At 38.8% G+C, this 72,089-nt stretch overlaps 4 protein-coding genes and 1 long non-coding RNA gene across 5 annotated transcripts; 2 read left to right on the top strand and 3 right to left on the bottom strand.

Annotated features, from left to right (window-relative positions):
* Window positions 1–1,993: 1,993 nt before the first annotated feature.
* PSB29 (photosystem II reaction center PSB29 protein) lies at window positions 1,994–3,833 on the bottom strand. The gene is made up of 5 exons (XM_079030216.1): window positions 3,446–3,833; window positions 2,932–3,199; window positions 2,601–2,817; window positions 2,375–2,490; window positions 1,994–2,283 (listed from the first exon to the last, which is right to left on the bottom strand). Exons 1-5 carry the CDS (start codon window positions 3,654–3,656, stop codon window positions 2,190–2,192), a joined length of 906 nt encoding a protein of 301 aa, XP_078886342.1. The 5' UTR covers window positions 3,657–3,833; the 3' UTR covers window positions 1,994–2,189.
* Window positions 3,834–25,211: 21,378 nt separating this feature from the next.
* LOC145092290 (12-oxophytodienoate reductase 2-like) lies at window positions 25,212–26,868 on the top strand. The gene is made up of 5 exons (XM_079030218.1): window positions 25,212–25,340; window positions 25,437–25,577; window positions 25,681–25,811; window positions 25,892–26,071; window positions 26,155–26,868. Exons 1-5 carry the CDS (start codon window positions 25,279–25,281, stop codon window positions 26,745–26,747), a joined length of 1,107 nt encoding a protein of 368 aa, XP_078886344.1. The 5' UTR covers window positions 25,212–25,278; the 3' UTR covers window positions 26,748–26,868.
* Window positions 26,869–31,690: 4,822 nt separating this feature from the next.
* Window positions 31,691–33,261, bottom strand: LOC145092289 (putative 12-oxophytodienoate reductase 11). Its single transcript, XM_079030217.1, has 5 exons — window positions 33,188–33,261; window positions 32,893–33,033; window positions 32,679–32,809; window positions 32,399–32,578; window positions 31,691–32,325 (listed from the first exon to the last, which is right to left on the bottom strand). Exons 1-5 carry the CDS (start codon window positions 33,247–33,249, stop codon window positions 31,733–31,735), a joined length of 1,107 nt encoding a protein of 368 aa, XP_078886343.1. The 5' UTR covers window positions 33,250–33,261; the 3' UTR covers window positions 31,691–31,732.
* Window positions 32,671–33,321, top strand: LOC145092292 (uncharacterized). Its single transcript, XR_013702479.1, has 2 exons — window positions 32,671–32,795; window positions 32,903–33,321. It is a non-coding gene; the product is annotated as an uncharacterized LOC145092292 (long non-coding RNA).
* Window positions 33,322–36,110: 2,789 nt separating this feature from the next.
* Window positions 36,111–37,430, bottom strand: LOC145092293 (Ribosomal protein L12/ ATP-dependent Clp protease adaptor protein ClpS family protein). The gene is made up of 3 exons (XM_079030219.1): window positions 37,273–37,430; window positions 36,609–36,756; window positions 36,111–36,543 (listed from the first exon to the last, which is right to left on the bottom strand). The coding sequence occupies exons 1-3, from the start codon at window positions 37,337–37,339 to the stop codon at window positions 36,282–36,284; spliced, it is 477 nt and encodes a 158-aa protein (XP_078886345.1). The 5' UTR covers window positions 37,340–37,430; the 3' UTR covers window positions 36,111–36,281.
* Between the last annotated feature and the right edge of the window lie 34,659 nt (window positions 37,431–72,089).

A 72,089-nucleotide genomic window follows, 5' to 3' on the forward strand; every position in this document is an offset into this window, starting at 1 on the left:
ATTTATAAAGTTATCAACTTGGAGCCTTTACATGGCTCAAATGAACTCAAACCCTAGATTTAGCATTCTACTTCCCAATGGACATAAACACATGCATGGTTGATCCACAACCATCAAGATGCTAACTTTATGGGCTAGGGACCTCAAAAACATCAAGATAAGCAAGTCCTAACTTCTAGAGTGGAAGAATTCCCACTAGATCCCATTCATAGGACCAAAATGACCAAAACTCCATAAAGACTAGATCTAAGCATACAATGACCAAGTTTCAAGCTTTATTGTCAATGAAGCTGGAAATGATGAGTGAAATCTGGATCTACAAGCTCTCCCTTTGATTAAAGCTCCTTCTTCAAAGCTCTTCTTCCTCAAAGCTCACCAACACACACTAAAACACACACAAAGAGGGTTAAATATTCTCTACAGGGGCTAGGGTTTCGAAATGAGGCTCAAAGGGTAATGGAGGCTGAGAAATGAGGGGATCATGCATCATAATGTTGTTTAAATAGGGTCCAAACCCTAAAAACTAGGGTTTTTCCCTTGGGTGCGTACGCCAATGTACGAGGAGTATGTCCAGCGTACTTACATTTCCGAAAATGGCAACAATGCCCCCTAGTTACCAAATTTGCAAACTATTTACACACCAAGGGTCAAAAATGAAAAGTAGCTTAAATCGAGTGTTACAAATGCATATCTTTGGTATCTTCAATTTATCTAAGATAATTGAATCACCCATACCATTGGGGTTTATCATTAGCACCAAGGTCGTATCAATGGGTGGGTTAGCATGGGCGATGGTCCACGGCCTCCAATTTCTATGACCCATATTTTTATGTATCTACTTATATTATTATAAAAAAAAGTGTTTGGTATTAAGTCGGGCAACAACAAAAAAGGAAAAACGGGATTGGAGACAAGTTGTAGAAGACGAAGAATTCTAACCGATTCTTCAGGAATCTAAACAGTTAATCATTTTTTTTACTTTAAAAAGTTACTGTTAAGGATCTCATTTTTTTTATTTTTCCTAGGGCCTCAAATAAGCTTGCATCGGCATCAAGTAACACACAAACTTTGTTAGATTTTAGGAAGTCTTTTTAGAAATTTCCTATATATTCGGGCTGCTTATTCCGATATATCAATCAAATTTCATTGTTATTAGACCATTGCAATTGATTTAGAGTATTCTTAAATCTTAACAACTATCTTTTCGATTTGGGTATTGCAGGAAACAAAGTTGTAATAATCGTGTAGACTTTAATTAGGAGTTTGGTTTAGAGGATTATGAGGCGTTTTGGAGACCCACTAGGAGTGATTCATAATATTCTTTCACCTTAGCAATTTTATTCAGTTTGGGTGTTTCGGAAAGCAGGTTTAATAATTCGTTGTGTGTTCTTGTTAGGAATTAGTTTTAGGGGATTATGTGGAGTTTTTAAAAGCCATTAGGAGTAATTTGTTGATGATATTAAACCGTATAAATTGATGCTTTAGATTTAATGCTTGTAATTGCTCATTTCGGTTCTCATATGGAATGAAAAACTTCATCGTATCGACGGATCAAACGCCTTCTTCAAATATTGAATACAAATGGTTTGTTTTGATTTAATTTTATGTAAACCATGTATGAAAATGTGTTTTGTACCATAATACCATTTAACCGGACTTGCATACACAAATCATCTAACAAAACTAATTAATTTACATTCGGTTTGGCTTAATTTACATGATTTATAGAAAAAAAAAAAAGTTCTTTAACATAAAAGAGAATACACATTGTTTTTCACAATAAGACAAACTCGTTATAACCCCAACATCTCGCGATATAGAGTTAAGTGGTTGAGAAATGAAATTTCACAATGGTCGAGTTATTATATTCTATGTAACCTAAATAATATAAAAAGCTACATGAATATTGTTTGCTTTGATTGGATTCAATATTAGAACACCAAATTGAACCACATAATTTGGAATTTATAAAACTTAAATGTGAAGAAAGAGATTTGAATAAGAAGGTGAACAATCATTGCACGAATTCTCAAAAGTAGTTATACAAATCAACATACACATTGCATATTTTTTTGTTAGAATTTGTATAATGATTGCTTATATCATCTCTCACAATATAACAAGAAACATCAAATAACGGTATAACAAGGATCAAAAAGGGAAATATTATAGCTCGATTATTATATGCGCTACTTTCTGGTGTCATAATTTTCTGCTAAGAAACTTTTAACCGCTTCATTAGCCTTTTGAGGTTCCGCTCTTTCTGCTTGCTTCTTCTTCTCCCTAAAAAAAATACAATAAAATGTCACAACATACAAAAAATACACATGAAACGAACAATTAAATTGTTTCAAAAAGTAAATTAATTAATTACCTCGCAACATATTCTTTTAGAAGCTCTTTCGCTTGAACAAGCTTTGAGAGGAGATTACGGTATACATCAAGATCCCTATCAACACTTCTTTTGTTGATATTAAGTGCTGCACAAAGCTGGTACCCAAACAGACATAAAATTAGTTTTTAACAGAATGACTTAATGTATTAAGACACCAACCCTTTACCTATTACCTCGTTGTTTACTATCAAATTTTTATTATTACCTTTTCTAAAACAGTGGGGTCTGTTGCATTTGCTAATTCAAGAAGGCGAAATAAACCAACAGCAAAGAATCGACTGTAGCTGAAACTTCCATTACCCCCTGCTCTTTCTGCAATATCCTTCAACAAGTCCTCAATTTCTCCTGATTTTGATGAAAAATCAACCAATGAACTGGAGTTTTGGGCACGGGCCCACGTTTCCAATCTCTCTGCATCAGCCCTAATGGTAGAGAAAGAATTGTTCATATGAATGTTACGCTTTTATGTCAGATGAACATTGAATCAACACAAGAGAAAAAAGAAATAAAAGCTCGGTGGGAATTCAGTGACAAGCCTGTATTGTTGTGGGTCTTCGTTTAGGGCATTGATGTAGGATTGGAAGATGGCCTCCCGATCTTCGTCACTTGGGTATCCTTCCATGAGTTGATCGTAAACAGTAACAAAGCCTAAAGCGAATACTGGATCATATCTATAGGTCTTTTTGTATCGCATTAGATGTTGTTGTACAATTAGTTCTTGTAGCACACTGTTGTAGATGCTTGGAATTGGGCGTTTGTAAGCTTTGAGGAATTTTAATTTTGTCTCGGAAACTGGTGGTGCTTCTGAAGGGAAAACGAAAACCTATTGTCAGATTAATAGAGCTTATTTGTCAATCTTTTCTACAAATTGAAGGAAGTTTGTATCAATTTTCAGGTGAAATGTTACTCCATCATTAGAATATCAATGCATCAGTAACTCATCGACCAAACAACTAATTGCTAATATGTTAAATCAGATTATCTTCAATTTAAATATCCTACATTGCTAAGGCATAGAAAATTTGATAAATCATAAGCATTAGAACTTGCCTGATCCTGTAGACATGCAGTGAACTGCAAAGCGAGAACTCGATTTCGAAGGACGAACGCTTATGGAACGAAATGAGAAGGTTGTACGAACCCTAATCGAATCGAAATTTGAAAGAGAGGAGCGAGATGGAGATGGAGATGGGAGACAGATTTTTCTTTCGGATGATGATTGAGTGACTCCGTGGAAAGAAATTGAAGCAATAGCCGCCATTATTAAGAAAAATGCAGGATGGGATTACGAAATTTGAATGATGCCCAGATGAAATTAGGTCATAAATTGAAAAGGGAATCCATTCAAAACTAGAATTAGCAGAGAGAGAGTGGAGAGAAGTTGAAATTGGGGGAAATTGGAAAGGGCAAAGGGCTCAAGTGAGGTCGAAAATGTAAGGCTTATCTGTTATCTTCAGCAGGATGAGTTGTGAGTAATCTGACTTGTAGCCAGTAGCGATTAAACACGTTAGATTGGTTTGATGGTGACGTCACCTGTTTCTTGTTCTCACAAAAAGTCAAATTATTGACGAATCGACATACATTGGTACAATAGCGCCAATGACTCTCTTTTTACCGTGTACTCTATGCTTACTTCTTGGGTCAAGCAACACAACAAAATGCAAGTTTGTTTTCACTCCAAAGAATGCATAAACCAAACATCAAACTTAGATTTTATTTTTTTTCTTAAGAAAACACAAAAATAAATATATCGTCGTAATTCCAATATTATAAAGCTAGAGAGTGGTAGCATGTGCTAAAGTATTGTTATATTATATTTTTTATGGACACGTAAGTATAATTTGATGATATGGAATGCTGATGTGTTTAAAAGGTAAACATTTTTTTTAAATCAAATAAATGTTTATTTAAATATTTAATTAACATAAACTTTAACAAGATACAAGTTTTAAGTTGAAGTTACAGCTATTTAAAGCTGAAACAATGAAATAGTCAAGTGGGGACCACCTGTGTTCATTTTCAACTTCTTTTTCATCTTGTCAAGCACTTGGTAAGGCAATCTTGACGATAAGCTTAGCAATTCATGGGGGACGGTGTAGCAATTGCTTAGCGGGGGTGGTGGCAAGGTCTGATGCCTCCCACTCCTTCAAGCCTAAAAGACCTAAATAACAATTAATAAAATTAAATAATCATTATCTTCACAACAACCTCTGCAAAAATACAAAACAACATTGCTTTTGGCTATTTTTGTTATCCAGTGTTTTCTTGTGTCTTTTTGAGAAAACATCATCGTTTTCTATGAAAATATGGTGTTTTCTAAGCCTTTCTAAAAAACATCATATTTTCCTGCGAAAACATGATATTTTCTCTTTTCGTTTAACGACGGCTCTATCTATTTTTCTCATATCTTAAGTAATCTAGTAAAAATGTCTATTCTTATATAGCATGAGAGGCATATATAATTTGAGTCATATGTTATATATGTCATGACCGTGTTCAATGAGATTCCCTTTAATACCAATCTATAGTCATTAGTTAATACTTAAAAATCCATCCAAAAACCACCACAATATTCTAGTTATGTGATTACCCATTAACCTAATAGAACTCGATCTACAAGTTCATGTTGGGGTCATATTGGATGACTCACTTACTCCATTAGCTTATTTTCTCTTAACAATTGGATGATATCATTTTTGGAAAGAAAAAAAATGAAATTTGGTTGCACATGAGAGATGGTTCACTATATGACCAGTTGTTAAATAAACATGTTTGTATGATCATTTGTCATGTATCTAACTTCCTCAATAGAGGTTGTCGAGGGCAGCAAAAAATAACTCAAATAATCTAACACATAAACTGTGTAGTACTAATAACTCATCAAATCCAAAGTGACTGAATCAATTTTTATCTATGCAATCCATTCATAAAAATCGACTTTAAAATAAGAAAAGGGTTTATTTGGTTATGTTCTAAACTATTCATAAAAAGTAATTTGTAAAATAAGTAAAATTCAACATGAAATAAATCAATAATGGAGAGATAATCAATATTAGAATACTATCACCAAACCAACTAGTTAACTTATCATCATGGTTTATGGTTCAATATTTATAATTCATTCAACTTAGCTATAGTAATTGAATTCAAAATCTTAAATCGCGTAGATCCTCCATAAATAGAAGGAAAGTACGAGAAGTTATTAACAATCTTTAATCAAATTCATAAATCAAATAAGTACTTTTTTTTTTCATGTAAATTGACTATAATTATGGTTTGAGAATCACCAAATAAAAAATGCACTTATACTTTGGAGAATACAATCCTTTGATTTAAAATGAGATTATAAGCATCTACCTAAATCATTTGTTACTAGTTTGTTTTGAAAATCCAGTATGTTATTTAGAAAACAAATAACCATAAACATTCAAGTATTTAAACTCATTATTAAAAACACAAAGAACAATTAAGAAATTTAAAGAAAGATTTCATTCATAGATGTGAAATAAAAACTCAGAATCCATTCAAAATATAGCTTGTTATGCATGGACATTTTACCTGGTGTTTGTAACGTCCCAAAATTCAAGACTAAAAATTTCTTTTAATTAAAACATTACGTTAAGCAAATTTATCATTTCAAAACATAGACAAAGTATTAGTTTCCAAAATACATATTCGTTATCAGAGTAAACATTCCCAGGCTGTCTAAACTATGGTGTGTGTCATGCGATCACCCCGAGCTCTTCCCTCCGCTACCGGAAGTACCTGAAAACAAAACTGAAAACCATAAGCACGAAGCTTAGTGAGTTCCCCACCCTACCACATACCATGCGTAACCACATACTGCACATACCGGGCCACGCCCGCTATCCTGGGCCTCGCCCGCTACGACGGCCCCGCCGCCCCAGGCCCCGCCTGGCTTCGAGCCCCGCTCGGATACAGATCTGTTTTACTTAGGCCTCACCTGTCACAGGGCCCCGCCCACTAACATATAATAGCACATACACATATCACATAACATCACATAAGCTAAACATATACTAACGGCTCTTGTTCTAAGGCCTCGCCTATCTCTAGGCCCCGCCCTTGTCCTGCTACTGATGAGTCATGGAACCCCGTCCATACTCCTGATGATAGTGAGGTACGGGACCAGCCCACCCTCACTCCTTCCCTAACTTGGGCCTCGCCCCTGCTCTGCTGCTACTGAGATGTGGAACACCATCCACACTTTGCTATTGGTGAGATACGGGACCTCGCCCACACTCACCTCCCTACCAGGCACATACAAGTATCACACAGACAACAAGTATAAACTACCACATAAAACATTCCTTGGGCACCCGCCCTTTATCATTGGACCTCGTCCCGAATATCATACTAGCATATTGGGCCTAGGGCTAACCCCTGGTCTTCTACTCATAACTACATGGGCCGGCATTGTGGCCGTAGACCCATTCATACACAAGGAAACTCACCTGATACTGCTGAACTGTTGCTGCTAATTCCTTTGACCGCTACCTGACCACTAACTCCGGATTGCTGCTCCTCTAGCTCCCCGAGCTACCAATATCAACATAACACTTAGTCTAACTGACCTTCAAAGGTCAACTAAGTCAACTCTTGTCAAAGTCAAAGTCAACCTTCCAGGTCAACCCTACTCGCCGAGTCCACTTACTGACTCGCCGATTTCATATGCTCAAAGTCCTTCCAATCGCGACTTGACTCGCCGAGTCAGCCCCTGACTCGCCGAGTCTACAGATTCCCGAATCCTATCCTGACCAACTCACTGAGTCCTTGCTCGACTCGCTGACTCGAGTCTTAACTCGAAGGGTTTGGGACTACGCGACCTGACTCGCCGAGTCTAAGAACAGACTCGCCGAGCACACGACAATCTTCATCCAACTCGCCGAGTTGTTCATCCAACTCGCCGAGTTCATGCCCATCTTCATCCGACTCGACGAGCTGTTCATCCCACTCGTCGAGTTCCTCCTCATCTTCAAGCTACTCGCCGAGTCCACTCGAAGGACTCGCTGAGTCCATTCAGATCTACATACATGCAGAGGACTTTTGAGTCATGCATGGACTCCAAACTGTAGATCTACCCTTCCCAAGCCTATCCCCCACGTAAAGTTGCAAACTTTACGTGTAGATAGGGAGATCTAGGCAAAAAGCACCATAAACTAGGGTTTAAGGCCAAGGGGCTTCAAAATCGACTCAAGGGCTGATACTTTATGCTTCTCCAGTCCATAACACACTTGGATCTGAAGTAGCAACTACAGATCCGGCTCCTAACTCAAAATAATATCATTATGGCTAAAGAGCCCCAACAACCACACATAAATCTAGATGCAAAAAGGGTCCAGGAACTAGTTTATACCTCCAAAAGCTCAGAAATGACTTCCAAATCCCAGATCTACAGCCCCCTTCTTGCACTCTCAAGATTCTTCTTCTTTCTCCAAGCTTAATGCACTCTTGAAGACAATAAATGGCTCAAATAGAGGATATGGCGGCTAGGGCTTGATATCCAGGGCTTAAGAGGCAGTAAGGAACCCTAGGAAGGAGATTAAGACGTTTATATAGGCTCCAAGTCCCGAATTTAGGGTTTTCCACGCACAGACCAGACTCGCCGAGTCCACTTGGCCGACTCGCCGAGTTGGTCACTTACTCCTCGACCCGGATCCCGCTTCGACTCGCCAAGTCCCTCCTTGGACTCGCCGAGTCGACCCCTAAACTTAGGGTTTTTTTCCCTTTCTTGTTCTTCAAAACTTTGGGTGTTACAGTGTTGATAAAGGAGAAGTTAGTCACATATGATCATAAAAAGAAATAAAATTTACCAAGCATTAAATCCACACGTTCACAAGTTTTCAATCCTTTAATAGTTCTTCAAAAACCCTTCAAAACTCTAAAGAATATGCTCCAAAACCCTATTCTACGATTTGGGAAAAGCCTACCTACCATACAACAAAAAACAGCCAAAACTTGAAATGATAAAATCACCCCTAAAGTCCGACTTGGACAGAGTAGTCTTGACACATTTTTCTACTCAGACAGTATGGCAACCGTCAAAATTCAAGATATTTCTAGACTTGAATATATTAAAGTTGCACGTGTAGACACGACACATTCTATACTTAGGAGTCAGAAGCTAAGTCATGATCTTAGAAGAACCTGGAAACGTTTATAAACAAGGTCAAATGTAATTAGTATTCACATCGACATGTGAATTATCCAACTATTTTATAAAATGCCAAAATTATAATCATACAACTCGTTACAAATTTCTTACATTCAGTACCTAAAATTTATGAGAAACTATAACATTTTCAACGTTTAACTAAATTAACTAGGAAACCTAACAATTTTATTAAGTTACACAATTCAATATAACTTAAATCCAACATAATTAAATTATAAGTTAAGAGTTATAAAAATATAATTAATAGAATCCCCTTTTTATTTTTATTAAGTACTCCAATTTTAATAAAATTTCCCCCTACCAAGGGAATCTCTCTTAAATATGCAGTCAATCACCTTCAATTACCTATCGTCCTTCGCTAACTTAAAGTCAACAACAACAACCTCATCTTTTTCTCCCTTGTGAATTCCTCATAATAGTTTTTGCATGCCAAAAAGAGGGAGTCAAAGTGAACTTAGAGCCACGATATTCGGGAGAGATTTATCCATTTCATTTTCATAAGTATACCTACATTTTAGAGTTTTGTGGCTCATTTTGGTGAGGTAAAACCCCATATAAACAATGAGAGAGATAAGATATCTAAAGAGAGAAAATTTCACTTTCTCGCTTCCTTTTCTCTAGAAACAACACTTCTTCTCTCTACAAATCCTTTCAAACTCTAGCCAATAATATTCCATAAACCATGAAATTTATAAAGTTATTGGGTGTTTTTGAAGCATCATAACAAAACCAAGGTAAAAAAACATACACCTCTTGATGATCCTTAGTAATCTTTGTAAGTTTTAGTCACTTTCTTCTTCTATTTTCGGGTTCAAGAGTTTGTTCTTGTTAGAAAGACTATTTGATCTTAATGTGATAGAAGTCTGTTTGAGAGGGCTAGTCTCCCAAGAATCAGAGAAGAACACAGAAGACTTGAAGCAATTTTCTCGATATATTCCTCTAATGACATTACAATGCATATTAAATAAGAACTGATGCTAACAAAAAGGGAAACATGCCTTAAGACTAGGAAAACAGAAAGTGGTCTAACTACGTGTAAATGCATAAAGAATCAGTCAAGCACTAGGGTTAGCTGATCTTTTTATTAACGAAAACGAGCTTGAAGGACTTCACTTGGGCCTTGTGTTGGACTCTTTAGGTGGAGGTTTGACCTTGTTCAATCCTGAACTCCACCTGTCGCTCCGGAGGTATCCCAGGAAGCTCCTCCGGGAAAACATCTGCAAAGTCTCGGACCAGCGGAACCTCGCTCACTGTTACCTTACCCGCCTCCCGGGTATCCATCACATACGCGACATATCATGCGCATCCCTGCTGAAGGTAGCGCCTAGCCCTCGCTGCTGAACATACAGTGGGTCCACACTGAGGCCTCTCACCATGAATCACTAACTCTCCCCCGTTTGGGGTCCTGACCCGCACTAGCTGCTGCACGCAATCTATCACCGCCCCATTAGGGCTCAGCCAATCCATGCCTATAATCACCTTGTTCCCACACAACGGAATGGGAACCAAATCTACCAAGTAGCGCTCCTCAAACAAACGCAACACGCAATCTCGAAATACCATCGATGCTCGCACCGATCGATCATCAGCAATCTCCACCTCCAAAGGGCAATCTAACTCGCCCGATGACTCATGAAACTTCTTGCTAAGCGTAAGGGAAACAAATGATCGGGACGTACCAGAGTCGAACAACACCTGAACTGTAAGGCCGTTCACATGGAACGATCCCGTCACCACATCGGGTGCGGCGCGTGCCTCCTCGGTAGTCAGCTGAAATGCTCGGCTCCTCACCACTGGAGCCTCTGCCTTGCCCTGCCGGCCATCCGTGATCCGCAGGGTCGCTGGAGCTGGCGCCTTCACCGGCGCTGAAACTGTCAACTGGGGGCAATTGGCCTTCTTATGGCCCCTCTAGTTGCAGTGGAAACATAGCAACTCTGATGTCTGAATAGCCGAAACTGGAGTAGTACAATCCCTGCTAAAGTGTCCTGCCTTGCCGCACTTGTAGCAGCCTGCTGATCCCATCCTACATGCTCCCTCATGCGTCCTGCCGCATTTCCCGCAGCGGTCGGGTCCTCCTTGGCCTTTCGGCCTCCCATCTGATCCTCTGGGCTTCTTTCCTGAAGCCCCAGTCGCCTGCCCCGCCTCTGCTTTCCTCTTCCGAATGTGCTCTAAGTCAATCTCCCTTTCCCTCGCCCTGGCGATCGCGGACTCCAGGATAGGGCAAGCTGAAAAGCTAACATGCTCCCGGATGTCAGCCCGAAGCATATCATGATAACGGGTCCTCCTCATATCCTCATCGCCTGCATTCTGGGGCACCAACAAAGCCCTCTCCCGGAACTTGGCGGTGATCTCCGCCACAGTCTCCGTCGTCTGTCTCATGTCCAAAAACTCTCTGGCCAACTGCTGAAGCTCGACAGCCGGCGCAAACTCTGCCCTGAACCTGGTCACAAAGTCCGACCAGGTCATAGCCTCGATAGCTGAGGCTCCCAACGAGTCACCCACTGACTCCCACCAATCCCGGGCTCGGTCCCGTAGACACCCTGTTGCATACCTCACCTTCGACCCCTCGGGGCAGAAGCTAGTCAACTGGGCAGACTCGATGTCTGCAATCCATCGCCTGGAAGCAATGGGGTCTTTCACCCCATGGAAATTCGGCGCACCACTGCCCCTGAAGTCCTTAAAGGACAGTGTGCGAGATCCCGACTGGCCAGATGCCATGTCGCTCCTGAACGCCCTAAGGCGATCCTCCGTCAACTCGATGATCCCTTCCTTGATCGACCCGAAGATAATGGGAGTCGACTCAAGGATACCCCTGGTGATCTCTGACGCGATGAACTCGCGTAGTCCCTCATCTACCGGCTCGGAACCTGATCCCGAACCTGACCCCTCTCCTGAACCGCCATCTATCGGCCTCGATCGTAGTACCACCATTCTGCAATACATAAATGACAATCATTAGTGATACTGATACTCCTTGAGAAATCATATCTACCACAAGTTCCCTGGTCTCATCTTGGCCTCCCTTGGTTCGGGTACGGATCCTCTGCTTTCAGTAGTATGGGCCTATACTACCTTCCACATCTATCCGTACCTTCTTCAAGGTATGCCTTGACTCCACCAGATCCCTTTCACTATCGCTGATCACTGCTATACTCATCCTAGGCTTGCCCTAGGGAAATCTCCGACTCTATTCTATCCAGTCCTCAGCTGCTGCAGGCCTCCTTGTAATGCCAATTAGCCATTACCTGAATACCATCACATGTGGTGAGGCTTGGATAATCCTTCGAGTAACAGGCTCATCCCTACAACGGTTAGACTCAAACGAGAGCTGCGCAATAGGGCCAAATCTAGCACTCTAAGATTATTCAACCCTGATCACATGTGACGTGACGTATTCACCTAATGGCTAACTCCCACCACTCAGAGTCCCACAAAGCACAAAGCAAGCAACCTTCGAACTAAGGGAACAATCTCAAGCAAATCCGCTCTCATAGGGAAAAACTGATCTAGCATACAGAGCTAAACTCATACTATCAGGCATAACCTAACAGGTTATCCTACTGCTGTCTACTCGATTCTAGCATGCAATTCTCATACAACTGAAACACATAAAGTAGGCACATAAGGCATCACTCCTAAATCCTTAGTCCTATTCTAGCATGCTGTTCTACAAAAGCTGATAAACATAACATAAACTTGTATGGGTACTTTGGGGAATACTTACTTGAGCTCGGCCGGTCGCACACATCACACACTTCATTCTTTCTCAAAACTCTTTTCTTAGTTTTTAGAAAACATTTTCTTTTAGAAAATCTTTTAATCCCTCGATTTGAGTTCAGACATCCCCGAAGGTATGTCCGAATCCCTCAAACCAGGGCTCTGATACCAACTTGTAACGACCCAATTTTCACGTCCAAAAAATTTCATTTTAAAACATTACTTTAGAAGACATTAATAATTAAAAACATTGTTTGATCAAACCATGACACAACGTGATCCATGTCTAAGAGCCAAGTCATACAACCAATCAAAATATCAGAGTATAAATCCCAGAGAATCTCGTAATTGCGGAAATCAGAGAGTGTGTGTGTGTGTGACATGCTGCTACCGCGCCGGCTCCTTTCCCCTAGCTGAGGAGGTACCTAAAATCAAAACTGAAAACCGTAAGCACAAAGCTTAGTGAGTTCCCCCATAATACCCCATACCATGCAAGCATATAACAAACAACGTTCAGCTAAGAGTTACGGGCCTCGCCCACACTCGGGAAGATACGGGCCCTGCCCACACTTGGCTAGCCGGGAGATACGGGCCTCGCCCACACTTGTGAAGTTACGGGCCCTGCCCACACTTCGCTATCTGGGAGATACGGGCCTAGCCCACACTCCAACCTCGGAGAGATACGGGCCCTGCCCACACTCAACCGCTAACCCATAACATACAAGTATCACGCAGACAACAAGTATAAGCAACCCATATATCATACTTGACTAAACCCATAGATACGGGCTCGGCCCACACTCTAGAACTAACATCTCGTACACACGGGTCGGCCTTGGCGCCTTTGACCCGTTCCTAGTGGAAAGGAAACTCACCTCGAAATAGCTGCTAATCTGGTCGAGAACTGACTGCCTACTGCTGCTCCGGAAATCCTCCGGCTGCAAATCCCACCACACACTCAGTCAATCACTGCTAACTGTCCTTTGGGTAAAATGACCATTTTACCCCTGATCATGCCCTAAGTCAAAGTCAACTTTCAGTTGACCCGACTCGCCGAGTTGGCTTTCCAACTCGCCGAGTCCCTACCCAAACGATTGTCCTGAATCCCGTTCCTACTCGTCGAGTTATGCGACGACTCGACGAGTTCACCTTCTAAACTGATATTCAAGTCCTTCATCCTACTCGCCGAGTTGTATGAACAACTCGTCGAATTCGCCTTCATCCGAAGAACACTTGCTGCTTCGACTCGCCGATTTGTATGAACAACTCGCCGAGTCTGTTCTTGATCTAAGGAGATTGCCTTAAACTCGCCGAGCCAGGGCATTGACTCGCCGAGTTTCTCCATAGATGAGTTCAGCTTCCGACTCACTGAGTCACACCCCGTGACTCACTGCTCACTCGACACTACGAAAAGGGGACAAACTCGGAGACTTGCAAGCAGACTCGCCGAGTCAGATGAACGACTCACCGAGTCGTCTCCATGCAATCACTACATACGCGATTTTGCTCGATTCCAGACTATGCCATTCACAGATCTGGGCTTCTAGGACACGAATCACACGTAAAGTTTCCAACTTTACGTGTAGATATTCACCAATATGGATTTTAGGGTTCAAAATGCTTCAAAAGGGTAGATCTAGGGTGAACAAGCAACATGGGTCCATAAAGCTAACAGATCTGAGCTCCTGGAGCTCAATCTTGCCTAGATCTAGAGGCCAATCAACTTATTACGAAATATTATGCTCATACAAGCTTGGGGAAAGGCTCAAGAATGTCTTAAATAAAGCCTTAAGCATAGAAACAGGGGAAATGGGATATACCTCAATGGAACTGCTGAAAGAACACAATGATGCTTGCTTCCCCTTCTTCTGGATCTACTTCCCTTCTTCTTCAAAACCTTCAAGAGCACACAACAAATGCTTCAAATCTTCAAAGAACAAGCTTAAACGAGGGTTGGGAGCTCTGGGGGGTGAATGGGGGCTGGCCTGGGGCGGATGTGCTGTTTAAATAGGGTGCAAACCCCTGAAACTTAGGGTTTCATCCAACAGTGGTGACTCGCCAAGTCGCCAACTTAAACGTGTCCCGGGTCCCGTATCTACTAGGCGAGTCGGACTTGTGACTCGCCGAGTCCAAGGCTAAAAGAAGAGAAATACTCAAATAAGATTTACGTACCAGGAACCAGGTGCTACATCCCGTGAGACGCAAGGTTGTAGTAGGTGCAATTCCATAGAATGTTGCTGGGGAGAGAGCTAGAAAGTGTGGAGTGTTAGGTGCCTCTTCCAGAACAGGGACGTGCGGTTGTGTAGTAAGTTGAGGGGCTTCGAAGTCATTGTCAGCTATGAGCAAGAACTGTGGTGGGTCACATTTGTGGCCGAGGTGGTACTTGGCGGGGCAGCGAAAGCAAAGACCAGAGGCACGACGTTGTTGGAGTTGTTCGGGTGACAGGCGGGCAGTCGGTAGGGTAGTGTTGGGGGTTACCGGAGCTGGCAGCAGAGGGGTAGTAAGTGGGTTTTTTGGTGAAGAGGCGACTGATTGTATGTGACATCCCCAATTTCACGGCCAGAAAAGACCGGTTTAATTTATGCTTTTTAAAATGATTTCAGAGTAATCCTTTGATTTAAAGAGTTGCGGAATTTGTTCCTAAACAAAATATGATAAAATTTATCAAAACGTTTCTCAAAATGAACGTATTTTCATTAAATAATAAAACCCCGGGATGTCATGTTCCGATACAGACCAAAAGCATAAACAATATAAAATAGACCTTTCAACAGTTATTTATAACTACTGATCTATATTCCAAAATCTCTCGTCAAGTCCACCAACTTGTAATTTTGTGTCATTACCTGTAATGCAAAGAAAACTGAGTGGGTCAGGCTTGAGAGCCTGGTGAGCATATAGGGTTTTCAACCCACAATAATTAATTAATTTAATTTCATCAACCAATAATAACCCAATTACTCATTCCCGTTATTCTCACTTTACGTCCCTAAGACAACTAACACAAGGGACCTAGTCTAAGAATATTTCATCGGGGCGACAACACATGCTTCAGGGGTTCCTCAGCAATATAAGTCAAATAAGGCAACCATGAGGGGGATGGAATACAGCGAATGAACACCCAAGTTCATTAACACCTACAGGTTATGAGCCTGCTAGCGTTCCACTGGACTGTCTAGAAAAGTCTGTGGTCGTCATCTAAATTCCGCTAGATGACTGGATTACAATGACATCGATGCCTCTCGTCCTTTTATCACAAGACAACTATCTACCCATGTTCTACCCAACATTTTATTAGATAAAATATACATTTTTAGACATAGTTTAAAACCTGTATAGTATGTTCATTCAAAACACATTCCAGATAAAAGATGAGGCACATAAACATAACACATATTTCATAGGGAATAAATCATATCTATGAGATTAGAAGATAACTGTAACGACCCAAAAATCACGACTAAAAATTTCTTTTAGAACATTACTAAAACTAGATTTATAAAAACGTATTATAAGTTAAACATAACTTTCGAGTATTAAATTCAAAACATAATATCATTATCAGAGTCAAACATTCCCAGGCTCACTGACTATGGTGTGTGCTCTGCAATCTTCCCGAGCTCCTCTTTTGAAAACCGAGTACCTGAAACCAAAACTGAAAACCGTAAGCACGAAGCTTAGTGAGCTCCCCCAATCTACCACATACCACACAACAACATATAAAGCACATATTGGGCCTTGCCCACTGCATCGGACCGAAGTCCGGACTAACTGGGGCCTTGCCCCCTCCATCGGACCGAAGTCCGAAGCTGACTGGGACCTTGTCCCCTACATCGAACCGAAGTCCGAAGCTGACATCGGACCGAAGTCCGAAGCTGACTGGGACCTTGTCCCCTACATCCATCGGACCGAAGTCCGAAGCTGACTGGGACTTTGTTCCCTACATCGAACCGTAGTCCGAAGCTGACTAGGACCTTGTCCCCTACATCGGACCGAAGTCCGAAGCTGACTGAACATAGCATAACATATCAACTAGCATATACACATAAATCCTGTCTGAGCCACGAAGGCAATAAACATACTGACTACTACGTCGGACCGAAGTCCAAAGCTGACTGGGACCTCTGTCCCCTACATCGGGCCGAAGTCCGAAGCTGACTGAACATATCATAAACATATCTACTAGCATAAACACATAAATCCTGTCTGAACCACGAAGGCATCAAACATACTAACTACTACATCAGATCGAGGTCCGAAGCTGACTGTTAGCTAAACGGGTCGGCATTGTGGCCTTAGACCCGTTCCTACTGAAGGGAAACTCACCTGAACTGCCGAGCTCTGCTGATAAACCTCTGGCTGCTACTCAACAATCCCCTGAACCGCTACTCCTCTAGCTCTCCGAGCTATCAATATACATATAACACTTAGTCTGACAGTCAACTAAGTCAACTCTGGTCAAAGTCAACCTTCCAGGTCAACCCTACTCGCCGAGTTCATAAGCTCAGGGTCTTTCTATTCGCGACTCGACTCGCCGAGTCATGCTATGACTCGCCGAGTCCAACTAGTTCCAAGTCCTGCCTGCCCAACTCGCTGAGTCACCGCCCGACTCACTGATTCGAGTCTCAACTCGAAGGGTTTGAGGTTTCGCGACCTGACTCGCCGAGTCCACTAATAGACTCGCCTAGTCCAAGGCAATCTTCAACCAACTCGTCGAGTTGTTCTTCCAACTCGCCGAGTTGATGCCTAACTTCATCCGACTCGACGAGCTGTTCATCCCACTCGTCGAGTTCCTCCTCATCTTCAAGATACTCGTCGATTCCACTCGAAGGACTCGCCGAGTCTATTCAGTCCTTAATCCATGCAGTGGCTTTTCGAGCCAAGCATGGCTTCCAACTCATAGATCCATACTTCTAAGGCCTATCCCCCACGTAAAGTGGCAAACTTTACGTGTAGATCAAGAGATCTAGGCTTAAAACAATCCAAACTAGGGTTTAAGACAAAGAGGCTTCACTATCAACCCAAGAACAGATGCTATATGACTTTCCAGGCCAAGATACACTCAGATCTGAAGTAGCAACTTCAGATCTAGGCTTATAACTCGAAATAGCTCTTACGCATGGCATAAAACCCCCAAATCACATAGCTAAGGTTGATCTATTAAACAAAAGAGGGAAGGTGACGATTTATTACCTTTGAATGCTCAGCAATGATCCACCAACTCTGGATCCAAGGCCCCCTTCTTGCTTCACCAAGACTAACTTCTCTCTCAAGCTCCAAAAGCCTCACCAAGGGTAGATCTTGCTCCAAAACACCTATGGCGGCTAGGGTTTAGTGTTCTGGGGTAGAGAGGCAGTAAAGGAACCCTAGGAAGGAGAATGAGACGCTTAAATAGGCTCCAAGTCCCGGATTTAGGGTTTTCCTCGTTCAGACCCAACTCGTCGAGTCTCCTTGGCCGACTCGCCGAGTCGGTCGCTTACACCTCGACCCGGATCCCGCTCGGACTCGCCAAGTCCCTCCTAGGACTCGCCGAGTCTCCCCTTAAAATTTAGGTCTTCTTTCTTTTCTTAACTTTCCAAACTTTGGGGTGTTACAATAACATTGATACACTCACATAACACATATACTTAGTACGTTAAATCGATACTTGTATAAAATCGTGCATTTGAAAGAGATTAGGTACCCCCTTCAAATCAAGACCAATATATAAACACATAACACGTATTTCATAGTAAATACTTAATATTTATGCGTTAGAAGAAAGTAACTACACACTCACTTGATCAGAAGATGATCGGACAACACTACGGCTTGTAAAAGTAGTATTCTTCGGTAGATCTGGAAGATCTTCACAAAAATCGGCTTCTCGCGGGCAGAGCTTCGGCTCGGGAATCGCACTTCTCGGGATCTTCGGGGCCTCGGGACTTGCTTCAGGGCTCGGGAATGATACCGGGGCTTCGGGATAATTCTTGCACGAAAAACGATGCAAAAACGCGAGAGAAAGAAGAGAAATGAGCAAATTAATCGGATGCACTCGACTCCCTTTTATAGGGTCTGGAACTTCGAATTACGCCGGGCGTAATCTGGATAAGCCCGGTGACTCCCCCCCCCCCCCTCCCTGGATAATATCGAAAATTTATAATTAAATTTAATATCAAAAATATTTAATAAACTTCAAAAATTCATATCTTCCTCATACGAACTCCGTTTTTGACGTTCTTTATATCCACGCGTAGGTGAGACTACGCTCTACAACTTTCGTTTAGACTCCGTCGACTAGTTTTGATTTTATTTTTATTATATTATTTTAGTAGGCCGGGACAACAAAACTCCGTTATAAATTCATAACTTCTTCATCCGACGTCCGTTTTCGCCTATCTTTTTATCGTTTCACTACAATTAAAGAGATCTTCGATTCTCGTTTAGATTGTTTTGGCTAAAAACCGCTCGATCTCAAATCGAGTATTCGGGCTGCATACCGCTAAGTCGAAACTTAGAAAAATCATAACTTCCTCATATGAAGTCAGATTTGGACGTTCTTTTTATGCACGCTCATGGTTTAACATTTTCTACGACTTTCATTTAGATTGCTAAGGCTAAATATCGCTCTAACATAAATTCACTTTTTACGTCGCGTTGTGTCGTGTCGGTTCTGTCGCGAAACTTCGACAGGTCATAACTTCTTCGTTATAACTCGGATTTTGGCGTTCTTTATATGTACGGAATCCTTGTAACATATACTACAACTTAGTTAAGATTATTCATTCTAAATAATCTTATATCAAAAATTCATTTTTGATGCTTATCGTCTCTAAATTGACTAGCCCTGATCTATGGGCGTTACATTGTACTACAGAGGGCAATAATTGTGTGGAACCTGATTGAGAAGCTGGTGAAGAAGCAAGTTTGTCTTCAATTAGTTTAGACAACCCATAAGCCTGATGTAGGGTAGTGGGGCGAAGCACGACTAACTCAGTTTGGATTTCCTGTGTAAGGCCCAAGATATAGCAATTAAGAAGAGCCTCATTGGAGAGTCCGATCACCCGGTTACACAATTTCTCAAATGCAACTTGGTAGGCGGTGATGGTGGTTAGTTGTATGAGTTTAAAGAGGGAGGCTTGGTGTTTTCATAGTTTGAAGGACCGAACCGGAGTTCGAGAGCCCGGGAAAATTCTTGCCACGTACCCAGAAGTTGGTTGTTGGAAAGGTACTTATACCAACTCAAGGCATCGCCAGTGAAGTAAAATTGGGCCAAGGAGAGGCGTTGTGGTGGTGGAACGGAGTAATAGGTGAAGTAGTTTTCAGCTTGAATAAGCCAATCGAGGGGATTGGAGCCGTCACATGTTGGAAGGTGAATTTGGTGTGCGGTGGCGGCGGCGGTGGTTGTGGCCCGTTGATGTTGTTGGCTGGAAGGAGTTGAGCAAGGTTGATCAGGGCCTCGGTTTGTTTAGCGATATTCGTGGCTTGAGTAGCGAGATGAGTGGTGATGGTGTCGAGGCGGTGGTTGGTAGCGGTGGAAAGATGGATTAAAACCTGCAGTTGATCCGGGTGGGCGACATTGGGGTTGTCCGGGGTGGCCTTGGGGTTGTCGGAGGTGGAGTCGGGTTCGGTTTTGGGAGGCATGAGGACGAAGATGAAAGCACCAAATTGATAGAAGCCTGTTTGAGAGGGCTAGTCTCCCAAGAATCAGAGAAGAACCCAGAAGACTTGAAGCAATTTTCTCGATATATTCCTCTAATGACATTACAATGCATATTAAATAAGAACTGATGCTAACAAAAAGGGAAACATGCCTTAAGACTAGGAAAACAGAAAGTGGTCTAACTACGTGCAAATGCATAAAGAATCAGTCAAGCACTAGGGTTAGCTGATCTTTTTATTAACGAAAACGAGCTGGAAGGACTTCACTTGGGCCTTGTGTTGGACTCTTCAGGTGGAGGTGGGTTTGCTGTAGTTGGGCTCGTATCATAATGTTTGTAGAACACCACCAAAAACATGTTGCATGTTTTGGAAATGTTGGTGATCCATGATCAAACCAAAGCCAAGAACAAATGTGAGCACATGCGATCCTTATTAAGCACCAAAATCGATTTTTCAAAAGATTGAATAACTTTAACTTTGTTTCATGCAAGTTCTAGGTTAGAAACAAGTTTTTCAATAGATTATATCTAGTATAAGGTTGTTTTATCTCAACTTAAGCAAAAGAAAATGAAGTCATTGGATAAAATGGGAGTTTGAATCATATTTCCATGATTTCTATTTTTCAGTTAATTGTCAACCAAATTTTTTATCTTTCTTTATCGAGTTAACTTTCAAACCCAAGTGGCTTCAAAAAGTGCTCAAAAAATTGTTGCGTCAACAACTTTATTTTCTACAGTGAATGTTTTTTGGTGCATGTTTAAAAGAATTTCTCCACTTTAGAAATATGGGGAAATTATTACCACTTCCTAATATGACAAACTCAATGGAGTAAGAATATTGTTATTTAAAGGTCTATGGAAGTATTTATAAAAATTGCCAAATTATCAACCACATTTTTCCAAGAAGAAACAAATAAGCAAGGTTTTGCCATAACCTATGTAGCTTAAATTCTTCCGTCAAACACCAAAAAAATGGAATCTGGTTTTTTTCAGTGAATATATGGTATGAAGAAATAATCTTGAAAATTTCAGCTACAAATGCATTTTCTTTATATTTGTATAAAATAGTTAGAAATAGAGTTATATTTTCCAGACAAATACTTCCAAAAGGAAATAAATTCTGAAAATTTATAGGAATTTTGTATATTATAAATAAGGCCCCAATTAATTTTTCATCTAATTTGGACAATTTTTATATATATTTTGATTTTTGCCTTATATATAATGAGGAATTTAGAAAATAAAGTTCTATTGTTCCAAATAATGTACAAATTTTAATCTGACCTTCAATATAATATACATAACAGTGGTAAAAGTTCCATAGTTTTTTCATGACTGTTTCCTATTTATTTTTAATTTCTTGATTCTTTCAAGCATAAAATTGAAATAAATAATATACAAACCTATAAATTCCCAAAAATTCACAAAAGCCTTACATCACCTGTTAAGTGATGCAAATATGGTTTGGTGATTTTTGGAATTGATCTTCATGTGATTTTGGAATTATGTTTATAAAGCTTTCCATAATTCCATCTAAAAGTAAAAATCAAACAATCTAAAGACACTTTATACATCAAGTAGTCGACTAAGCATTACTAGACCATTGAAAGCTAGACAAAATCTCATTAGAACCTTTATGTTTCATAGGACGTGAGTAGGAGTCATTATTTCTAACCATAGATGACCGACACATTAGGAATCACTCAATTTCCTCGCTATTATTCATAAACCTTTTTACTGTTCTAATATTTTGGATGAAAAGCATGACTGCCATATTACAAATTATTTATACTTTTGTATGAATTCTTGGAAAATTTGTTGATGTACATGTATGTATTCGCCTATTTGTAATTGTTGTATGATTGAGATATTATTGTATGCTTAGTCCCCGAGAACACTATACAACCTATAAACTCACTTTTAAGCTGATGTTTTTTTTATGGATATCCCTATTTGGGATTGACATTCCTCACTCACTTATTACGAATATGTAAACATATTAACAATAAAACATGACACATTAGGGGAATTCAGGTCAATAGGTTTGGTTGTAAACTCAAGGCATAAACAATTAGGCATATATCTAAATCATATGTTTGAAAACAACTATTTATTTACACCACTTATTATCGAATTGACTTCTTTCAATTCTATAATAATGTATACTTGAATACTTATGAACTCGCCAACTATTTACATAGTTGACACTCTCCTTTCGTCTTGGTTTGTAGGTTCTAGTTAGTAGTTGGCACATAGGATCACACTCTTGGGGGAGAGTTCGGTTTATCTTTTTGAAAGACAAAATTTTTTTTTGGAAAAGTTACAAAAAGTCAGGTTTTCCTAACTTTTCCAAAAATTCAGTTTTCCTTCTATCTAAAATCCAAAGTAGCTTTTAAAATGTTTCTACCAAACATCTTTTACCTTTTATCTTTTCCAAAAAGGACTTTTGCCTCTAAAAAAGACAAACCAAACACCCCCTTGTTAGTTTCTACATGAGTGTTTGTTTCAGATAATTTATGTAGCTTTTGAACAATGTTTTTGGGAACGATGTAATTGACAATAATGTAATTTTTTATGATAATAACTATGGTTATTGTTTTTATACCTTGTGTTATGAAACCGTGGGATGTCATATATTGTGTTTCTGCTTTAGCAGGGTGTAACAGACAGAGTTACCATGTTAAGATTGAATTTTGCATTTTCTTGTCATTTTCAATAATTGTATGCCCGATTTCTTGTTCTCTCTTCTTAACTCCTTACACGAACCATTGGATCATATTTTGACTAACTTTAGCCCAATATTACATTCTCCTTAGCCTAAGTGACAGTAGCCCATTTGCAAGCCCAAGTTTCTTCTCTTCCAATTCCTCCTATTAGCCCAACTACCACAAGCTCACCCTCATTCTAAAAATCTAAAATTAAACACAGAAACTATAAACCATCTGAAATAGTAGTAAAATAACTAAAATGAAAATACTCATTGATTATTTAAGAACAACTAAAAAAATATGCAAAAATAAAGTATAAAATTGAATGAAAGTATCACTCAAATATAACAAGAAATCAATCAATATTATAAGATGTTATTGATTAAGAAAAAATAATGTTAATATTAATTTACTTAATTTGTTAAGTAAAAAACAAAACTAGTTTCAAGACTTGCCATGTTATCCAACCAGGCAGATGAGGTCTATAAGAGGATCCACTGTGTCATAGATAAAACCATCAACATCATCCGTAAACACATTTGGACTAATTATGTTAGCTATAACTTATAGGTTTTGGGAGTGTAGAAGCTAGGAATGTAGGTTTCAGGAGTGTCGGTGCTAGGTCTTGTACTTTATGATTTATCAACCTATAGTGTGTATATAGAATGGGGGCAGGTTGAACATTTCACTAATGGGGCAAGTGTTATGTCACGTAGGAAAGTCACGTGTGGGTATAGCCTAATCTTCTTCACCTACATGTGTAATTAGTCAATAAATTAGTATCTATTTAAGTAAATGAGTCATGTAAAAGTCCAAGAACATTTACTCAAACACCCCGTATGGGTTTGTTTGAAATAGTGATTTTAAATAATATTTCTAAAGGTTATAAAACCATTTTCAATATATGATTAAGTCCTAAGACATCAAAAACTTTTAACATGGAAAAATATATTTTTTTAAAATGAACCTTCAACCTTCAATATGAATAAAAATAAGTAGTTCCAAAAGTCCCTAAGGACTTGAACTTAAACATCAACCAAACTTAGTTATGGCTCATATTTGGTCGTTGGAACCAACTTTGTCATCATGTCGACCATGGGGCATTGAGAGGGGCAAAGTGGACAACTGTATATGGCCTAATTTTCTTTTATTACATGTTATTATTTAAAAATAACAACTTATAATAACGACAATGACCCTTTTTTTGTTCGTCCTAGGCCTTTGAGGATATTTAATTTTTCAGGACCGGCCGTGATATCAACGAGGTTTTCATTGGTGTCGACCTTACTCACTTTGTTATTTCCTTGCGCATTGACAACTCTGATACAATATTGCCGAATGTCAATATGCTTTACTCCTTCATGAAACATTTAAAAAAAATTCGAGGTATATATCAGTTTGACTATCACAATAAATTATAAGTGCAAGATAAATCACCACACCCTTCGTTGTACAACCCTTAAAGCCAAGTATCATCTTTACAAGTAATAGAATAGCCATGTTTTCAGCTTCCATGGTAGACAAAAGCAAAAGTAGAAGTATTGTAGCCTTCCAACTCACAACAATCAAAAATATACATAACCCATGAGTGATCATCTTCTTTTGCCAAGATTGCCTACATAATCAAAATGAACATATGTAAATAACTCATATGTTGATTTTGCAAACTCGAAACAGGCCTTAAAAGTATATTTAAAGCATTAGAATATAATATCCATTATGCCAATTTTTAATGTTTATTTCCAAGGTTATCCTTACAACACTCAATGCATGTGATAAGTTGGGTCATGAACTAATGGTTGTATACCTTAATGATCTAAATGCATTTGAATAAGAAACTTTAGAGGGCAGATCAATTTCGTCATTTGATTGACGATAAAGTTGGGAAGATAGCAAAAAATGACGAACATGTGTTGTACTTGTTGGTTTTACACTTTGCATCTTAAAGTCGTGTATGACTTGTAGATGCTTTTACTTAAATATAACATGCATATGTATTGATTTCTTGTAATATCCATACCAAAATTAAATATCTTTGCATCACCAAATCTTTCGTCTCGAACTCCTGGTTTAGTTAACCTTTTGGTGTAGTAATGAGTCTTGTATCCTGCAGCATCGAGCATGTCATCAATATACACACAATCATAAGTAATTAAGACAAAAACAATGGTTTTTTTTAAATAGACAAATATTCAATATACTTTAAAAAAAATAATTAAATTTTGTGTGAAGGCAAATTTAAAAAATAAAAATTATATAAAGATGAAACACTTATAAAAGTGAAGTGTTGCTCCCTTGTGTATGATATGCAATACTTTAAAATAAATCTAGATCTTATGCTAAAAACTAAATAATATGTCAAGTTAACATTAGAGTTTTAAATAATAAATACTTATTTTCGAAAGGAGAAAGACTAAAATATCGTTGAGCATGGCCACTTTCCAACCTTGACTTGTGGCTGCTGGATAGAGTCAACATTCTTATAGGTATATTATGCTTTAAAACTCGTATATTGTTTTTGATTGAACCATTATCCCATTTTTTTTTCTTATAATTAGACTCTATTATATATACCAGAGACAACATTTTATTTTGAGAATCATTAGGAGGGTGAGATTAGAGATGAAAGACCAAATCCCACTTCTAACCCCTTACAAAATGGGTAATTTCCAACTTGCGCACAGGTATATATGATATATTGATATATATACATATATGAAGTTCCGTGATAAGGATTTAAACTATTACAAGTTGACTTCAAGTGGTTTGATGTTTTGCAGGATTGTGTTAGCTCCACTGACAAGGTTTAGATCTTACAACAGCATTCCTCAATCACATGCTATCTTATATTACTCTCAAAGAACAACCGAAGGAGGATTTTTGATCACTGAAGGCACTCTCATATCACTCGCAGCCCAAGGGTCATTTTCATAATTAAAACATATATATTTCTTTTAGTTTATACATCTCATTTAAAGTAGTAAAAATACTACCGAATATATGTTTGTTTTGTTTGGTTTTAAGGTATAAGAATGCACCTGGAATATGGTCGAAGGAACACATCGATGCATGGAAACCCATTGTGGATGCTGTTCATGCAAAAGGCGGCGTCTTCTTTTGTCAACTCTGGCACCTTGGGAGAGTTTCCGATCAAAGTATGCTTCATTTTTTTATCATCTTTTATTACGAATAAATTACAAAATTAAATCTAGAAAATCATCTTAATTAAGTGTAGGTTATGAGCCAAATGCTGGAGTACCACCGGTTTCTTCCACAGACAAACAATGTAATCGTGTAGTTGACAGCAACGGCCAAGTTTTGTTTGAATTTCCACCTCCTCGAAGACTAAAAACCAAGGAAATTAGTGGAATTGTTAATGATTACAGAGTTGCAGCAAGAAATGTTATGGAAGCTGGTAAGTGTTCATGGAGTTGGACCAGTTTTCTGATGTTTAATTCCTTTTATATAATGAATTGAAGTCCAATACATGTTATATAGGATTTGATGGCGTTGAGATTCATGGGGCTCATGGGTATCTAATCGACCAGTTCTTGAAAGATGAAATCAATGATCGGACTGACGCATATGGAGGTTCAATAGAGAATCGATGTAGATTTGCCATGGAAGTAGTAGAAGCTGTGATAAATGAGATCGGAGCCAATAGAGTTGGCATCAGGCTTTCACCATTTGCAGATTACATGGGTTCGGGAGATTCAAACCCAGAAGCTTTAGGTCTTTACATGGTGAAATCACTAAACAAATACGGGATTCTCTATTGCCACATGGTGGAACCAAGGATGAAACTTCTGGAAGAACGAAGGGAATGCACAGTCAGTTTGGGAGCAATGAGAGAGGCGTTTAATGCTACTTTCATTGTTGCTGGTGGATACGAGAGAGAAGATGGTGATGATGCTATAACTCAGAAGCATGCAGATCTTGTAGGATATGGTCGATTGTTCTTGGCTAACCCTGATTTACCCAAAAGATTTGAGCTTGATGCTCCACTTAACAAACATAATAGAGAGACATTTTACACAGAAGATCCGGTTGTTGGCTACACCGATTATCCATTTCTTAAAACCACAGTTTGAGTTTGGAGATGATAAATAATTACGAAAGCATTGTTGTAAACTGATAATCTGTATTTCATACATTGTATCCAAATTTAGTCCATGGTTTTTATAATATTTGTTGTCTATGGATGTTTTTTTAGTTGTGATATGGACTTTTACTATACTATTTTAATATATGAGTTATTAGTTATATAAACTCTTTTAATATATGATATACAAATTATAATGTAGATAACAAATATAAATAAAAAATGCAAATATGATATATTCATTACTAAAATTTTGAAACAATGGATATGGTTGATGGATCATAATTGTAGCGAATATATTGATAATTTTTAAATTTACCGATATGCTGGTAATTATATGCTAGAGAGTAGCTACACGCCTACACCATTGCTAAGTATAATTTCATCGATCTTTTTAGTTACCAACACTACCCTCGATTCCTCAAAATAAATATTGCTAATTATCAGAGCCGGTCCTGAAAAATGACATATTTTTAAAGGCCTAGGATGAACAAAAAAAAAAGTCCTTATCTTTATTATAATTTTGTATTTTTTAAACAAAAATATGAAATGAAAAAAATTGAAGCATGTGCAGCTACCCACTTTACCCCCTCTAAGCCCCCATGCTAATTATGTGACTAAAATCAGCCACGGGGTTGTCTCCAAAGTTCCATTGTTAAGGTTGGCTAATAGTGATCTTAAACTAAAACATACAACGTTATTGAGTTTCATTTACCCTAATCTTAAAATTGTTACAATTTTAGCACTTCAACAAAGGATACGATTTCACACATAAAGAGTAATAAGGCAAACGAAATCAAATAACACAATATTCAAAATGTCATAATAAACCCTACAAATAACAGATGTTGTAAATGCTCACTTGTACTGTTGTACAAAAATAGGTTCACCCCTAGTCACAACTTGGTTAAGCACATGGTGACATTTCCAATACATAATAATGGTTGTCTTCTAACCCTAAAAAAGATAGTGGCGTGGCTCGGTGCACATATATAGGTCGTGTTCAGCACGCAGCTTTTAAGAGTTTGTACCGTTTAATTTTTAGAAAAACACTAAAAATAAAAAAATAAATAAAAAAAAAACTTGGTTTGGCAACATTGGGCAATACGAGCGGATAGCTTTTACTCAAAATCAAACGCTCCAAAAACAAAACGTTACTTCGAGAAGGGTTCATCTAAAAGCTCCAACCTAATATCAAAAAATTACTAAATTGCCCATAAGAATCACGTATCTGTCGTGATAGTAAAAAAAAATGGGGGATAATTTCAAAATACCGGTAATAGTAAAAAAAAAATGGGAGAAAATTTCAAAATTTAGACATAAAAATGGATATTTCCGGGTATAGACATACATTCCGCGGAGGTACCTCTGTGGAATCTACTGTAGCTCCGCGGAATGACAAAATCGTAAATAAATTAGTGTATTTAAAAAATAAAAAAATAAAAAAAAACACTCAATATTCATTCCGTGAAGCTACAGTGGATCCTGCGGAGGTAGCTCCGAATAATGGATCTTCAGTTTTAGTTTTTTTTTTTTTTTTCAAATCAATTAAAAAAATTACCCCCAATGATTCTTTTATGTAATGATCTCTAATTATAAGACAAAATTTTTTCCATCTCATATTTTACGAAACATTGTCAAAAAAATTCATACTATCATAATCTTTTCTTGAAAATAATTAGTTGGGAATTGAATATAAACCCCGAAAAATCGATTTGAAAAAAAAAAAAAAAAAAAACTGAAAATCCATTCCTTGGAGCTACCTCCGCGGAATGGATCTTGAGTTTTTTTTAATACACTAATTTATTTACGATTTTGTCATTCCGCGAAGCTACCTCTGCGGAATGCATGTCTATACCCAGAAATGTTCATTTTCATGTCTAAATTTTAAAATTATCACCCATTTTTTATTATTACTAGTATTTTCGCTTTTATTTCACCCTAAACCCTTAATACAATTGCATCTCCATCGCCTCTCTCAAGAAGAACGTCACAACTGATGTACCTGTCCACGCAATCAAGAATCTTAATCCAACAGGTAAATTTTCAATCCATGTGAATGTTTTGTCACAGAATTCAGAATTTTTCTTGTATGAATACATGCATACGATCATAAGGCTTTAATAAAAATAGTTAAATTCTTCTGTTTGTAACCAGCTTTCTTTGTTTGCTTTTGAATATGATACACGAAATAAGGAAAAAAGCCTGTCATGCTTGTTCTTTTTTGTTTGACTTGATTTATGATTTAATATTTTATTAAGAACAAATGAAAGAACTTACCCACGTGAACTTGTTTTCAAAAGATGCATGATGTGTCCTTTTCATTCCAATAAACATGTACCTTATATCCTTTAAATAATCTTTATGTTGTCTTCTTGCTATAATATTAAATGGTGGATTGTGGTTTGGAAAATACTTGCAGCAAACAGAGAAATTAAAAATTTTAAATATACTAATATGACTTCATGATAAAGCATGATGTAACTCTTAATTACTTTCATTGCATGTTCCACTTTATCCCTGTAAGATCATCAGTTTTTGCTCCTGCATCTTGTGCATGCTTCCCACTAGATGCGTTTCTAAGTTCAATCTCAAAATGACTTCCAACTAACACACTAGTCTTACGGTTTACATCTTAACTCTATTTTGTTAATATCTTAACAAATTTATGGTTAAAGAAGTTAAGTCTAAATCATGCCTAAATTCCCATAATTAGCTAACATTCTAATTTTGACTTAATTCCAAGATTGAAATCTAGTTAACATTCCTAGTATCATATATTTTAATTCAATCCTACATATTAATGTTTTTTTTTTTTTTTTTTTTTTTTTTTTTTTTTTTTTTTTTTTTTTTAAATTAAGTCCATATTCTAGTTAAATGAAATCAATCAAGTGTCATTCTTTAACTCTAAATTAATCTGAAAGCATTTTACTTCAAATATCATCTAATAATAGTCAAAGTTTTACTTTAATTAATTTAAATCAATTAAAATTAAAATCTTAAATGTATAGGTTTATTCTATATTTCTATATATACCCTTAATTGTTTGGTGTATCCTCCTTTTGTGAGTGGGTTGAGTGTGTGTATTTGATTTTTTATGTGAACAAGGGATACATATAATAATAATACCCAATATATATTTCTAATGTACCTATACGTGTTATGTTCAGATTTCGTGTGTATATATATATATATATATATATATATATATATATATATATATATATATATATATATATATATATATATATATATAATTTTATTTTCTAAATAATTTTAGTAAGGTGTTAAAACTTCTAGCTTCAGATTGCAGATGACATGTATGGTTGGTGTCGCTCATAAACTTATGTATATCACTGAGGATATATTGTAATACTGCAACATGTATTTTGAAAATGCTTTTCTGAAGTTGTATTGGATTGTGTGTGAATTGATTTATCATTATTAATCTATGTATACCGTTTGATCACAAACTTCTCCTAGTCAACTTGTGAGAGTTTTTCACTTTTTTATGGAGCATACACTATATGGTACTCAAGGTTGCAAGTTTGTTTTCATAGAAGAAGTTCTTTATATTTATTGTTTGATGTACTCTACTTAGTGATGTTCGGTCGGGTTTTTGCTTCGAATGGGTTGTGGATTTCACTTGAGAGGTGAAATTCATCTGTTTCGTGTTTGTAAATTAGCTTGAGAATGATAATATGTCTACATCTTGTAAATCTCTTTTGGTTTCTATGTAGTTGAAACTTTTCCTTATCACTGGATGTTTCTATATAGTACTTAAAGATTTTCTAGTTTTGTTTAAGCATTTGGTCCCAAAAAGTATTGAGGTCAAATGTTTTTAGACCAGAAGGCATTCAATGAAGAGATGCTCACTATGCATTTTTGGCTTGGTTCGGTATTGATTAATAAGTTATTTCATTTATTTGGCTTTGACCATTTTGTGACATAGTGAAAGCGTTATCTAACTTATGGCCATGTCAAAACTTGGGGTCACATTGTGTTATTTGAGTTTGGACATCGGCTTCTTCCACTTGGGAATCACTTTTGCTACATTTTAGGTTGTAGGTATGTTGATACCAAGGTGGGTGTTGTAATTGATGATATTTAGTATAGTTACAATGAAATGAACATCGTTGGAAGAAAGATGACCATTAGATGATCTCATCTCAAGGTAGCGGTGACTGTAGCGTTTGTTTTTCATCCCATCAGTGCAACATGGTTGCACGACTTTATATCACAACCATTTTTTTGGCCATTTTATGGGATTTTAGGTCACTTATGACTTAGTTCTTTCCCATTTTCTCTATAGTGATTGTTGATGATCCAAGTTGTCTTTTTTTCAATTGTTTACTTGTAAGTCATTTTGTTATGTCATTTGCTTTGATTTGTTGCTCATTTAAATATGTGGTGTCTTAGTACGTTTCTTTTTCGTTGTTAGACATGATATCATGTTTTTGTTTCTTAGTTTGTTATTTGCTTTTGGGAACGGCCTATATTACACTTTTTCTTACTATCCATCTTCATATTAATATAAAATAATGACCTGTGAAATCTATTAATTTTTTTTAATCTCAATTCATATTTTAATATTTGTCTTATCTAATAATTAGAAAATTTTATAGAAACAAAAGATATGTTAGTACTTTTTTTTTAATCTCGATGGTTTATATTTTATTGTTAAAATTATGTATTTGTCGTTATCAATACCATCATATACTAAGCTTATTGTCGTTAACTCAAGAGGTGCTCTCATTTCTCTTTTATCAATTGAAGACATTAACATAAATATTCATCACCTACACCTTGATGTCATCCCTAACGTTTTGCTAGACAAATTTATGTTTATTTTAAATTTTATCGAAAAAGGACATCCCCATATAATCAAACCATTGACTAGTAGATCAAATACAAGTAAATCCAGATGATCAATTTAGAACAAAGCTTTTGTAATTTCTTTTCACACCTCCAAACTCAAACAATCGTTTCAAGAAACGGATAATCCGTATACCCAAGGATCGGATCCTCTGTGTAAAATGTATCTCTATTATGCTTGTTAAGTGGAGCATCAAGCTCAAATCTTTTAGGTAAATCAGGGTTTGCCAAGAACAATCGACCATAAGCAACAAGATCTGCACGATTCTGAGCTATAGCATCATTACCATCTTCCTTCTCGTATCCACCAGCAGCAATGAAAACACCATTAAATGCATCTCTCATGGGTTCCAAACTTACTGTGCTTTCGCTTCGTTCTTCCATAGCTTCCATTCTTGGTTCCACCATGTGGCAATAGAGAATCCCGTATTTGTTTAGCGATTTAGCCATGTAAAGACCTAGACCTTCTGGGTTTGAATCTCCTGAGTCCATGTAATTCGAGAATGGTGAAAGCCTGATTCCGACTCTATTTGCCCCAATTTCGTTTACGATGTTTTCCACTACTTCTAACGCAAATCTGCAACGATTCTCTATTGAACCACCATACTCGTCACTCCGATCATTGATTTCATCTTTCAAGAACTGATCGATTAGATAACCATGAGCTCCATGGATTTCAACACCATCAAATCCTGCAAATCATTTTTCGAACTTCATTTACAAAAACAAAACAAAGAAAACCGGTCAAAATCCTTGAAGACTTACCCGCTTCCATAGCATTTCTTGCTGCAATTCTGAAATCATTAGCAATTATACTAATTTCGCTGGTGTTTAATCTTCGAGGAGGTAGAAATTCAGCCAAAACTTGGCCATTGCTTTCGATTAAAGGACTACATTTTTTGTCTGTAGAAGAAACGGGTGATAATCCAGCATTTGGCTCAAAACCTGCATTCAGAATCAAGAAGTTAGCTTTTTAGATTGTGTTGAATAATCCATAATCAAAGACGATAAAGAAAAGAATCATCAATCATATGTATATATATACTTTGATCGGAAACCCTTCCAGGGTGCCAAAGTTGACAAAAGAAGATGCCGCCTTTAGCATGAACAGCATCTACGATGGGTTTCCAGGCATCGATGTGTTCTTTTGACCATATACCAGGTACATTCTTGAACCTTAAACAAAACAAAACATCTTTTAATCCTTCAAATGATGTGTTAATGAAACTAATATTATGTAATATAACAATTTTAATCACCCTTGAGCAGCAGATGAAATAATGGTGGCTTCTGCAATCAGAAACCCCCCTTTCGTGGTTCTTTGGGAGTAATATAAGATAGCATGCGATTGAGGAATGCTATTGTAAGATCTAAACCTTGTTAATGGTGCTAATACGATCCTGCAAATTAATCATCAAATTAGTGAATTACCACTGGAAGTCAACTTGTAAATCAATCATGCATATTGTGTAAAGTTTGAATCTTTATGAGTATGAATTAGACGAAAGATGTATGAACAAATATGGATTAGTAAACAAAAGAGAATCAATTTACCTGTGAGCAAGTTGGAAATTGGCCATTTTGTATGGGGTTAGAAGTGGGATTTGGCCTTCCATCTTTTCCTTCAGATGATACTAGGTCTATGGTTTATAATATGCGAAATTAGATATCCTCTTACAATTTTTTAATTTTTTTTTTTATTATTATTTTTTTTTTGCCTTGTGATCATATTTTGATAAGATTAATTATATTTTAGTATATTTGTCATCATTATTTTAAATTGGTAGGAAGATATATAGAAACAAAAGTAGAATGATATTTAATCTCTCGTATCTTATAGTAATAGGTGTGTGACCCGTGTAATACACGGATTGATTTAAAAAAAAAAATTAAACATTAAATTAAAATTATAAAATGTAAACAGAAAATATTTTTTAATGTACAACATTGAAATAAGAAATACTTTAAAATAAGAAAGAAAGAAACGTATTTATTGCAATTTAATATCATATATATGATATTTAATATTTTACATATATAAGTATATGATTTTAATTTTAAAAATTGAAACAAATCAAAAATTGACAAGTGGATAATATTTATTTCGAAAATACCATAAAATAACAAGTGTCAAAATTCATGAGTGATTGACATGACAAAAAAAACAACTTTCATTTAGTAAGAAGGATTAGTGACACGACAAAGTCTCTAATCCAAATCAATTTACGACTTTTAATGCATAAGATACGACTAATATAGCACCACTTTTAATACATAAATAATCATTCTAATTTGGCAAAATTATTCGTACTGATTATGAGATACAATTGTAAATATTTATTTGCTAAATTAGTGTATTTTCTAGATGAAACTATAACATCTTATTTGGCGTATGTTCTAATAAAAACTTTAAGTAATTTTATAATCTGGTTTTGTTGTTCATAAAGAAAAACACTTGTAAATTGTTCAATGTTTTAAAATCGTTGACGATTGATTGTTGATTAAGTTGCCTGATTTTTTACCAACAAAAAACTTGTGGTTGAAAACAAAAATGAAAAGCATGCTAGCATTCTTTAGTGGTTAATTCTTTTTATTTGTTAACAATATATGTTGACTTTTATAACTTTTCTATGATCCATATGTAGTTTATTATTAAAATACATCTTAGAAATTTAATCCAAAAAATTAACAAAAAAAAAAAATTAAATGCAAACAAAAATGTGTGTTTTATACGTTTGTTGGTTACAATGTTAAGATATAACACCAACTACAACGATATTACACATATGAATTATAAAATCGTTGGGGTTGAATACGATTTAATAACTAGATTTATTTATTAAATCTTATATAGTTAAAAATGACAAATGAATATATTAAGACATTTAAGTTATAGGTTATTTCATTCTTATAATTTCAAAAGTTCGGGCTTCATACGAAACATTTATAAGTGGTTTTCAAAATTCTGCCTTCAACAATAAATGTGCTCCCTTGATGACGAGACACAAAAAAATAAATTAGGGAAACTGTATACAAATATTGGGACTCCGGACTCGTCATGTTGCGATTAGGTGAGAGCAATTCTGGAGTGATCAAGTGGTAACCACTTCTGATAGCCCAATATGATTAAGCATCTAAGAGTAGCTAGAAACTATAAACGGGAAAAACAAAACCCTACTGTCCTAGGGATCTTTAGTGTACAATATCAATAGTGTAAGGGTAAAGAAGTATAGAGTTTAATTAAAAATTAATAGACTAAATTACATATATATTCATATGGTTAGTAAAAATTTGGTCTCTAATATTGCATTTTGTTTTTGATGACATAAATATTCACCGTGATTTTCAACCATCTAAAACCATTACAAATATTAATCACCGTTACCATCATCCACCACTTAATGAAATTCCTAACAATGATTCATTCCCCTTGAGTAACCTTTGCTATTGAATAAACCAATCCCCAACAATTGGTTCACTTATGTATGTCATGGTTGTTAGAAAATTCAGGTATTAGAATGCTTTGATCAATGAGAGTTGTAAAAAACACTTTTAGATTAAAGCATTTTAAGGGTATTCTCGAAAATCTTTAATTAGATAAAACTCAAAGTTCAAGAACAAAGAATGAAGAAGATGATATGATCTCGTGTGTACCAGAAATTGATAAAAAAACGAGAATATAATCCTTGTCTGAAAACTGACAAGAAAAACTATCATAAAATAGTTTCACAACCATCATAACCTGTCATAAAATTGTCACTAAAAACGGGTTCAAATATAGGATCACTAAATTGAGTTTAAAACAAAAATTCAGATTTCAAATACAACCCGACTCTAGCCAGGCGATTTGCCCCTTGGACCCCGCCAAGGGTTGCCACCGCTTGGACCCCGCTCCTAGGGCCGCTGCCCCGGACCCCTATTGGTTGGTTCAGGGCTTCACCCCTAAATAACAGTGTACTTTCAACCATGATAAACTTGAACAAATATGCATCCCGCACCATCCTAACTTATTCAATATTTATCAAGGCAACACCGATCAACAAATTAATTTCATTACACTAAATAATATCAGTTATACAAATCACCAACAATCATTTACTCTCAACATGACTTATACTAGGCTTTAGGCTTTAAGTGTCATTAGTCAATATATGTCGAGCACAAGTAAAGATTGTTGAAGCAATTTAATGGATTTTTATATCTTCGTGGTACATTTCATGCTTGTTTGGAATTTCGAAAATTTGGAGAATGGCTATCTAGTATTGTCGATTCAAACTACATAGTGTATTTGTCTATGGTCTCTCACTAATTATGTATTCACCATTAGTGTTTGTTCCTGCAATCTAATGTAGCTTTGTCAACTACTAAAGCACAATATATGGCGAATTTGGAAGCATGTACAAAATATTTGGTTAAAAAAGGTTTATATGAGGTTGTATAACTAAGTTTACATGTGGAACCATCAAAACGACACTAGTTGTGCTTAAATATTATAAAAGTCTTATCATATTCAATATATTATATATATAATATCATTCTTTTTCATTATTGACATTGATATAGCCATAATCCTAGTACTTACAAATCACAGATGACTGACTATAGTGTCACTAGACCCATCATGTACTTAACTTACTAACTCACCTTTCTAACACCCTCCACTATCCGGTTCAATTGAACTCAAAAGCCCATTCCCTCTGAGCTGTGTGCAATGCTCTTCTGCATCTGGCTGCCCACACACAATCACCACAGACAACCCATTGATGTGTGCCTCTTGCATGATATTAACTGCATTGTCAACTGTCATTCCAGGTATAACCTTCATCAACACTTGCACAACATATTCCCTCTTGTTGTAGTTGTCATTGTGTAGCATCACTCGATATGGTGGTGCCATTTTCCTTGATTTCCTACAAATTAAAATAAAAAGGTAAATCCCCCTAATATATGAATATATATGAAAGTGATACAGTACCTCAAGTCAAACTCAGACTCTCTTCCAGGAGTTGTTTTCTCTATTACTGGCTTATCTAACACCCCAGCACCCTTTTCCAGCCTTGGAGGCGCCATTGTCATAACTGTGATCCATTTTGTGCTTTGTTTATGAAGCAGGTATTTGTCACCTGTATGTGGTAGAGTAAAGAATGATTCTTGGTTAAGATTCAGCATGTGTTTAAGCGATACAGACAGACCCACGAGATACTGTCGTATTTCTTTCAAAATGCATGCAACTTCAACCAAATACATTGTAAATCATGTAGCAATCACACGATTTTGTTAGGTGTTTGTTCTGATCTGGATTGGTGCATCATATGTAATTAAATCGATAGCTTCGTATGGTTATTTTTGACTAATTAGGATCGTTTAAAAGCCAAAGGAAGTGCGCTGAAAACCCTAGGAAGTCGATTATGTCGAAGATTAATATCATCAACGATAGAAATAGAATCATGTTGACTCCGTTTACCTAAATCATAACCGAAAACCTAAAAGACATCATCATTGGTAAACGAAACAGCTAGTTCCAGCCACTTCGTGGATCAATTAAGCGTTAATATGCATCAATTGAAAACACAAACAAACCTATCTCAGTAATCGACGAATCAACTTACAGATACGCACAGAGAGATATATGTTCGTACCTGGTTTGGATTGAAGAAGGCCATGGTTAGGGGAAGGAGCGAGTCGACGGCTAATGGCAGTCTCCATTGCCAAATCCCTCAATCTCTGTGTCTTCTCACCACACACACACACACTGTTTTCCCAAAAACCAAATCCTTTTTAATGACATATAAACTTTGCCTGTCTGTGGCCTTTAACTCTTTGATTTTTTTTCTTTTCCGATTTTTTTAATATTAAATATTTCAATAAAAATATTTTTATGGTTCAGTAATGAAATTGGAAAATGAAGGGAGAAAAACTAGTGGTTGGTGAGTGGTTGTTTGAGAATGTTGTGGTGTTACCAAGTACACTTGATTAGGGTGAGGTTCAAAATGGTTGATGAATTTGAGCCCTTGATTATAATAATAAGCTTTGCCCAAACAACAATCCACGGTTACGATTGGTGAAAAATTATATTATTCAACTCGGTGTAAATTACAGTTATGGTCCATTATTGTTGGTCTTTATTTTAAAATTTTAACAACATTGATCCTTATTGTAGGTAATATTAGTTTTGGTCTATACCTCAGTTATCATCAATGTCTTTTCCGTTAAATAGACCAATGATAAAATGCCCCTTTGGTCATTTTCTAATTTTATGTTATCTTGTTTTTTTGTCCCATTCTCATTTGTAATAATGGGTAAATTACAGTGTTGGGCAGAGTTGCACGGCCGATTTGATACGAACAGCTCGAATGTTATCTTTTGGAGATGGAGGTAATGAAGAAAGATATTTGCATCCGGGTGTAGTCGAACATTGGGGATGGAGGCCAAGGGGGTCAGAGGGTTGAAGTTACCAGAGAGTCGGTGAGGGGATGGGAAAGAGGGTGGTGGAGGGTAGAACGGTGGTAGATGTGACATCCCAAAATTTAGGTCTAAAACTGTAAATAATCAATTCATCATGAGTTTCTTTGTAACTTGACCTAGTGAGATTTAATGTACATATTGGAAAATAAATAATGTCATAACAATTAAAATAAGATATGAGATAATATCTTACTTTCAGTTGTGGAAAATTTCAAATGAATCACAAAACACAAACTATAACCCTAGTTAATACGTCTGAAAAACTGAAATTGTGTATTAAGCGTTTGTGAGTGAATCAAACACTCCAGTCTTGTAGTACATGTTCACCTATTTCCGAAGATATAACGAACGTCTAAAACGGAGTCTGGACTCGGCTTATGGTCTATTATTTAATTTCGTACTTGAAATATTTTTAGCAAAAATGTTTGCAAAAGTTGAAAAATCATACATTTCGGGTCAATTAAACGTGATCTTTGAACGTGATTTCCCGGAGTTCTACAACTCGAAAAATTAATTCGTTTGGTTTTTAAAATCCTTGAACTCGGATCTATCATTCACCACTTTATTAGGTGTTTGGATTTTCTTACGCAAATCTAGAAGCATTTTAAAGACTTTTTGAGGATAGTGACATCACCATGGCCCACCATCCTTGCATTTCAATATCAAAATCGGCCAAATTTGGCCTCTTTTCCTTCCTCCACACGTCCAAACATCTTCCCCCTTACTTAGATTGAGTGTACACAAGATCAAAGAGTACAAGGCATGGGTGTGTTGGATATTTGACTTTCTAAGAGGGTATGGATATTTTGGAAAATAAATAGTGTCATTAAAATTAAAATAGAATATCAGATGGTACTTACTTTCAGTTGTGGAAAATGAAACACCCCAAAAATATAGTCCAAAAATTTTGTTTTAAATCATTATAAAATCATAGTAATACAATCATCACATAAAAACATAAGTGGTAATATCTCAACACATCATGTCAAAACACTGTATCCAATTCATATATCAAAATATTAGAGTAAATCCTCCCAAGCTAAAACGATGTGGTGTGTGCCATGCAGTCATCCCGAGCTCTTCCCATTACTAGCAGAAGTACCTGAAACCAAAACTGAAAACTGCAAGAACGAAGCTTAGCAAGTCTCCCTAAACTACCACATACCATACACATATCATATAACATACAACTAGGAGATACAGGCATCACCCACACTCAAGGAGATACGGGCCCCCGCCCACACTCGGCTAACTATGAGATACGGGTCTTGCTCACACTCAGTTATCTCAGAGATATGGGTCTCGCCCACACTCTTCTAACTAGGAGATACGGGCCTCGCCCACACTCTGCTATCCGGAGGATACGAGCCCCCGCCCACACCTCGTTACCTAAGCATACATACAAGTATCACTCATACAACATGTATACCATAATCAACCAATTCATAAACATACTCCGATAATACTAAGATACGGCCCTGCCCACACTTAGCTACTAATCATAAACAATTCTAAGATATGGGCCCTGACCACACTTAGCTACTAATCATAAACAATTCTAAGATACAGGCCTAGCCCACACTTAGCTACTCTTCACGGGCCTGTTGGGTTTTGTGTACTACAACATCCTATGGTGCACATACAACCCTAAATGCTTTGGATCTAAGTTTTCTCTAGTTATACATGCAATAAAATTTCCAAAGCATGAAGCCTACAACTAGCATACAATTTGGCATATGAATCATAAAAGTAAGTTAGAAGATTACCTCTTGTTGTAGCTTGTTGAATTTTGGCCTTTAAGAACTTAGCACCCCATGTGTGATGCCTCAAACGGTTCACAGCACACCATGAACAAATGGAGGACTTGAGAGAGAGGTTATGAGGCACTCAAAATCGGTTATAGTATCTCTAAGATCATTAGTGTCACCAATTTTAGGCTAAGGGGTGACATATATATGTATGTATATATATATATATATATATATATATATATATATATAAGTAAGTTCAAATAAAAACAGTAAATAGTGTGAGAACATAAAAACACTATGTTTATGTTATTATTCTATAATGAATGTTGTATATTTCCATTGTTGAAGTAATTCTAATATGAATATTAATGTTTGATTATTCATATATTCATTAGAATGTTATTGTTCTATTATAAATTTATGGATGTGCATTTTTGTAGTAAATTCTAATTTTAGTTTTAACATGTGACTATTCATTTATTCATTGCTGAATAATGGCATAAAACTATGGATACAAAATTCATTGCAAAATAATAACATAAAACAGTGTTTTTACGTTCTCACACTATTTTTTTTTTTTATTTTAACTATATATATATATATATATATATATATATATATATATATATATATATATATATATATAGTGTAGGAATCCAAGAGTCATGGGTAAACCCTAATCCATACACTTAGGTTATGATCCATATCTCATGTGGGCTAACTCTTCATGGATACTTACATAAACTTAGTCCATCATGGATCAATAGCCCAAACAATATATGTATCACTAATTTGCATAATCAGTCCCCACTAATTTAATTAGTCTCTTTTGATCACAAAATTAATTCCAAATTAATTCTTGATCAAAAGTAATTAAATAATATGATTTCTCCATTAATATATTATACTTATAATATATTAGTAAATCATAAATAACCTCTTACTCAAATACCGATCCTATCAAATTATCCTGGTGATATGCAACCCAAAATGGACCATGTTACTCTCGGGTCAAGTACATACCAATTATAGTTATGGGCTTAAACACCTAATATAACAAGTCCATCATTGGTGCCTTTGACCCGTTCCTACTAAAGGAAACTCACCTCGTAAAGCAAACTGTGAAATCTCGTGGTGAGGAATCTCTGACGGCTGCTCCAACGACTCCCCGACTATCATTATCACAATAACCCTTAGTCAAACTCTGATAATCCTGCTTAGGGTAAAATGACCATTTTACCCCTAGTCAAAGTCAACATTCTGGTCAAAGTCAACGTCCTGGGTTGAATTAACTCGCCGAGTTCTATAACTCGAAAACCCTGAAATCACGATCCAACTTGTCGAGTCATCCCCCTGACTCGCCGAGCTCCCTAGCTGCTCATAGTCGCGATTTGGCGAATCAACTCGTTGAGTCCTTTCACCAACTCGTCGAGTTCTACCTAAAACTAAATCGGTACAAAATGAATCAACTCGTCGAGTCCCTCTCTGAACTCACCGAGTTCCCTAGCCTGATTGAGCCATCTTAACAGATTAAGCTCTTATCCTTCAGATCCAAACTCCCTACTTCATCTACATATTGGAAATGCCCTTTTAAGGATAAAGTTTCCAACTTTACCCGTTATTAGTCCTTCTTAATGGGTTTAGCTAAAACCCTAGTTCTCTGGGACATAGATCTTGGTCCAAATGCCATAATACTTCAAACTAAAGCATACTAACATAGATCTAGGCCTTGGACATCATTTGAACACATAAATCTCCTAGATTTCCTTCCATGCACGACCTTTTGGGGATTAAAAGGCCATAATAACACCTTAAAGCTTGCATGGGGCTTCCATGGTCATAAAGTTGGCACCTTTATGCCATGAAACCCCTTCTAGACCCCAAATCTAAAAGTTAGATCACTTGGGACGTCCATATCCCAAGGACTAAGTTTATTGGACCAAAAACCCTATGAAATGATAAGATGAAGATCTAACAAGCTACTAAGCAAGGTAGAGGCTTGCTTACAAGAAAATGAAGAGGATGAAATGTTCCTTCTGGATCTACAATCTTCTCCTAGATCCTCTAGTTCCTTCTTCTTCTACAAGCTTCAAATCACACAAAGTTCACTCAAAAATGGCTCAAATAGGTGCAAAACCCCAAAGTTAGGGTTTCATCCTCACAACCCTACTCGTCGAGTCGAGGCTTCTCAACTCATCGAGTAGGCGACTTAAATCCCGCGTCCAATATCGTTTCTACTCGACGAGTCTGGGGCTCCCAACTCGTCGAGTAGCTCTTCAAAAATGTATAAATTTTAATAAAATTCGTACCAGGAATCAGGCATTACAGAAAATCTCAAACGAATCACAAAGCACAAACTATAACCGTAGTTAATACGTCTGAAAAACTAAAGCATCATATTAAGCGTTTGTGAGCAAAGAAAACACTCTAATCTTGTAGTACATGTTCACCTGTTTCCGAAAATATAAAAAACGTCCAATACGGAGTCCGTATGCAAAAGATACGACCGTTATAAAAAACCAAACCAATATAATAGTGATTTTCTTAAAACTACATAAACTGATTCGATCCGTTAAGGTACTTGCACACCTCAGATGGAAATTCCGAGAATGTTTTTTTGGCTCGGGTTACGGTCTATTATTTAATTTCATACTCGAAATATTTTTAGCAAAAATATTTGCAAAAGTCGAAAAATCGAACGTTTTGGGTCAATTAGACGCGAATCTTTAAATGCAATTTCTTGGAGTTCTACAACTCGAAAAATTAATCCGTTCGGGTTTTTGAAATATTTGAACTCGGCTCTATCATTCGCCACTTTCGAAAAAAATATTATGTGTGAGGATTTTGGCATACAAATCTAGAAGCATTTTAAGGACTTTTTAAGGATAATGACATCACCATGGCCCACCATCCTTGCATTTCATAATCAAAATCAATCAAATTTGGCCTTTTTACCTTCCTCCCCATGTCCAAACATCTTCCCCCTTACTTAGATTGAGTGTACATAAGATCAAAGAGTACAAGACAAGTGTGTTTTGGATCTTTGACTTTCCAAGAGGGTATCGACTTGCATGGCCTTGTGAGATACCCTTAGGGTTATAAAAAGGAAGCTTGGGCTCTTGTTTTCATCACCAATTCATATCCCTAACATCTCCCTCATTCTTCCCTCTCCATTCTTTCTTTTCTCGGTTTGGAACCACTACCGAGGACCACCATTCCACCGCCAGAAACCACCACCCCAACCACCCTTTTTGCTCTTGTTTTGACGAGCAAACACCATCCAAAACTCTATGCCACATTTTGCCCCCTTCCCTTCCTCCCACCCTATCGTTCTCCACCGACAGAAGAGAAAAACGGAGGCAGCAAAGCTGCCGAAGCAGCTCCACCACCCCACTGCCACCTGTTTTCGCTGCTAGGCAGCCTTCGGCCACCTTTACCTTGTGCCACTTCATGCTTGGTATTTGTTGTGGTATTTCCAAAGTCCTAGTCTCGATTTTTTTTATTGTGTGAAGTATTTCAAGTTCAAACTCGGGTCGAATGATTGTTGTTATTTCGTGCCATCTCGCGGTGCTTCCCGAAAATCACAATCACATTCTCAAATCAAAAACCGAATTCATGTAACTAAGGTGAGTGTTACGACCCCTTTTTATAGTTTTTTATATATTTCGGGAGGAAGGAGGGGGGAGGGGAATTCATGTGCTCACATACTTGGTTTAGGCAAAACATACAACAAAATGTTTGTAACATCCGAAAATTCAGGTATTATATTTTTTTCATTTTATTTCAAGTTTTGTGGAAGAACTCGGCGAGTTGGTGCGTAGACTCGCCGAGTAGAGACGCGAATCATTATCCGGGTGGACGGCTGGACTCGACGAGTCCACGCTGTTTAATGAAACCCTAATTCCTCGGGTTTGGGGCTTATTTAAGGGGCCTTATGGTCGTCATTTGCGGCTACCAGACCCCAGAGAGAAACCCTAAGTGAGCTAGAGCGATTGTGAGAGGAAAGGAGCCATTTCTTGATCATTTGTTGGTGCTTTTGCATATAGAAGAGGACCAAGGCAAGAGGAGGCTGAAGAGGGTGCTAACCCAGTGATTCCAGGGTTCAGAGACTTCATTTTGAGGTATTCATTCGACCCTTCTTCAGTTTATGGTGTAATTCCTAGAGTTAGGGCTTTTTAGCCCCTTTTAGAGGAAGGTTATTGAGTAATTGGTCCCTTCTCATGTTGGTGCTTTAGATCTGGACCCAAAGAGGTCCAGAGACCCTTTTTCCTTGAGCTTTATGAGTGTTAATGGGGGTTATGAGCTTTGGATGTTATTTTAGTGGTCATATCTTCAATTAAGGCCTTTAAGCCTTTGCATGAGCACCAAGATGCTAGCTTTACGTGATTATCATGCTTGGGGAGGCCAGATCTATGATTGTATGGGACGGATCTGACCTCAGAAGTCGATTTGAGAGTGTGCATGGCATGAACTCGCCGAGTCCCAAGAACAGACTCGGCGAGTAGTATGAAGGTTGCCCATTAACCTTTCAGTGAATGGACTGCCGAGTTGCGGGATGACTCAATGAGTCAGAAGGGGATTAGAGGACTGAAGTTCAAGGCTGTACTCGCCGAGTTGTTCTTGAAACTCGGCGAGTTGAGTCGGGGTGGCCCCGCGATTCATGTCTGATGAGACTCGTCGAGTTTAGGGAGGGACTCGAAGTGCCAATCGGGACAAAGAGTTAGGAGTCATGTGTGTACTCGCCGAGTCTCCGGAGTGCACTCGGCGAGTTGGGTCAAAGTTTGACTGTTGACTTTTGTTGACTTTTAGGGTTTGGTCAACAACGGTGTCCTTGAGTCGAGAAGGGGGTAAAATAGTCTTTTACCCTTCTGAGGGTGACAATAGAGGGTTGAGTCTAGCCTTGAGTGTTATATTTATGAGGATATTTACTTGGTGTGAATAGGCGAAGGCTAGGCAATACTTCTACCCAGTCAGGGATTTACGAGAGTCCGATGTGAGTCTTCTCACTATACTTTACCTTGAGTAGGTAATCAGAGTTATGTGATACAGTGTTGTATGTTATATATATGTTATGTGTTGCACTGCATTATTCTATGTGATTTATGTTGTGCATGTTACAGAGTTAGAACCGGAGGTTCATAGAGATAGAACCTGAGGGTTCGCAGAGTTTGGGTGCACGGACCCACAGAGTTATAGCCTCGAGTGGCTGATATGTGTTATATATGGTATTTTGGGGAACTCACTAAGCTTCATGCTTAGAGTGTTATGTGTTATGTGTTTCAGGTACTAGCGAGGATCGCGGGAAGGCACCGGCTTGATCAGTACACACACAGGATTTTTATGTTATGAGATCTTGGGATTGATATATGTTATGAATTGAGTTTTAAACAATGATGTTTTTATGAGAAATGAATGAATTATGTTTCTATAAAATGCGAAAAATTGTTTTGAAATTTACGGTGTTACAAGTTGGTATCAGAGCCTTGGTTTGAGGGATTCGAGTACACCTTCGGGCGTATTTGAACTCAAACTGAGGATTTGAGAAATATTTTCAAAAGAGAACCAAGTTTTCTAAAAAGAGAAAGATTTTTGGATAACGCAAAGCAGAGTCGTGTGTACGATCAGTCAGCGCCCGAACGGTGATCTCCTAAAATACCCTTATGTTATATGTTTATGAGATTGATATGATGTATTCTCATGCTAGAGTGAGCTAGGTATTCCTATTAGGACTAGAGTGACCTGATTTGTGATGCCTTAGCGTAGAGGGAGGTGAGCTGCTATGAGATGCTTGAGAGTGAGTGGGTAGCAGTGAGGAGCTTATTAGAGATCTGTTAGAGAATGGATTGCGCATAATAGAGTACTTGGGACTTGGGATCCTAGGAGGAGGACTTGGGGTGTATACAGAGGCGGTGTGGACAGTAGTATTGGGCCCGTACTACTGAAAACATCGGGATGGTGTACAGTTCAAGTAAGAATCTTCGGGATGCCAGGGATCAAGGAGGGATGAGTTATCGAGTGCGAGTATGCTCGAGTGAGTTTCTAATATATCGTATGTTGTAATTCAGAGGTAGATCATGGTGAGGACACGTCATGCGCCAGAGAGCAGCGAGACTAGTGATGAAGAGATCCGCCGGATCATCCATGAGGAGGTGGTTACGGCCATTAAGGCAGAGATACCAGAGATGTTCGGGTCTATCAAGACCACGCTGATTGAGACTTTTGATGAGCGTTATGCCGCTCTTTCTGAGGCTGTTGTTGCAGCGGCCACCGCAGCCGTCGCTGCTGCTAGGCCGCAGGGGGGTGACTCGTTGTTGTTCAGAGAGTTCAGCAACACGAAGCCACCAGAGTTTGATGGGACGCAGGATCCGATTGCAGCGATGAGATGGGTATCTGACATTGAGGGGTGTTTCTATACGTGCTCGTGCCCGGAGCACTTGAGGGTTCGGTTTGCGCTGAACCAGCTTCGCCTGGGGGCGAAGGACTAGTGGAAGTTCATGACAGCACACTATTCTTCAGCAGAGCTTGTTGCGGTGACCTGGGAGAGGTTCACCACCATGTTTCGTGATGAGTACATTCCCCCGGTGGAACAGGATCGATTGGCACATGAGTTTTTGACCCTCAAGCAGGGTACGGAGTCTGTTACGGTTATTACCAGGATGTTTCATGAGAGGGCAATGTTCTGCCCTGAGCACGTGTCTTCTGAGCAGGCACGTATGAGCCGTTATTTGACTATTTTGAGGAGAGATATTCGGGAGTTCGTGGCGAACTCCTCGTACCGGACATTTGCCGAGCTTCAGGCAAATGCCCGGAAGAGGGAGATCGAGCTAGAGACTCAGGCTAGGGAGGAGGCGGAGTCTCAGGGGAGGGATCGGCGACCGGCACAGTCCCAGCCGGCAGCCAAGCGGGCCAAGCCCGCTGATCCCAGGACAGGGAGCCAGAAGGGACGCACTTGTGGAAAGTGCGGCAAGGGTCATGATGGAGTTTGTAGAGCTGGATCTTGCTACAAGTGTGGCAAGGAGGGGCATATGGCCAAGGATTGCCCCAAGGGGTTTGCAGTGTGTTTCCACTGCAACCAGACCGAACACCGGAAGGACGAGTGTCCGCTACTGCGAGGGTCAGCACAGGGAGCTTCTCAGGGTCTGCCCCTGCTGCTGTTAGAGCTTCTGACAGTCGGCCGGTGAAGACTGAGACGCCGAAGGCTCAGGGGAGAGCCTTCCAGTTGACTGCGGAGGAGGTCCGTGTAGCGCCCGATGTCGTGGCTGGTATGTATTATTTCATGTATTTATTTTGATGTTTGAGATTTTGTGCTTATATTATGATATGCGTAGGTACTTTTCTTGTGAGTTCTGTACCTGCTTTGGTGTTATTTGACTCGAGTGCGAGTCGTTCTTTTATATCGTTGGCTTTTAGTCAGCACATCAGTATTAGTCGAGAGGCGTTGAGTCGACCTTTGAGAGTCTCCATCGCCGACGAGAGAGCAGTGTATGCCACATAGGTGATTCGAGGATGTGTACTCGAGATCTTCGGTGTAGAGTTTCTTATTGATTTGGTCCCGATTGCGATGGGGGACGTCTGTGTCATCATAGGCATGGATTGGTTGAGCAGATTTGGAGCCGTTATCGATTGCAAGCGGCAGTTGGTGACTATACGAGACCCAAGTGGGGGAGTTCTTACGGTGTACGACGAGGGTACCCGTCCCGATTCAACATTTTGTTCGGCTGCTAGAGCGAGACAGAGTCTACAGCAGGGCTGTAGTGGTTTTGTAGCATATGTGATGGATACGAGAGTTGGTGCAGAGAGACCGAGTACGGTTGAGTAGGTTCCGATAGTGCGGGAATTCCGGGATGTCTTTCCCGAGGAGTTACCGGTGTGCCTCCCGAGAGGCAGGTTGAGTTCCGCATTGATTTGATTTCGGGGGCAGCACCTATTGCCAAGGCGCCCTATCGCCTTGCACCTCCAGAGATGCAGGAGTTATCCTCGCAGCTTCAGGAGTTGCTGGGGAAGGGGTTTATTCGGCCGAGCAGCTCGCCATGGGGAGCACCGATCCTTTCTGTGAAGAAAAAGGATGGTTTGCATCAAATGTGCATAGATTATCGAGATCTGAACAAGTTAACGGTCAAGAACCGTTATTCTCTGCCGAGGATTGATGATTTGTTCGATCAGCTGCAGGGAGCATCTTGGTTTTCCAAGATTGATCTGAGATTTGGATATCATCAGATGAGGGTGCGCGAGGAGGATATCCAGAAGACCACGTTTAGGACTCGTTATGGGCATTACGAGTTCGTGGTGATGCCATTCGGGCTCACCAATGCGCCTACAACGTTCATGGATTTCATGAACAGGGTATGTAGACCGATGCTGGATCGATCAGTGATTGTGTTCATTGACGACATTTTGGTATATTCGAGATCCAGGGAGCAGCATGAGGAGCATTTGCGAGAAATCCTCAGTGTGCTGAGATCGGAGAGGCTTTATGCCAAATTCTCCAAGTGTGATTTTTGGTTACGAGAGGTGCAATTCCTTGGTCACCTCATTAACCAGAAGGGGATTTTGGTCAATCCGTCCAAGATCGAGGCGGTGTTGAGTTGGGAGGTGCCGAAATCTTTTTCCGAGATCAGGAGTTTTCTAGGGTTGGCAGGCTATTATCGGAGATTCATCAGGGATTTCTCCAAGATTGCTGTTCCTCTCACTAGGTTGACCTGGAAGGGTGTGGTGTTCAGATGGGGCCCAGAGCAGCAGGCCTCATTTGAGACTCTTCGCCAGAGATTGTGCGAAGCCCCGGTGTTGGCTCTTCCAGAGGGAATGGAGGACTTCGTGGTCTATTGTGACGCATCGATATATGGGTTGGGCGCAGTGTTGATGCAGAGGGGACATGTGATCGCATACGCATCAAGGCAGTTGAAGCCCCATGAGGCAAGGTATCCCACCCACGATCTAGAGTTGGGGGCTGTGGTGTACGCCCTCAAGATTTGGCGCCATTATCTGTATGGGGTCCGGTGTACGATATACACGGACCACAAGAGTTTGAAGTATTTGATGGATCAGCCAAACCTGAACGTGCGTCAGAGGAGATGGTTGGATGTAGTAAAGGATTATGACTGCGAGATCCTGTACCACCCGGGCAAGGCTAATGTGGTAGCTGACGCGCTGAGTCATAGGGCAGAGACCGCCCCGATTCGGGATATTTGCATGAGATTAACGGTGATGACCCCGGTGTTGGACACCATCAGAGGGGCTCAGGCTGAGTCAGTAAGACCGGAGAACCGTAAGAGAGAGCGAGTTATCGGGCAGGTGTCAGAGTTCGTGACCGATAGCAGAGGGCTTATGACCTTCCAGGGTTGGATTTGGGTATCGTTTGTTGGAGGAACGCGTACCATCTTGATGGAGGAGGCACATAAATCGAGATTCTCGATCCATCCCGGGGCCACTAAGATGTTTCTGGATCTTAAGAGGGAGTATTGGTGGCCCTGTATTTAACGCCCGCAAATCTGGGCTAGTCAAATTAGAGGCAATAGGGGTCGAAAACGACTTTTCAACAAAAGATTATTTAGAATAAATAATCTTAACCAAGTTTTAGAGTATGTTACAAGGTTTTCGTACATATAAAGAACGCCGAAAACCGAGTTATAACGAAGTTTCGCGACGGAACCGGCACGATACCGGGAAGCGTAAATAGTGAATTTACGATAGAGCGAGATTTAGCCTTATCAATCTAAACGAAAGTCGTAGAATATGTTAAACTAAGAACATCGATAAAAAGAACGCCCAAATCTGACTTCGTATGAGGAAGTTATGATTTTTCTAAGATTTAGCATAGCAGTGCACAGCCCGAAATCTGAATTTTAGATCGGTCGAATTTTAGCCGACGGGATCTAAATGAAAGTTGTAGTACTCGTAAATACCAACACGTGGATATAAAGAACGTCGATAATAGAGCTCGTATGCAAAAGTTATGGACGAAGCTTAGTCCCTACTTTTCGAGCGCGGCGAATTCGATACAGTTTTGTAAATACGAGATAGAATGAGAATTAGCCAACGAGGTCTAAATGAGAGTTGAAGATCTCATTAATAGGAACTCAACAGTAAAAAGACAGACAAAAACGGAACTCGTATGCGAAAGTTATTGACGAAGCCTAGTCTCTACTTTTCGAGCGCGGCGAATTCGATACAGTTTTGTAAATCCGAGATAGAATGAGAATTAGCTAACGAGGTCTAAATGAAAGTTGAAGATCTCATTAATAGGAACTCAACAGTAAAAAGACAGACAAAAACGGAGCTCGTATGCAAAAGTTACGGACGAAGCTTGGAGACTACTTTACTATACACTTCCTATAAATACAAGGGTGAACTCCTCATATTTTCTTTACACCATAAGCCTTTCTTTCTCTCTCTAACTTCTCTCTAGCCTCCCTAAACCCCTCCCAAGTATACGGAACCTCCCTAGCACGAGAAGAAAGCCCCGGAGCGCCCGACGGCTCCGAGAAGAAAAGCTTTCGGCTTGGAAACGCTGCTCCAGCGAAGCCCGGTTTTTAATAAAAACTCGCTGTAAGTGAGCTACGCCTATACTATATTTAATATAGATTTTATTTAATTATAGTAACATTATTAGGACCTTAAAATAATTATTTGGGCTATTATTATGAGTTATATTGAGTGTTATTTAACGCTTATATAATAGTAATAATAGCTAGACTATTAATTAGTCGTGGTTAACGTTAAAAACTAAACCCTAGTGGTATTGATACTAGGTTTTGTCGAGGAAAATTGTTTTGAGATAACGAAGTGCTGTCTGAGTTTGGAATCACCACCTAATCAGGTGAGTGCATGGTCTCTTTCATCTTACACATAGATATGAAGTATTTTAATATAAATTACGTGTTATGTGTGCATATTGTCTGAATACTTGTTGTTTATGCTGGTGAAAGATTTTTATACATGTTTTAAATGATGTAAACTGTATAAAGTATTTTATATCTACAAAATATGTTGGGTAAAACATGGGTAGATGAATGATGATGGATAAAAGCTGAAATAGAGGAACATTAGTAGTACGGACCTAGTGCCCTATAGGTATACATTGGCAGCAGTGGACCTAGTACCCTATAGATGAGCACTGGCAGCTGCGCCACAACCCGTAGATGATTTAGATCTACGGTAAACGTCCTAGCAGCTGCGCTCTAAGGATAGTATCGGCAGCTGCGCCTAATAGGGAGCCTTATGACCATGAAAGTAGTGTTTAAAGGTCAATACCGGCAGAAGCGCCTCATAGAAAATGTCCTAATTCTGGCAGCTGAGCCTAAGTGACAATATTAGCAGCTGCGCTTGACCAATGTGTCATTGGCAACAATGGACTTCATGTTGTTTCCTTAGGATGATCCTTAGGAATGAATGAATGAGAAATAGCTGATTCTTAGGGTAGATCCTTAAGAATAAAGAAGATAATGGGGATGGGTAATTGGGTTGATTGTTTGATTGTTTAAACATAATAATTATATTATTGTGGGTTGAAAACCCTATGTACTCACCAGGTTTCCCAACCTGACCCACTCAGTTTATTTATATCACAGGTGTTGATATGAAGTGACATTACACTGAGAGATTTAAAGAGATGTAGATCACTAGTGTAAATAATTGTAAGTTCTGTTTATGCTTATGTTTTTGTATTAACGATGACATCCCAAACGTTTTAAAATGAAATAAATACATTTCTTCGAAAATGTTTTAATAACGTATTTACCATGTTTTTCTGGGAACAAATTCCGCAACATTTTTATAAAATGAAGTACTCTGATTTTTATAAAGCATAAACAACATCGGTCTTTTCTAGCCGTGAAAATGGGGATGTCACAGTTGGTATCAGAGCATTAGTTTAAGCGAACTAGGAATATGGATTTATTTCTAGACTTAAACTTAGAATGTTAAGCGATGATTGTGAGGTGTGAGCACTAGATTATTTTAGGAATTGTGCCTAAAATGCTTTTATGTGCTAAATGCTTGTGCCTGATATGCTGTTATTTGTTCGGATCTATGGTCTGTTGTCGACCGGATCTGGAAACCTTATGTGTTTAGGATTCTAAGCGTTTAACTACGATATTAGAACTAGCATATAAACGTTTCGGAGTGATAAGAATGATTTAAACGTCAATCCTAAGTAAAGGTCTAGATTCACCTCATTCGGTGTATAGATCAAGATGGCAAGAACCCGTAGCGGAAACGTGAATGCAAATGGGAACCGAGATCAACCCCCAGCGATTGAGCAAATACCGGTTGTGGTAGCCGCTGCTGAGCCAATAACGATGGCAGGAGTGCAAGCGATGATCCAAGCGATGTTGGATCGTCAAATGGAGGAAACTAGACGTTTTCTCCAGCAAAATCGAGAGGAAGCCACTAATCAGATCGAACAGCCCGAGTTGAACGAAGGGCAGACTGAGGAAGGAGACTACAGTGGAACTGTTGGTCAAGTCAACCCACCAATAGTTCAACAAAACAACCAAGATGACGAAGTCGTGAGGAATGCATGCAAGTACAAGGATTTTCTGACTTGCAAGCCATCGACTTTCACTAGAAAGGAGGATCCGATCGGGGTCATGGATTGGATCTCGGAGATGGAGTTAGCTTTCATGACATGCGGTTGCAGAGGGAAGCTACAGACCACGTTTGCAGTGCGTCAGTTTCGAGGAGGCGTTGTACGTTGGTGGAATACCTTGGGGAAGACTTTAAGCCCCAACAAGCCCCTGCAACTGACATGGGCAGAATTTCTGGTACAATTCAAACGAAAGTACTGCTCAGCTCAAAACCTGCTCGAGCTAGAGAACCAGTTTCTAACCCTGAAGAAAGGAAGCATGTCTATTGATGAATACACCAACAACTTCACAGAGAAGATGGAGTTCGCCTTACGTCTTGTTCCGGATGAGCTGACAAAAATTGACAAGTACGCAAAAGGACTTCCATGGGAATATGCAGTGCCAGTGCGTCAGGCACCTACTTTGGAGGCAGCTATCTGGGCTGCCAAGTCGGTTGAGGAGATGATCAAGGGAAGAGCCGCCAACAAGACCGAGGTTGGCGAAAAGAGGAAGTTTGAGGGGTCTGCGAAGCCCGATGAGAGAAGCAAATCAAGTACCAGGAAGTTTAGAGGAGGAGGGAGTGAAGAAAGATGGTGCGAGAAGTGCAAAAAGAAACACTCTGGAAAATGCAGTGAGGAAGTAACTTGTTTCAAGTGTAGGAAGCATGGGCATTATGCCAATGAGTGTAAATTCAATAAAAGGGTGTGTTACGAATGTAATGAGGAAGGGCACTTCAAGCAAGATTGCCCAAAGAGAGAGGGGGCTACAAAGCCAAATGTGCCGCCAAAGCCAAAGGCGAGAGCATTTCAAATGATCCTTGACGAAGCAGATGACAATGCGAGGATTCAGGAGTGACGGCTTGACATCCAAAGATCGAGTTATGAAGTAGCCATAGAATCGTATGATGTAGCCTGTTAGAGGTATAGTCTAGGGTGAACTTGAACACCTATGTAATAGTTTCAAGGAATAATAAAAACCTTTGTTTTGATATTTGATGTGTTAAGCTGTTATATGATTTTATTGTGTGGTGACTTGGAAAATTGCGGGACAATACCTGAGACGAGTATGAGTAGGTGTGAATGGTAGTAGAGGCCTATACCGCCGGAAGCACAGGACTCACACTTGGATCAGGGAAAGTCACAAGGTTACCAAGAAGCTAGTAATTGATTTCGTTTTATTCAAGTGTGTTGTTACCATCATTTTGGTAATGACTAAGAAGATTGTTGATATTCCGACCCTAGTGGTCATATCGAATCGAGTCCGACTACAATGAGTATGTTGTGTGGTTCAGAGAACCAAGTTTCATGTAGCGTCTGACTTAAACCAAACGGTTGAAATCAAAGCGATTAATAGAAGTATCGTACTCGTTGTTAAAGAAGTTGGTGGCTAGAAATGCCTAATGTTAAAGTGTGATTATATCACATTAGAACATGAAGGAAGGCATAGTCTGTTTTAGAATTTAACTCTAAGAGACCTAAGTCTAAGTGTTGCAACATACGATGATAGGTCATTAGAATATGACACATCGATCTATAGTAGTAATAAAAGAACTTATCTCAAGTCCGTATCCAACAAGGATCGAGATTGTGACTTGAAGGTCATAATTTGGAGTCTAACCTGAGGTAGAGAGCAGGTGCGTGATCGAGTACTCTTACAGTCAATGAGTTTAAGAGATAGAATCGAAGGAATGTAGAAGTTATAATTATTACCTAGGATGAAGAGATGACGTATGGAGTCATTATACGACCCTGTTTCGTTGATGATTCCGGGACGTAATCATCCTAAGGGGGAGATAATTGTAACGCCCGCAAATCTGGGCTAGTCAAATTAGAGGCAATAGGGGTCGAAAACGACTTTTCAACAAAAGATTATTTAGAATAAATAATCTTAACCAAGTTTTAGAGTATGTTACAAGGTTTTCGTACATATAAAGAACGCCGAAAACCGAGTTATAACGAAGTTTCGCGACGGAACCGGCACGATACCGGGAAGCGTAAATAGTGAATTTACGATAGAGCGAGATTTAGCCTTATCAATCTAAACGAAAGTCGTAGAATATGTTAAACTAAGAACATCGATAAAAAGAACGCCCAAATCTGACTTCGTATGAGGAAGTTATGATTTTTCTAAGATTTAGCATAGCAGTGCACAGCCCGAAATCTGAATTTTAGATCGGTCGAATTTTAGCCGACGGGATCTAAATGAAAGTTGTAGTACTCGTAAATACCAACACGTGGATATAAAGAACGTCGATAATAGAGCTCGTATGCAAAAGTTATGGACGAAGCTTAGTCCCTACTTTTCGAGCGCGGCGAATTCGATACAGTTTTGTAAATACGAGATAGAATGAGAATTAGCCAACGAGGTCTAAATGAGAGTTGAAGATCTCATTAATAGGAACTCAACAGTAAAAAGACAGACAAAAACGGAACTCGTATGCGAAAGTTATTGACGAAGCTTAGTCTCTACTTTTCGAGCGCGGCGAATTCGATACAGTTTTGTAAATCCGAGATAGAATGAGAATTAGCTAACGAGGTCTAAATGAAAGTTGAAGATCTCATTAATAGGAACTCAACAGTAAAAAGACAGACAAAAACGGAGCTCGTATGCAAAAGTTACGGACGAAGCTTGGAGACTACTTTACTATACACTTCCTATAAATACAAGGGTGAACTCCTCATATTTTCTTCACACCATAAGCCTTTCTTTCTCTCTCTAACTTCTCTCTAGCCTCCCTAAACCCCTCCCAAGTATACGGAACCTCCCTAGCACGAGAAGAAAGCCCCGGAGCGCCCGACGGCTCCGAGAAGAAAAGCTTTCGGCTTGGAAACGTTGCTCCAGCGAAGCCCGGTTTTTAATAAAAACTCGTTGTAAGTGAGCTACGCCTATACTATATTTGGGCTATTATTATGAGTTATATTGAGTGTTATTTAACGCTTATATAATAGTAATAATAGTTAGACTATTAATTAGTCGTGGTTAACGTTAAAAACTAAACCCTAGTGGTATTGATACTAGGTTTTGTCGAGGAAAATTGTTTTGAGATAACGAAGTGCTGTCTGAGTTCGGAATCACCACCTAATCAGGTGAGTGCATGGTCTCTTTCATCTTACACATAGATATGAAGTATTTTAATATAAATTACGTGTTATGTGTGCATATTGTCTGAATACTTGTTGTCTATGCTGGTGAAAGATTTTTATACATGTTTTAAATGATGTAAACTGTATAAAGTATTTTATATCTACAAAATATGTTGGGTAAAACATGGGTAGATGAATGATGATGGATAAAAGCTGAAATAGAGGAACATTAGTAGTACGGACCTAGTGCCCTATAGGTATACATTGGCAGCAGTGGACCTAGTACCCTATAGATGAGCACTGGCAGCTGCGCCACAACCCGTAGATGATTTAGATCTACGGTAAACGTCCTAGCAGCTGCGCTCTAAGGATAGTATCGGCAGCTGCGCCTAATAGGGAGCCTTATGACCATGAAAGTAGTGTTTAAAGGTCAATACCGGCAGAAGCGCCTCATAGAAAATGTCCTAATTCTGGCAGCTGAGCCTAAGTGACAATATTAGCAGCTGCGCTTGACCAATGTGTCATTGGCAACAATGGACTTCATGTTGTTTCCTTAGGATGATCCTTAGGAATGAATGAATGAGAAATAGCTGATTCTTAGGGTAGATCCTTAAGAATAAAGAAGATAATGGGGATGGGTAATTGGGTTGATTGTTTGATTGTTTAAACATAATAATTATATTATTGTGGGTTGAAAACCCTATGTACTCACCAGGTTTCCCAACCTGACCCACTCAGTTTATTTATATCACAGGTGTTGATATGAAGTGACATTACACTGAGAGATTTAAAGAGATGTAGATCACTAGTGTAAATAATTGTAAGTTCTGTTTATGCTTATGTTTTTGTATTAACGATGACATCCCAAACGTTTTAAAATGAAATAAATACATTTCTTCGAAAATGTTTTAATAACGTATTTACCATGTTTTTCTGGGAACAAATTCCGCAACATTTTTATAAAATGAAGTACTCTGATTTTTATAAAGCATAAACAACATCGGTCTTTTCTAGCCGTGAAAATGGGGATGTCACACTGTATGAAGAGAGATGTAGTGGGGTTTGTTGAGAGGTGCCTAACCTGTCGTAGGGTTAAGGCCGAACATCAGAGGCCGCATGGTAAGTTGCAGCCACTGGAAGTCCCAGAATGGAAATAGGAGCAGATATCCATGGATTTTATCACCAAATTGCCGAGAACGGCGAGGGGTGTCGATGCGATTTGGGTGATAGTAGACCGTTTGACAAAGAGCGCTCACTTTCTCGCCATTAGTGAGAGTTCTTCTGCAGAAAAGCTAGCAGAGGTCTATGTGAGGGAGGTGGTATCGCGGCATGGGGTGCCGATCTCGATCGTGTCAGATCGAGATGTGCGTTTCACTTCCAGATTCTGGAAGAAATTCCATGAGGAGTTGGGTACAAGGCTGCATTTTAGTACCGCATACCACCCACAGACTGAAGGTCAGAGCGAGCGGACGTTTCAGACGCTCGAGGAGATGCTCCGAGCATGCGTGTTGGATTTTGGCGGATGTTGGGACACGTATTTGTTGGTAGAGATGGCAACGGGGGCGGGGAACACAGGGGACCCCAATCCCCATCCCCATCCCCGAATCCTCATTCCAATCCCCATCCCCATTGGGGAATATAAATAAACCCCCATCCCCACCCCCAACGGGGAAACGGGGATTTTTTTCTCTTTTAACATGCAAACTTTTACGTAAGAAAAAACTCTATATTTCAATTTTACCAGCATAAGTTTAAGCATTTTATAAAATATATAAGTACCCATAAATTGCAGAAAAAATATAAATAAATTTTCTACCAAATTTAAATACATACATAAAAAATCAAGTAAAAAAAATTATCAGATTGATATTTAAGGTAAAATAGATCAACCAAGGAGAAAAAATATATATATACACGAGTTTAAATTAGATAAAAGAAAAAGCAAAAAGTATAATTTCAACCAAGTAATTACTAATGAGTTAGGTTACTTAGATCAAATTTTATGTATTATAAACTATACTATAAATATATGTTATGTATTATTTTTATATATTAATATATGTCGGGGGGCGGGTCCAGGGTCGGGGATTAAGGGTATCCCCATGCCCATCCCCATCCCCACTTTTTTATTCGGGTATTCCCCATCCCCGTCCCCATCCCCGGTCAACCTGGGGATTCCCCAGTCAAAACGGGTGCGGGTTTCGGGTTCCCCATTGGGTATGGGGATTTTTGACATCCATATTTGTTGGGTTTTGAGCAATCTAACACTTCCTAAGTGTGCATGCAACCCTAATAAACCTTGGATCTATGTTTGTCTAAATACATGCAAAATAATAATTTTCCAAGGTTCATAACCTATCTAACATGGCATGGGGAACATTTCAACATAAAAGAGTTAGAAGATATTACATACCTTTCTTTGATGAGTTTGATTCTTAAGGAGTTTGAAGGCCAAGCACCAATAGTGTGAATGCCTCAAATGGAATCACAAATCACCACAAACACTTGGAAACTTTGAGAGAGTGTACACACACTTATATTTTCGGCCACACACAAGCACACACACTAGTTCACTAGTTGCCATTTCATGCACCATAAGCATGCTTATATAGTGTACATGGTTAGGGTGAAACCTTAATAACCCATGACCTTTCCTTTTCCAAGGATCCATGGGTTAAAAGGCTTCATGGATCATCCATGGAGTTCCATCCAAGCCTAGCCCATTAACAAATGAGTGTTAGCCCACACCATATAAAACCAATAGCCCATAATCTAACTAGTCTTCCTTTTAATCTCTAAATTAATTCATCATTAATTTAAGACTAAGACTAATTAAATAACATAACCTCATATTAATATATTATAACTTATAATATATTAATAAACATATGTGTATAACTCTCATAAAATTATCCATAAATTGTTCGGGTGAAATGCAACCCAAATGGACCATGCCGGGTCGGGTCAAGTATATACCAAATAAGTTATGGACTTAGACACCTTATCCAACAGACTCCCACTTGGATAAGTCTAATAACTCTATTTGCCTATATAACTTCAGGAACCAACCAGAAATCGTAGCTCTCGAAAACTCTGTTGAACTATGAAGCACCATTTTAAGACAAGTGATCATTTAATCCTCTGTTCTCATGATATCAGCCGGACAAACACATGGAACTATGTCTTGCTTATTGTCTGGCAGTTGTTTCTCGATTTCTGATTTGTTTGACAAAGAACTTTACTGAACACATCAGTTTAGTTCTGACCGGGCCCGGTACATGGGTCAACACAAAATCATCGAGGGGCCCAAATATCGCTTCTATTTCTAGAAGGAACAGATAAACTTCGACTCATATGCTTGTTCTACTACTTGTTGAATTGTACACAAAGGCACGTTTTATAACATCAAGTTACTGATGCGTTTACATGCAATCAATGCACAACGAACTCATAGGTAACAACTCATATCTCTAGGTTTGAAGACTTATATGATATTATCGTCTCACGATCACTCGAGATAAATTCCATGAAGTGATACAAGTGAGCATGGGTTTATACCAATACTCATAGCTTATGAGTACTCATGAATGTTGCAGCAACCATTGCCATGTCTAAACACCTTTAGCCATCTACAAACCCAATTCATGACAATCTTGATTCACACCTGCTTCCAACGTATGACCGATTGTGGAGGTTTGAATAAATTAATTATTCTGGAAGTCAAAACATGCAAAACTGAAACAATAGTAAATAATTGACAATGATAGTAACACTTTACTCATAAATAAATCACAAATTTTATTCATCATCAAATGTCGATTACATTTTACGAGTTTAAGGAAAACTATCTAATCTGTAAAACTAATATCGTCCCTCAGCCCGATGCGCGTCGCATGCTGAAAATGCTTAACCCTCGTCAGTCCCTTCGTAAGGGGATCTGCAGGATTCTCATCCGACGATATCCTCCTTGCCACTAGGAGTCCTTCTTCAATCTTGTGTCTTATGAAGTGATATTTTCTGTCAATGTGTCAGGATCTCCCATGATCTCTTGGTTCCTTGGCTAATGCAACCGCACTATTGTTGTCACAGAAAATCTCCATAGGTTCTTTAATAGCTGGTACAACTCCAAGGTCTCCGATGAAGTTCTTCAGCCATATCGCCTCCTTCGCTGCTTCACTCGCTGCTATATACTCTGATTCACAAGTCGAATCAGCCACCGTCTCCTGCCTGGAACTCTTCCAAGAAATTGCCCCTCCATTTAAGGTGAAGACCCAGCCCGACTGAGAGCGGAAGTTATCCCTATCAGTCTGAAAACCAGCATCACTATACCCTAATACTCTCAAGTCATCACTCCCACCAAGGGTAAGGATCCAATCCTTAGTCCTTCGCAGATACTTGAGAATGTTCTTTACCGCGGTCCAATGAGCCTTGCCATGGTTCCCCTGATACCTGCTGACCATGCTTAAAGCAAATGCCACATCAGGGCGGGTACAAGTCATGGCATACATGATCGAGCCAACAGCGGAAGCATACGGTAATTGGCTCATCTCAGCTATCTCTGCCTTTGTACTCGGACTCTAAGTCTTACTTAGTTTGGAATTGCTTTGGATCGGTAAATCTCCTTTCTTGGAATCCTGCATGTTGAACCTTTTCAACACCTTATCCAAGTAGGTACTCTGACTAAGTCCAATTAGTCTCTTACTCCTTTCTCTTAATATCCTTATCCCTAGGATATAGGCAGCCTCCCCTAGGTCCTTCATAGCAAAGCACTTCCCAAGCCAGGACTTAACCTCCTGCAAGGTTGGGATGTCATTTCCTATAAGTAGTATGTCATCCACATACAGTACCAAGAAGCTAACTATACTCCCACTAGCTCTGACATACACGCAAGACTCATCTTCACTTCTCGAGAAGTCAAACTCTTTGACCTTCTCATCAAAACAAAGATTCCAGCTACGAGATGCATGTTTTAATCCATAAATGGATTTCTCAAGCTTGCATACTCTATTAGGGTACTCTGCACTGACAAAACCCTCTGGCTGATTCATGTACACATCCTCAGCCAACTTTCCATTAAGGAAAGCGGTTTTGACATCCATTTGCCATATTTCATAATCATGAAATGCTGCAATGGCTAGCATAACCCTAATAGACTTAATCTTTGCTACCGGCGAGAAGGTTTCATCATAATCAATACCCTGAGTCTGAGTAAAACCCTTCGCAACCAGTCAAGCCTTATAAGTATGCACTTTTCCTTCCATGTCGGTCTTCTTCTTGAAGATCCATTTGCACCCGACTGTTTTACGGCCTGGTACATTGTCAACCAAGTTCCAAACTTGATTGTCATACATGGACTGTATCTCGCTATCCATAGCCTCATTCCATTTAGCAGACTCTGGGCCTGCCATGGCTTCCTTAACACTGCTAGGTTCATCCAAATTTACCAGTGTACTATCGCTGATAAACGTATCACCTTCTGTAGTAATATGAAAGCCATAATAAAACGAAGGTGTGTTCCTAACCCGTGTGGAACGCCTCGGAGGTACAGACATGTCAGCTTGCTCAACAGGAGTTTCCTCCTCAGGTTGATTGCTAGTGTTTGAGGTTCCTTCACCAATTGCTTCTTGAATTTCTTCAAGATCAATTTGCCTCCCACTGTCTCCTTGGCTTATAAATTATTTCTCACGAAAGACCCCTCTTCTTGCTACAAAGACCACATTCTCACTGGGTCTGTAGAAGAGGTAACCGAAGGATTTCTGTGGGTAGCCGATGAAAATACACCTTTCACTTCGGGGTTCGAGCTTATCATGAGTCTCACGCCTCACGAAAGCCTCGCAACCCCAAATCTTGATGTGGTTCAAATTGGGAATCCTTCCCAGTCCACATCTCATGAGGTGTTTTGGTAACCTTCTTTGTAGGGACTAGATTAAGGATATGGAAGACATCTGAAGGAAGAAAGCAAGTTTAGATTAGATATATAGAATCCTTAATAAGACACCCAAATGTAATATTAAGGCTAGGACCCAATCACAATATATTATACTTAGAAGAGGGATGCCGTAATCTAAGTAATAATATATTTGAAAGGTAGGTGAATGACGATTCACCAATTTCCACCATGAAAAACAAAATGAATTATTAGGTTTTAATTGGATTTGAAATTCCTAGATTCTTTTGAGATTCATTGAACTTTTCAATGGCATGTTTCAATCTCGATTGTGCCCTTCAAGTTTTGTGACTGGGATGCCGAGGATCACAAAACAAGGTGTGAATAACCATGCTAATTCACTTGGTACCCTTAATATTATCACCTAATCAATGTGCTGGTTAACCACACACGCTCCATTGATCCATGACAAACATTAAGTCACCCTTCGTGATCCTTACTAGTCCAAGTTAGTGTGCCGGTTAACCACACACGCTCCACCAACGACTTGGTAAGGTACAAAGTGTGAATTCCATGGACTAGCACCATGTTCACATTTTTCCTAAAATAACTAAGATTGGGAATTAAAAGGTTTAGTTACTTTATAATAATCATTATACTTTTAATGAGGATTTAAAGTCATTGTCCTAGCCATTCGGCTAACGACCCTCCACCAGTCAAGCAAGTGGTGGGTGAGAGTGGACACCCATTAAGTCGCCATTTTATAGGCAACAACCTTATACCCACCTTATAGACCGGCTTCGTGAATGAGGCCTACTAACGGTAGAACGACTTATTCTTATACATATATATAATAATTAACCATTAATGTTATAAATAGTATAAGGGTTGAATTTTAACTATTAAAACTCTAAGGGTTGGAATTAAAGTTTATTAAAGTGTGTGAAACTTTACAAATTCCAAAACTTGAGGGAAAGTTTTGTAACTATCCAAAACTTTTCATTTCATAACTTATGAATTAAAGGTTCATAAAAATGAAGTCTCTTCATTTTCATGTAACTTATGTGTTTAAATGTGTGTGTTAAAGAAAGTGACCTTTGGATATCCATAACTTGAGGACAAATTATGGACTCCATTAAAACACATAAATGATCAAGAATAAATTCTAAACAATTCAGCAAATAACTCCTATCATCTTCTAAATTCATAAGAACATGAACATGATCATCAAAATTTCAAGAATTATATGAACACATAAAAATCATGGAATTTTGATATATGTTATTGTAAATGGATTAGAACAACCATTACACCAACTAAAACAAGTTTTAAAACACCAAAACAGTTTAGGGTAATCTTTCTAGTCCATTTCCAGCAGCAAAAGTCGAAAATCTGCACTCTATGGCTCCTACTCGTCGAGTGCATGAACCTACTCGGCGAGTCCCCCCATGGACTCGGCGAGTTCATCAGGCAGACAGCAAGTTTTTCGACTTTTTCAACTATTTTGCATCAAGTATCGAACAAGCAAGCCTAGGCTCTGATACCACTGTTGGGTTTTGAGCAATCTAACACTTCCTAAGTGTGCATGCAACCCTAATAAACCTTGGATCTATGTTTGTCTAAATACATGCAAAATAATAATTTTCCAAGGTTCATAACCTATCTAACATGGCATGGGGAACATTTCAACATAAAAGAGTTAGAAGAGATTACATACCTTTCTTTGATGAGTTTGATTCTTAAGGAGTTTGAGGGCCAAGCACCAATAGTGTGAATGCCTCAAATGGAATCACAAATCACCACAAACACTTGGAAACTTTGAGAGAGTGTACACACACTTATATTTTCGGCCACACACAAGCACACACACTAGTTCACTAGTTGCCATTTCAAGCACCATAAGCATGCTTATATAGTGTACATGGTTAGGGTGAAACCCTAATAACCCATGACCTTTCCTTTTCCAAGGATCCATGGGTTAAAAGGCTCCATGGATCATCCATGGACTTCCATCCAAGCCTAGCCCATTAACAAATGAGTGTTAGCCCACACCATATAAAACCAATAGCCCATAATCTAATTAGTCTTCCTTTTAATCTCTAAATTAATTCATCATTAATTTAAGACTAAGACTAATTAAATAACATAACCTCATATTAATATATTATAACTTATAATATATTAATAAACATATGTGTATAACTCTCATAAAATTATCCATAAATTGTTCGGGTGAAATGCAACCCAAATGGACCATGCCGGGTCGGGTCAAGTATATACCAAATAAGTCATGGACTTAGACACCTTATCCAACAATATTTGCCCTTAGCGGAGTTCTCCTACAACAACAACCATCATTCGAGCATTGGTATGCCGCCCTTTAAGCGGTTGTATGGGAGGAGGTGTCAGACTCCCATTTGTTGGGGAGAGGTAGGGCAACGAGTGATGGGTAGCACGAAGATTGTGCTTCAGACGACAAAGCAGATACAGCAAGTCAGACAGATATTGTTGACCGCTCAGAGTCGCCAGAAGAGTTATGCGGATAGGCGACGATCCGAGATTGAGTTCCAGGTCGGTGATTATGTTCTCCTGAAGGTATCTCCTTAAAAAGGAGTGATTCGATTCAGGAAGAAGGGCAAGCTTGGGCCCCGGTATATTGGGCCGTTCAGAGTGATCGCGAGGGTGGGCAGGGTAGCGTATCGCTTGGAGCTACCTGCGGAGTTGGAGCAGATTCATAATACCTTCCACGTGTCTCAGTTGAGGAAGTGTATAGCCGACGAGTCGGCGGTAGTGCCGGTAGAGGATATATAGGTGGATGCGAGCCTGAACTACGCTGAGAGACCAGTTGCAATTGTGGATCGGAAGATCAAGGTTCTGAGGAATAAGGAGGTGCCTCTGGTGCAGGTTCAGTGGCTACATCGGAGAGGATCCGAGTTGACTTGGGAGCCAGAGCGGGAGACGCGTGAGCAGCATCCGGAGCTATTCCAGGGATGAGACTTCGAGGGCGAAGTCTGATTCAAGTGGGGGAGAATTGTAACATCCGGAAATTCAGGTATTATATTTATTCATTTTATTTCATGTCTTGTGGGAGAACTCGGCGAGTTGGTGCGTAGACTCGCCGAGTAGAGACGGGAATCATTATCCGGGTGGACGGCTGGACTCGGCGAGTCGCCCCATGGACTCGGCGAGTCCATGTTGTTTAATGAAACCCTAATTCCTTGGGTTTAGGGCCTATTTAAGGGGCCTTATGGTCGTCATTTGCGGCTACTAGACCCCAGAGAGAAACCCTAAGTGAGTTAGAGCGATTGTGAGAGGAAAGGAGCCATTTCTTGATCATTTGTTGGTGCTTTTGCATATAGAAGAGGACCAAGGCAAGAGGAGGCTGAAGAGGGTGCTAACCCAGTGATTCCAGGGCTCAGAGACATCATTTTGAGGTATTCATTCGACCCTTCTTCAGTTTATGGTGTAATTCCTAGAGTTAGGGCTTTTTAGCCCCTTTTAGAGGAAGGTTATTGAGTAATTGGTCCCTTCTCGTGTTTTTGCTTTAGATCTGGACCCAAAGAGGTCCAGAGACCCTTTTCCCTTGAGCTTTATGAGTGTTAATGGGGGTTATGAGCTTTGGATGTTATTTTAGTGGTCATATCTTCAATTAAGGCCTTTAAGCCTTTGCATGAGCACCAAGATGCTAGCTTTACGTGATTATCATGCTTGGGGAGGCCAGATCTATGATTGTATGGGACGGATCTGACCTCAGAAGTCGATTTGAGAGTGTGCATGGCATGAACTCACCGAGTCCCAAGAACAGACTCGGCGAGTAGTATGAAGGTTGCCCATTAACCTTTCAGTGAATGGACTGTCGAGTTGGGAGATGACTCAGTGAGTCAAAAGGGTATTAAAGGACTGAAGGTGAAGGTTGTACTCACCGAGTTGTTCTTGAAACTCGGCGAGTTGAGTCGGGGTGGCCCCGCGATTCATGTCTGATGAGACTCGTCGAGTTTAGGGAGGGACTCGACGTGCCAATCGGGACAAAGAGTTAGGAGTCATGTGTGTACTCTCTCTCTCTCTACAAACTATGGTTTTGGTTCCTCTTTACAAAATGTTTTAATTTTGGATTTACTTATGATTTCTCTCACTACAAACATTTTTAGTATGGTTTTACTTACATGGAAAAATACTTTTTAAACATTTTAAAAAGAACCATTATTGCACTAGCAGAAAACCTGTAACTCTCACCAACCTTGTGTTGATCCTCAAAACTACATCTATTATTAGGGAATCAATAATCAAGCATTTCAGATGACATAATAGTCATGGATTTCAGGCAACCTAGTTTACTAGTTTTTGTTATGTCTGTCTACTTGTTTAAGGCAATTCATGTACTATATTATCATATGTAAGGACCTTATATTCAAAATTCAAGATGGAATATAACTATTGTTTATTTATTATTGTACTTGTTCTATATAGGGTAATTTACACCAATCGTCCCTCGTGTACATGTCAGAAAGCGTGTTTAGTCCCTATTTTTAAAAATTAACTCGAACCATCCCTCGTTTGCATAAAACTTGCACTTTTCGTCCCTGATATACATTTTTGTTGCGCATCTAGTCCTTGACAGATCTAAAATGACCATAATGCCCTTTGTCTATTTCTTTTCCAATTAATTTAATGTTATTATTTTTTTTTATTAAAAAAAATATGGCCTCTCCTTTTTAAAACTCTCTCTCTCTCTCTCTCTCTATATATATATATATATATATATATATATATATATATATATACACATAACATCACCGGAATATTCACCACCACTCCTCCCCTTCACTTACCTGTTGCTGGTGCTCATCGTCTGGTGGTCGTCTTCTCCGACAATAATTTTAGTTTCACTTTCAAAATCTAAGCTATAACTTAAGCTTCACAAAACTGTAAAGATCCCATATGGTTTTTTGGTGCCGAGATTTGGCAGATATCACCACCGTCGCTGCCTAGGGTTTCACTTCTAATGCTCGATGAACCTTCTTGCTCTGATTCCAGCCTCCATCGTCATCACAGGTAAAGGATCTCAAGGAGAGGAGAAAGAATGTCGCCTCAAATCTTACATACGTCTGCCAAGAGATGGAGAACAAAAAAAGTAATTCAAGACGTCGCTATCAATGCGTCGCTACTTTAAAGAACCGCCATAATTTGTTCTGGTTGCTGCTTCATCGCCTCAAGTCTTTTGTTCATACCTAAAATCTCCTCTTCTTGTGGTTTCTGCTCCTGTTTTAACCTTTCAAACTCCGTTGTCATCTCTAAAAATGAAGCTACAGATATGGTTTAAAACAGGTTTCAGAAGGGAAGTTTGTGAATAAGATCTATGGTGGTGATGGCATCGACCAGTGGCCGTGTTAGTGTTGACCGGTGGTGATGTTCTTTACCGATGTTAGTGGTAGGATCGTTATAGAGGAAGAAGTGGTGAGAAGGAGGGAGACGAGCTGGGGAAGGGAAGGGGAAGAATAGGTTGGGGTGTAGATATTTATTTTATTTAATTTTTTTTGTCAATCTAAAAATGATAAATAAACAAAATAAAATTGAAAAAGAAAATTTGAAGGGCAAAATAGTCATTTTATGTCAATAGGGACTTAGCATGCAAGAAAAAACAAAACCAGGGACCGTTCGCGTTAATTTTAGAAAATAGGGACTAAACATGCATTTTGACATATGCACAAGGGACCAATGGTGTAATTTACCCTTCTATTTATTCAGTTTACATGTGATTCATGAACTAAGTCGCATAGCCCGACATGTTCTGCTGCCTCGGTCAGGGGTGTGGTAGTAGGAGAATAAGGTGAACAACGCTGATGCAAGATGAGGAGAAATAAAAAAATATATCGAAGTAAAACTAAATAGATATACACACGGAGGGCAAAGTTGTAGGTCAGAGAGAGAGAGAGAGGGAGAGAGAGGTGAGACTTTTAGGTGGCGTGTAGCACCTGGTTCTTGGTACGTGTTCTTTTTATTAAATCTTTAAACATTTTGCATTTGGTCTTGGACTCGACGAGTTGAAGGACCAACTCGCCGAGTAGAAGCGGGATAAGGCGCGGAGTTTAAGTTGTGGACTCGGCGAGTAGACCCTGTTTAGACAAAAACCCTAATATGAGGGTTTGCACCCTATTTAAACACCTTAACTCGGCCTCCTTAGTCCCATTTTCTCCCAGAAGACCCTCATAGCAAACCCTAGCCATTATTGAAGCATCTAAGGCATTTGGAGTGATTTTGGTGCTTTTGTGATCCAAGGAAGGAAGGAAAAGCTTGAAGGATCAAGAGGAGGCTAGAAGGATTCAGTTCTGAGCATCATTTGCAGACTTGAGAAGGTATAAAGTCTATACCTTGCTTGCTCTTTTGATAGATCCCATTTTGTGGAGTTTTAGGGCTTTTCTAAGCCATTTTGGTCACCAACCATGATTGCAAGCATGGTTTGAGGTTGATGTTTCGGATCTAGTCCTTAGAGGGGTTACAAGGCAGAAAGGAGTGGCTTTTGCACTCAAAGAAGGCCCCATGCATTGTGAGAGCTTGTTTTAGGACCTTTTGAGATTAAAGTCCCATGCAAGCACGTAAAGGTTGTAACTTTACGTGCTAGATCGATTGTAGAAGCATAGATCTACCTTTTGATCAAGGGTTGTACATCAGAAATCGAAGATTCAGTGAGTGAATGTGACCCACTCGACGAGTCTGTTCTTGGACTCGGCAAGTCCAAGGTTCTGTCCCATATCAGTTGAGGGTCATAAGGACCCAGTTGAGTGTGGAAAGGTTTTAAGGGGGTCCCAGGGAGTGACCCAACGTTCTGGGCTAAGCCATTGTTCTGGAAATTCATGGGACTCGGCGAGTGCATGAACAGACTCGACGAGTCCAAGGCAATCTTCTTCAGGATGAAGATGAACTCGACGAGTTGTTCATACAACTCGGAGAGTCAAGGACAAGACCTGTGTATCAGCTGATGATGGACTCGACGAGTTGTTCATACAACTCGGCGAGTCGGATGAGGATTCAGTCGATGTTCATTTAGAAGGAAAACTCGTCGAGTAATCGCCTAACTCGACGAGTAGAGACGGGTATGAGGTCTAATGGAAGGATAGGGACTCGGCGAGTTGGCGAGCCAACTCGGGGAGTCAGGTCAACTAGAAGTTGACTTTGACTTTGACTTGGTCAGGGGTAAAATGGTAATTTTACCCTAAGAGTAGATGTCAGTTTCTGACTAAGTGTTTTGTGGGAATTATAGCCGGAGGATTTCCGAAGCAGCAGCGGCAGCGATCAGAGGATTCCCGCGCAGTTCAGCAGCTACTACAAGGTGAGTTACCTTCCAGTAGTGGTGGGTCTACGGCCACAATGCCGGCCCACCAGTAAGGTTCGTATGCTAGATGTTTGTATTTGTGATATTAATTTGTGTTGTTACTACCTGATAAGTTATATGCTAGCGTGATATGGTATGTGATAGTGATAGAGTTCGGTTGTTAGGACCGAATGGTAGGTTAGGCACCCCAGATATGCCTAACAGTATGTTATGATATGTTTAGCTGCTAGCATGATATGTTACATGAGATAGAGGTAGTAGGAGGGGGAAGAGTCCCCGATATTCGGTTGTTAGGACCGAAGGGTAGGTCGGACACCCCAGATATGTTCGACAACAGATCATGCTATTATATATGTGATAGTAATAGTAGGGGTGAAATAGTCCCCGAGGTTCGGTTGTTAGGACCGAAGGGTAGTCAGCACCCCAGAATGGCTCGACATGGGTAGCTCAGCGCCCCAGAATGACTTGACACGGGTTGGACGACACCCCAGAATGGCCGCATGGGTAGGTCGGCACCCCAGCATGGCCGTAGTGGGTAGGTCGAGCACCCCAGAAATGTCTGGCAGTATGTATGTGGTACGATGGGGGAACTCACTAAGCTTCGTGCTTACAGTTTTCAGTTTTGGTTTCAGGTAGCTCTTCAGCGAAGGGGAAGGAGTTGCCGCGGTAGCGGCACATCATATACACACACATTGGTTTTCCGCATTATGAGATGTTCTAGGATTGTACTCTGACATTATTATTATTTTCATGTTTTGGGTTTTCAGACACGAGATATGTTTTATGAAATGATATGATCGGATGATGTTTTACTACAAATGTTTTACAAACCACTTAATTTAAATGAAATTTTTGGGCGTGAAAATTGGGTCGTTAGATGGAGATTTTAATGCAATTGGCAGCAACAATTATGGTGTAGGCAACAATAGAGATTGGCACCATAAGACATAGTGGAGCTGATTCTTAGTATGGGGTTAGGTCAAAATGTTAGAGTTTCCCACTCACATTTCTTTTTGGGAAAAATGACTTATAAGGGTAATTATGTTTCAAAATCGTTCAAAAAAAACCATTTAAGAAAGCCTTTGTACAAAAAACACCAACGAACCATATAATTTGTTCAAACTTCACCTTATGTTAACCGACAATTACCGGTAAAAAAATAGTTAAATAAAAAAAACAAGAGGAAATGGCTCAAAAGGCTAAATATGTTTCAAAATCGTTCAAAAAATATCATCCAAGTTTGGTCTGTTTCAAAAACACCAACAAAGTTTTATGTTTTGTTCAAATATTAGTCATTGATAACCAACTCTTATAGGTTAAATGATGACTTTACCTAATCATTATGAAATGTCATAATAACTAGTGACAAGACATTAATTGATAATATTCCTCATTTATAAATCGATTTAGTATTTCTTCATGAACAGTAGAATCCACCTCATCCGATTGCTTTCCTTCTTCTAAATTGACGATATCCAACTCAATCTCACACATTTTAACGACACATAAGATATTTGATGGTACAAACCCTTGTGGTTGTGGGAATCCTTCTTGAATTTGGCCATTAACCACGAAGACTAATCATGTCAAAAACTTTGGGGTTTGTCCCAATTGAATAGTAACTTTAATCGAAATCTTTATCGTGTCTTTCTCCTATATATTTGCTTGGTCATGTGATTCATTTATATATATGTATATATATATATATATATATATATATATACACGTGTGTGTGTGTAAGTTTTTGCTATGGGTAGTATAACAATCTTGAACAACATTTTTTTTTGAATATATATATATATATATATATATATATATATATATACACACGTGTGTGTGTATGTAAGTTTTTGCTATGGATAGTATAACAATCTTGAACAATAATTTTTTTTTGAATATGTATGTGATGTGTGTGAAACGAACTAGTTTTAATCCTAGTAACTTAAACAGAAAGAAGAACACACAAAAGGCATTGTACCTATCGATTAGCAGTTTAGTTCAGGTAAGTAGGGTATCGAACACAGGGAACGGTAAACAATTAAAATAAATGCTAATATTATCTAAATAAAAACAAGTAATAGAAAGAGGGTTTTCTCTAGTTTTGCAAGACTAGAAACTTAAACAATTAACTAAAACTTAAACTAAGAAACTAAGAGCTACGCAAATAAAAATCGACTAAATTCAATAATAAAGAGGACTTCTGTTTAGGTTCGACTCATTTGTTCCCATGGATGATTTCAATGTATCGGATTAATTCTTCATTGGCTACCGATTAAGATAATTAGCTTCACGTTCGCTATTCCTAATGCTTAGAAAACAAATTAATTCAAGCAATGGCCAGTTGTCTAAATTAAATGGTTTCCTAGATTATTGATTTGGGTTAAGTAAGAATTGTAGTGGTTAACTAAATTGGCCCTTCAATTAACCTCTTGTCGATGTTCATCCAACAAGCTTACACATTAACTTACCTATCTTCTAGTTAATTCTAGTTTCACGTTCGTTATTCCTAGACATACAACTATGTGGTCACAATAAATCATATGAAATTAATAACTAAGAGATGGTCATACAACTTAATTACTGATTTATTAACAGAAGAATAGTTATTGTTAACACATAAGGTTCTTTAACAAGCTTAACAAAACATAATTACCAATTAAAATTAATCCTACTCAAATAATCAATCCATGTTCACAAAATTGTCTACCCTAACAGAAGAATAAGTTTTTAGCTCATGATTGCAGTAAACATAAACTCAAAAACGAAATCAAAGTATGGAAACATGATTCAAATAAAAAAGTTACTAAGAATAAACCAAAATTGTCTTGATTCTCTTCACAATTGAATGTAGGGTTGATTCTTCAGTTCCTCACGACCTAGCAGCACTTCCAATCGTTTCTCAGCCTCCTAGGGTTTCTCTCCATGCTAGGGTATCGATCTGAAAGTCCCTTTATATAGATTTTCACAAAACAGAGGCTACTCAGCGAGTCCAGTGACCTACTCGGCGAGTCCGTCACTTAAAACCCGTGCACGGCAAGTCAGCGCGTCCAGAATCGCGAAAGTTCGATACAACTCGCCGAGTAATCGACCCTACTTGCCGAGTAAGTTTCGAATCAGCATTTTCTCAAAACACAAAAGTCGTCCGAAATTGTGTCTAGTTTTCAGAACATTTTGAATCTCATCAATCGGAGTTACGGTTCATGAGATATGTCCAAAACACTGACAATGGGTCAAGCTGTCCAGCAACGTCCTTCTTTCTTCAAAATCCAAGATCCAAGCGTCCAATCGCCAGTTCCGCTTCCTTTTCCATCCAAGAATGTCTTTGTTGGTGAAAAATGAAATTATAAACTAATTAAGCACCTTTGGTTCATTATTTG

Source organism: Lactuca serriola, chromosome 3, assembly GCF_051521515.1.
Source record: "Lactuca serriola cultivar US96UC23 chromosome 3, Lser_US96UC23_V15, whole genome shotgun sequence".
Classification (NCBI taxonomy): Eukaryota; Viridiplantae; Streptophyta; class Magnoliopsida; order Asterales; family Asteraceae; genus Lactuca; species Lactuca serriola.

Coding starts and splice junctions, on each gene's coding strand:
- PSB29 (XM_079030216.1), bottom strand. CDS start 3,656: ATGGCGGCTATTGCTTCAATTTCTTTCCACGGAGTCACTCAATCATCA. Junction 2,491..2,600: donor ACCCCACTGTTTTAGAAAAG/GTAATAATAAAA, acceptor TTTGGGTACCAG/CTTTGTGCAGCACTTAATAT. Junction 2,284..2,374: donor CTAAAAGAATATGTTGCGAG/GTAATTAATTAA, acceptor TATTTTTTTTAG/GGAGAAGAAGAAGCAAGCAG.
- LOC145092290 (XM_079030218.1), top strand. CDS start 25,279: ATGAAAGACCAAATCCCACTTCTAACCCCTTACAAAATGGGTAATTTC. Junction 25,578..25,680: donor ATATCACTCGCAGCCCAAGG/GTCATTTTCATA, acceptor TTTGGTTTTAAG/GTATAAGAATGCACCTGGAA. Junction 26,072..26,154: donor AAGAAATGTTATGGAAGCTG/GTAAGTGTTCAT, acceptor CATGTTATATAG/GATTTGATGGCGTTGAGATT.
- LOC145092289 (XM_079030217.1), bottom strand. CDS start 33,249: ATGGAAGGCCAAATCCCACTTCTAACCCCATACAAAATGGCCAATTTC. Junction 32,810..32,892: donor ATTTCATCTGCTGCTCAAGG/GTGATTAAAATT, acceptor GTTTTGTTTAAG/GTTCAAGAATGTACCTGGTA. Junction 32,579..32,678: donor TGGAAGGGTTTCCGATCAAA/GTATATATATAC, acceptor TTCTGAATGCAG/GTTTTGAGCCAAATGCTGGA.
- LOC145092293 (XM_079030219.1), bottom strand. CDS start 37,339: ATGGAGACTGCCATTAGCCGTCGACTCGCTCCTTCCCCTAACCATGGC. Junction 36,757..37,272: donor CCTTCTTCAATCCAAACCAG/GTACGAACATAT, acceptor TACCACATACAG/GTGACAAATACCTGCTTCAT. Junction 36,544..36,608: donor GAGTCTGAGTTTGACTTGAG/GTACTGTATCAC, acceptor TTTAATTTGTAG/GAAATCAAGGAAAATGGCAC.